Source organism: the organism of the source record quoted next, unplaced genomic scaffold (genome assembly GCF_019419815.1).
Source record: "Pyrus x bretschneideri cultivar Hongxiangsu unplaced genomic scaffold, Pyrus_bretschneideri_v1 Contig23, whole genome shotgun sequence".
NCBI classification, from domain to species: Eukaryota; Viridiplantae; Streptophyta; class Magnoliopsida; order Rosales; family Rosaceae; genus Pyrus; species Pyrus x bretschneideri.
The window spans coordinates 2,158,399-2,227,765 of record NW_025999535.1 but is presented as its reverse complement, the minus strand read 5'-3'; the positions used below and the strand labels follow the sequence as shown (position 1 = coordinate 2,227,765).

Below are 69,367 nucleotides of genomic sequence, written 5' to 3'. Positions count from 1 at the left end.
TTATTGTCTGGAAATAGCTGATCAAAACAAAAGATGACGTAACCTCGAATAATATTTAGGGTAAATTACATTTTATCCTTTCAGATTTGGAGTCGATTTTAATTTATTACAACATTTTAAAAATATTTCAATTTCATATATTCGTTACAAAATTCGTTAAGTGATGACGTGGTTGTCAAATTTGTACCATGTGGCAAAAAAATAATTTTTTATGCCCTTTAAAATATTATAATAATTTATCCTATTTAAAAAAAAAAAAAATAGAAAAGAAACCGTGAAGTTGTCGCAGCTCGATCTTAAAGAAACCCAAGAAGCTTCCAGATACGCTAGTGTGCAGGTGTTTGTGGGTGGGGTTTTGATTTGGGATCGGATTTTCAAATTTGGTGTGCAGGTGTTTGTGGGTGGGGTGGGAGATGGGTTTCTAGATGGTTTGTTGGGGGGAAAGGGGGGGGGGGGGGTGGGGTTGTTGGTGGGGATGCAGGGGTGGAGTGGGGGTGGCGGGGTTGCAGGTTGAAGGTGGGGTGGGGTGGGATGGGATGGGTGTGCTCGGGGAAGAAGATGGGTTTCTTTCTTCTTTTTTTTTTAATTAGATAAATTATTATAATATTTTTAATGCATACAAATTTATTTATTTTACTACATGACATAAATTTGGTAGTCACGTTCATCGCTTAACGGATTTGTAATGGATATATGAAATTGAAATAAAATAATAAGTAAATGTATGAAATTGAAATGTTTTAAAAATATTATAAAGAATTGAAATCGACATCAAACTGAAAGGATAAAATGTAATTTATCCTAATATTTATTATAAAAATATGAGTTAATTGTCGATCTACTGTGCAGTAGTTGATAGTGCTGTAGCATCAATATAGTCCTTACAAGTCAGCAGAACATAAAGACGTAAGACGTTTTACAAAAAAAAAAAAAAAAAAAAAAAAGAAAAAAAAGGGGAAGACGTAAGACGTTTGAAAAAGTAACACTTTTATATGCTTTACGCAGGTAATCAGCAGCTGAAGAGGAATTCAAATTTGACCCCTATATTTGATTGACTTATTCAATGAATTTGTGACTGAGAATGATCGACCCTCTTTTGGATCAAGTTGGCAAATTCGCTAATGGTTTTCGTCTGGCACTCGACAAGGTGAATCTTCATATCAAAGGGCTAACTTATTTTGTTTCAGAAAAATACTTGATTTGTGATTGTTGGACACGACGCGTGAATAGTCTCTTTAATACAATATTTTAAAATGAGCATTAAACAGTATATGCAGTCTTCAGTGCAAAATATTACTCTCGACATAAGATTAATTTCAATGGTAGGCTAAAAGCTAAATTACCAAATTTCTCCTAAACCCAATCCAACCTAAGGGGAAAATTTGGGCTAAATGCTAAATGTTAAACTAAGGCCAAATTCCCCCCAAAATTTAGCCTAGAAATCAGAGCGGACTTCATCCAATATTTTTTGGAATTTAAATTTTTTTAGATTAAAATGTTCATAAAATTAATTTACGATAGTCTGCATATTTATTTAATTTTTTTAAAAAAAAGTAATTTAACAAAGAAAATAGCCCAAGTTCATTCTTTAATAATCCCGAGCTAAAATTTTAGGCTAGAACGGTTAGAGCAGAAAAGCTGTTTCTGGACTAAAAGCTAAACTTTCCGGGCTAAAATATTTGGCTTTTAGCTCAACCATTAGAGATGGTCTAACTATGCATGTAAAGAGAAGTATCCTTTGCAAGTGAACCATCTACCACAGTAGGGGAGAGAAGTGTTATCTTTATATCTTAGGATTCAAACCCCATCAGTTCCTTAATCTAATATCTAATCTAATAAATGTATCGGTTGACAAAAAAAAAAAAATATCCTCTTATTTTCTTATAGAAAGCACTATTACCACATTTCTTTTTATTTCTCACATATCTTTGTTAATTATTTTTTTATTAACTATTTAAAAAAAAATTAAGAAAAATATGTAAATAGTAAAAGTGAATGCGTGGAAAGGAACCATCGTTTCTTGATACGTATTAGGAGTCATGTGTTTTCACATGAGATGAGAGAGAGGATATTCAGAGAGAGAAAAAGTTTTGTTATATGACATATACAATTACTTAAAAAGGCAAGGTAATTAATCAAGATTCTACGTAAGCATTGAGGTAATTATCAAAGTGCGCAAATTAAGAATGATTTTCTCAGTCCGCCGAAAACGAAAAAGAAAAGAAGGTTGATTACCAACTTTGACAATTTGACCGCTCCATACATGAATATACATTAACATGGACACTAGAAGAATCAAGCTATGTTAGGCACTCTTAAGTTTGAATTAAGAAGATTATTATTAATAATCCAGTCAAACCAGCCGAGTTATTCTGTACATACCATGAAACTGTTGTGAAGGTTTGCTTATCTTAATAATTGAAAAGTTTGACCTTGATCCATATATAGAAGATAAGGGGAAATTAGAGCAGTGGTTCTTAATTTTAGTTTGATTGGAACTAAACTAAAAATTGTGAGCTGTACCTTGAACTTTAGTTTTAGGTTGAAGTGTTACTCAAAAAAATCATTACTCCACATTGTGTAATCCCGTTACACTTCAGTCCCTTTTTTCCTCTTAAATCCTTTAATTTTAAGTTGAAGTGTTACTAAAAAAAAACATTACTCCAGATTATAATAAGTTCAGGACCAATACGCCAATTTTCTTTTGAAGATAAATATGATAAGCTAGAGATAATACGAAATGAGTTTGATGAGATCATAAGTTTTATGACATATGTTTATTTAATTACTATATACTAGAAATAGGAATTAGAATTATGTTAATTCATAATTTCTGAGATGTTCCTCTCACATGTAATACTTAAAAAACAGAGAATAATTAATTAGGTGGAATAGTGGATTTCTTACCACTCTTTCTTTCCCTAATAACGATTTCTTGCAAGTGACCCTTTATTATAGTGATGAAAATGTGTTGAGCCCTTACATAATGGCGTGGATTCAAACTCCATCGATGACTAATTTAACATTTAATCTAACAAAATCTATCGTTTGACCAAAAAAAAAAAAAACGATTTCTCATATTCATAACTTCTCTCTATATTTTTAAGTCGGTAAACATACCAAAAGTTATACCTTAATATTTAGGTCATCTGAGAATATCAAAATTGGATGCATGCCAATTACGTGCAAATAACTGTCTTCCACAAACTAATCAGCACTCTTAAGGCAACACGTGTTGAGAACAATTGAGATTCATGGACATGGATCCTCTCCAGATCCATTTGTCCTAATCCACCTAGTCAAATCATTCGAACCATTGAAATTTGATCAAATGGCTACAAACAGGGGCTCACTTTAAAAGTTATAATAACTTTAGCTGTTAACTCAAATTTCAATAGCCTGGATGATATGACTAGGTGGATTAGGACAACTAGATCCAGAGAGGATCCATGTCCGAGATTCATAGATATATACTAGAACAACCAGTGGGAGTGCACCACATCTTCACAAGTGATGCCATAGTGGCAAACAGCGAGTAGGCCACGCCCATATTTGCATATCCAAATCCTAGATGTGTAAGGTATTTCTCCCCAATTCATTCCTGTTCAAGAGTTAAACCACTCCTTTCTTCTTATTCGTGTAGTGTACAGTGACACTATGACTTGTAATAAAAAAAATCCTTTAAAAATTAAAAAGAAGAAAAGATCCATTATATTTATATACGTGAGCTTCCCCGATTTTGCCTCCTCCTCTCAGCTGAGCAGAAGTGAACAAAATAGAGCATGAGGTGTGCAGCTAACATATTTGAAAACCTCTACAAACATGTCCCCCTTTAATCACTAATACAATACCCCATCGTCGGTCCCCCAACGCATTCTCTTAAAAAAAATTGAGAAAATTAATCAAACACTACCTTCCCCCACTTGTATATATTTGCCACAAGCAATCACTTCCTCAGTCTTAACAATCAGCTTTGCTCTCCCTCTCCCTTTCCCTCTCGCAATACTTCCCACAACTTCTTGATTTCTCACCCAACTTCCCACCACATTCCCCAAATCCTTCTCCAAATTTAGCATATCCCAAATTTGTACCCCATTCAATACTTTTACAAATTGTGTCACGTTAATTTGTTCGTACCTAGCTAGCTATTTGGAGATCACTTCCCTTCATTTTATTATGGGTACTGATTACCCTTCAACCAATGTGGAGGACTCTCTACACCGAGTCGAGATCCCACCACCTCAACCTTTCATCAAAACATTGAAGTCTTCTCTCAAGGAGACCTTCTTTCCTGATGACCCTTTGAGGCCGTTTAAGAACCAACCTACTTCAAGAAAATTCATTCTTGGCTTCCAGCACTTCTTTCCAATCCTCGAATGGGCGCCTCGCTACACGCTCGAGTTCTTGAAATCAGATCTCATTTCCGGCATCACCATCGCTAGCCTCGCGATCCCTCAGGGGATTAGCTATGCCAAGCTTGCTAACTTGCCACCCATTCTTGGCCTATGTAAGTAGCCTTTATAACAGAATTAGTCACTTTTTTCCTTCATGTTATTCATGCTCCCAGTTTCTCGTTCTGCGCTCAGAACTCAATCCTGTCGGAATGATTTTATCCTTTTTTTCTCCAATTTTAACGTGAATGGATTAATAACAATTATACGTCACATGTGTCATGTGCGAGTTGGATTGTGATAGATTATTGAACTTTATTTGTTTATTAATTAAAATAATTACTAATGCAGATTCAAGCTTTGTTCCACCATTGATTTATGCCATGATGGGGAGCTCAAGAGATTTGGCTGTGGGGACTGTGGCTGTGGCCTCACTTCTCACAGCTTCAATGCTCGGGGCTGAGGTCAATGCTGCAGAAAATCCTACCCTTTATCTTCACCTTGCCTTCACCGCAACCTTCTTTGCCGGAGTTTTCCAAGCTTCCTTGGGTTTGTTGAGGTTAGCAATTACTAATGATTCTTTTATCCTATGTTCTAATGGTATTCCTCTTGTCATCTCTAGTAAGTAAGAGATTTAAGGTTCAATTCTCACCAAAGGTGAATTCAAACCACATTATTGCTAATCCATTGTGAGGCTAAGTCCACATTTTCCTCTTAGTATAGATAATATCATATGGTAAAAAAAAAATAGAAGCAAACTTGTTTTTTGTGTGTGAGTATATCAATATTTTTACATTAAAAGGAGGAGGAGTTTGGCTAAATCACACAATGGGCAATCTAGTTTGGTATCGAATTCCTCATCCACGAGATTTGAATATAAGATCTCTCATTTTTAAGTGAAGAGGAATACGACCAGATTGTAGTAAATAAATGATTAGATGCAAACTTGTTAACTTTTCATAAAAAGACAGAATAACATATGATTAATTGTAGTGGAACAACAGGACAATCTCAAATTGTACTTGTTCTCTGGTTTTTTTGTCTTTTAGGAGAATTAAGTTTGTCCTAGTTCAATATAGACTAGCGAGATTCGAACAGAATAACGCTCATTTTTGTAACGGATCGTATTCAAGATCCTGCATAGAGAGTGATCGATCACTGCCAGCTTATATAGATTGGAAAACTAAAAGTAAAATGATAAGGATAGAAGGAAGATAAGAATTATAATCCGAATTTATTTTTTCTGTCATTTGTAATATATATTTCATATTCTACAGGAGAGCTGAGGCCGCAAATTTGCTTATAAATTTTGTGTGTGTGTGTGTGTGTGTGTATATATATTTATTTATTTATTTATATATATTTATATTGATATATAATTTGATTTGACTGGATTATTGCAGGCTAGGATTTATTGTGGATTTTTTATCACATGCAACGATAATAGGGTTTATGGCGGGGGCAGCAACAGTGGTTTGCCTGCAACAGCTAAAAGGAATTCTAGGGCTTAACCATTTCACCAGTGGGACCGATTTAGTGTCAGTTATGCGCTCTGTTTTCAGCCAAACACATGAGGTTTGTTGTCCCTACCCTGCACTTTTCTACCCACACAAATAAACCAATATCACAATTTTATAAACCTCAAACACTCACTGATTCGTTTCCACATGTTTAATTCAATTAATGGAAAAAGATGAGTGGAAATTAATGAATCTTAACGCTAAGGTTCTATATAATACTGTTTTTAAAGTCATACGTGATATATCTTGGCACGTATGACTAATTATATATGACTTTAGACAGTTATTGTGAAGATGATATTATTTGTATATACTCACGAGAAAATGTTATTAAGGAATTTAACTCTTTTTTACGTCATCAGAAGATGAGTTTGATTCTTGACCTAGCTAGAGTGGCCATGCTGAGGAAAAAAGTGAAAAAGTTCAGGGGATTTTTCTAAAGTTTAAAGTGTTTTTATTTCAAAAGGCATATGATGTGTTGAAATAACAATAGGCATAGAAGAATTTGAGCAAGAAAGTTTGCATCTTTGGTTTTTTAATTGTATATATAATTCTATTTCTATCTAACAATGATTGATGGTTGTTGCAGTGGAGATGGGAAAGCGGAGTTTTGGGATGTATATTTCTTTTCTTCCTCCTCACCACAAAATATATTGTAAGTGAATCGAACCGGCCATATCTTAATTTCTTGTTTATTAATTTCATATACTTATTTGTTTTATACATCAGATGCTTATTCTTTATATCTGTCATGTTTTAATTAACCTTGATAGAAAATTAAGCTCTCTTCTGTCACGCAATTATATGCCTGCTGGACCGGAAAATTAAATAACATAAAATATTGAATGTAAAAAAAAAAAAAAAAAAAAAAAGAAGGTATAATTGGATTGGATTAAGAGGGGCATTACTTAAATAATTTATAGAAAAGTATCACTGGATGGGATACATGCGTCCTAATCAAAACACTACTTGAAACTGCCTCGCATGTCACTTTTTCATGGTTTGAAATCGACTTTTAGGTATATATAAATTTATAAATTTTCTTCTTAAAAGTTCTGCTTTTTTCAACATCAGGTGACAAAACTTTCAAAGATGATGACGCCGGCCCATCTTCATCTGCATGCACCTTGTTAAAGTAATACTAGGATTAATTAAATAATAACAAAATTTAATTAATCCATGACAAGTGAACTTTTAAAATAACATATATACTAATTAACCATTGTCTGGACTCTTTCTCTGGCTTTGTCATTAGAATCACTGCCCTAGCTTTGTGTATGCTGTAACTTGTAAACAGTAAGAAAAGTGAATTTTTAAATTAATCCTAATGTGCTCATATAGTTTCTTTGTCTTCATATGTTGGACAATTTGATAATGCAGAGCAAGAAGAAACCAAAGCTCTTTTGGATATCAGCCCTGGCACCTTTGACGTCAATAGTTTTGGGAAGCGTTCTGGTTTATCTCACCCATGCCGATAAACACGGCGTTCAAGTGGTGAGCTCTCACATCAAACCAAAGGGAACACGTAACTCTAATCTCTCCTCGCATGAAAAAAACTTTCATAGGATAGTCGTATAGCGTTACGTGTCGGTCTCTCTTGAGACCTAGTAAAAACGGTCAAAGACACAAAGAGCTCATGAGAGTTGAGACCGTCCCATATATATTTTGCTCCTCTTTCGCACGGGATTCTTTTATGTCATTAGGTGTGTATATTTGTGTGTCTACATCTCACATCATGAAAATCACATACATATGAACGCATACATGGAAAATCATCTCTCTCATGCGAAAGATTTTATCATGACATTATGTGTATACGCTCGTACATATATGTCTATATCTCACATTACATGACGAGAAGTGCAAACACCCAAACACATACGTGGAGTCCGTGATCACCACCTAGAGTGGCTTAATGTGCAGAAGACATTAGGAACAGTTTGGACCACCATAAACAAATGCAAAGTAGGTCTACCTCCCCACCCAATGTGTTATAAGGCCTTCTCTAATCATGGGCTAAAACTCGAATTCCTCTCCCCCACCCCTCCCCAAAAAAAATCAACCCAACCCAAGGCTAAAATGTGGCCTAAAAGCTAAAACTCAAATGGAAGTCAAATTTAGCCCAACATTAATGGGACTGGCCCACCATATATGTATATTTTATTTTGTTTTATATTTATAAATTCGTTGAATCTAATGGTTAAGATCTAATTTAATGAACTTCAATAGTAAAAATAAAAAATAAAAAAATAACGGTTCAAATTTAAATCTAATGGCTGAAGTAATTAAAAAAAAAGATCTTTCATTTGCTTCATACTTTTTCATAGTGTTTAACGAGTTTCATGGTGTCGATTAGTGATTTTTTTAGTATTTGTCAGAATTTAAATATTTTTAGGTTAAAATATTCATAAAATAAATTGGGATAGTCTACATAATTTTTTATTTTTAAAAAGTTACTTTAAGAAAAAATTTAGTCTAAATTCATTTTTAATAATCTGGGGCTAAAATTATAAGCCAAAAGGATTGAAGCAGAAAAATTATTTTTGAGTTAAAATCTAAATTTTTTGAGCTAAAAATTTTAGATTTTAGGCCAAGGATTAGAGATGATGTAAGCCTTTCACAAATTTTAATCTTGGGCCAAACCAAAAAATGATTGTTCGAACACTGTATCGTCTACAGTATTTGACTCCCCACAAATAATAGCATTGGGTAGTGACTTGGTGGACCCTTAACTTTGCCCCATCTCCCATGCATTATGTGACGGTTCTGGTTGCTAGATCATGGTTAATAGACGCAACACCTCCTCCATTTCATTTCCTTTGGAATTTAAAAGTAAAATAAATATTCCATTTTGTTTTCTTTTTGTTTTTTACACAATGAAAAAAGGTTTCTAATTAATGCCTGCATTTTCTGGTGAATATATTCAGATAGGAAAGCTGAAGAAGGGGATTAATCCATTGTCGTTTGGAGACCTTGTGTTTGTGTCTCCTTATCTCACAACAGCTTTTAAAACTGGCATCATCACGGGCATCATAGCAATGGCTGTAAGTGTGTATATATATATCTTAATTAAATCCTTGATTACTGTTCTAATTATTGGTTAACACGACTGACCACCATAATTAATTAATAGCTTAAAGTAATTAATAAATTGATTATGGAATTTTTTATGATAATTATGTACAGGAAGGAATAGCTGTTGGGAGAAGCTTTTCCATGTTCAAGAATTACCACATTGATGGGAACAAAGAGATGATTGCCTTTGGGATGATGAACGTTGTTGGTTCTTGCACTTCTTGCTACATCACTACAGGTATTAATTACTTAATTAGTGTAGTCTCCTGAGATTGTTATGGTTGAAGAGAAACACTTCTAGAATCATGCATGTATACTAGTATAGAAAAAAACAAATCATGTATCAACTATTAACGTCAAACGGCATAATAGTTGAGTACAATAACAATTCAGTCCAATGTGTTTTTTTTTTTACTTAAACCGGTGTTTGAAATGTTTTTTACAATGAAATTGTGATTAATATTTGTGAAGAGCCCCTTAATTAAATTCATATGCTTAATTATCTCCTCTCATTAATCACATGAAATTTCTTCAATAATTTTCAGGGCCATTTTCCAGATCAGCAGTGAACTACAATGCAGGATGCAAGACGGCAATGTCAAACGTTATCATGGCAATTGCAGTGATGTTCACATTGTTGTTCCTCACACCATTGTTCCACTACACTCCCCTTGTTGTGTTGTCTGCCATCATAATCGCCGCCATGCTCGGCCTTATAGATTATGAAGCCGCAATCCACCTCTGGAAGGTTGACAAGTTTGACTTCGTCATCTGCATGAGTGCGTACATTGGCGTCGTTTTTGGCAGCGTTGAAATCGGCCTAGTCGTAGCGGTTCGTGTTAATATATGTCACACTGAAATTACACTGTGCTAATGAAAAATTATCGTGTGTTACGGTAACAACAGGTCAATAACTTACGATGGTTTGACTTCTTTATGCAGGTAGCAATATCTGTGATGAGGGTGCTTTTGTTTGTGGCAAGGCCTAGGACTCTTGTTCTTGGAAACCTTCCGAATTCCACGGATTACAGAAATGTTGACCAGTACCAAAGTGCAAGCAATATTCCTGGAATTTTGATACTTGAGATTGATGCTCCCATTTACTTTGCAAATACCAACTACTTAAGAGAAAGGTACTTAAAATTTACAACTGATAAGTAACAGTGTTACATGTAATTAATAGGAAATTAAAGCTTGATGTTGGCCTAAACTGCTATATTTTTTCAGGATTATAAGGTGGATTAATGACGAGGAAGATAGGATAAAATCTGCAGGAGAAAGTAGCTTACAATATGTGATATTGGATATGAGTGGTAAGGGAAATTATTAAAAAATATTCATGTATTAATCAATTCCCTTAAAGAAAATAATGGTAAATTATGGTACTAATCACCCTGTAATTGATTCCTTGCAGCGGTTGGTAACATAGACACAAGCGGAATTAGCATGTTTGACGAAGTTAAGAAGCTAATTGATAGAAGGGGACTTCAGGTATAGTCTATGTTCTCTTATCGTGACTCTTTTTATTAAATTATCAATAATAGTTTTAATATACAAAGAACACTAAATCTGACACTGTGTTTCGTTTTATGCAATCAGCTTGTATTGGCGAACCCCGGAGGTGAGGTGATGAAGAAGATGAACAAGTCGGAGTTGATCGAGAGAATAGGTCAGCAATGGATTTGTCTCACAGTTGCAGAGGCAGTTGCAGCATGCAATTTAATGCTTCACACCACCAAACCCGACCCAATTAAAGATCAAGAACCCGGCGCATGGAATAACGTCTGAGTTGCATGGCTAGAACTATGTATCACATAAAGCAATATGAAGTGTACGTAAAATATGATGAGGACTCATTGAAATGAGAAATTAGACTCATCGTTTTATGTTCTTGGTTGCTTAATTAGTGGGAAGTTGGAAGCGTTAATTTTTTTCCATCTCTCGTCTTTAATATTGTAAATCTCATAACGAAACAAAACTTTACATAGATTCATTTTTGTGAGCCTGAATTAATAAGAATAGTCCATTTATATGTTAGGCCATCTTCAACCAATCCGTCTAAAGGGCCATAGGGCTGAAAATAACTCGAAATGACACAAAAACCGTCTCTAACAAGGACTAGACAAAAAAACTTATGAACCTTATAGGACCAAAACCAGCCAATCAGATCAGCAGGCTGATCATCTCCAGCCAAAGAACTTGTGGGCCCCAAAACTAGCCAATCAGACCAGCGGCTGGCCCGATGGCCTTCTTCTCTCACTACGACGCCTCATTCGAGTGAACTGGTGAGAGCCAGGTATTGTTCTTTATCAAAGCCATCGATCATTGAGTGAGCTTCATCCAGAACAAGTATCCCCTTTCTCTCTACGAGATTGATACGGAAATTGCAGATCGGGGTTGCTAAATCGTGGATGGAGGAGGAGGGTGGGCGTTGTGGTTTGCTTCGAATCTTCAGATCGCTAGGAGAAAATAGGTCTGCAACTATGTGTTTTCATAATTGGGATGATGATGGGATTAACCAGGCTATGGCAGATGAAGAGAGATGAAGAGAGATGGAGAGGCGTGAAGAAGGGAAATTGATGAACTTTATTATTATTATTATTTTGTAATATATTAGAATTACCATGATTATCTTGAAGTTCATTAATTTAAAAAGTAAAAGAAAAACGAATTTGGAGGAGATCTAAATCTAATTATGTAGATCAGAATGTGAAATTTAGTTTTTATAATTAAATCTAAAAAATTAAAATTTAGTGCTAATCTGACACTGCATCAAACGCTTCATAGTTTTTAAATTTAAACTGTAGTTTTTAAATTTATATTGTAGTCTTTAAATTTAAGTTGTTGTAATTTTTAAATTTAAATAATAAATTATATTTGGCTTTATGGTCCTTTGGTCCCCTCTATTGGAGACAGTTTTTTTGTCACAGGCCTATGTTTGGCCTATGACCCTCTGGCTCTTCGGTTGGAGATGAAAAAAAAATATAGCATGATACTGTTCATTAAAATATTAATTTATTAGAAAGCTATAAGGTTAAAATGAGTCATTTGACCTTCATTCGATTAGAGATGACTTTATTGTTGTCCCTTCGGGAGCATCTGATAAAATTGGAACATTTATACGTGATTGTTGAAATAAGTCTGACGATAATGATTTCATGCAAGTATTGGAACCATATGAATTTTGGGCTCTTGATTTTGGATTAGCCAGCAAGGAAGCCTAAGAGTCTAACGGCTTGTTTTCCTTTTAAATACAAAATAGGTCTCATTGATTAATCGTCCGGAGGGCAAGGCGTGGCGAGATTTTATTCAGCATCTTCGGGAGCTCGGCGTCTCCGTAAATGCCGACGATGGCCCGATAGGTGATGTAAGGATTAGATTGAATTAACAGCTGTTAGTGTTTTGGACAGCTCGTTTATAAGCTTGTCCTACACCAACGGAGGAATCCAATGTGAAATGAATCAATGAAATCTTCACCGCGGTAGCAGCAACGCTGAAAATTCTGTGTGTTTTGTCAATTTCTCCTTGCTAAAACCAAAGATTTCTTCACTGAATTTAACAGCAAGCTTTTAGACTGAAAATGCTTTTACAAAAATATTTTTGAAACCAATACTTGGTAAAAATGCAAGTTAATCTTGAAAAAGCACAAGCACACAACCGATGCTTATTGCAAGAAGCACTTCAAATGCTTTTGGAATCCAATTTTTTTTCTCTAGAAACGGTTTCAAGAATTTAAAAACACTACTTCCTAAATGAGTCCCTACTTTCATATCAAATCAACCCTCAAGTTACAATTAAAGAAATCAACATTATCCCTTGATTGTAGGATTATCATTGTGATGGGTCTTGATTGATTGAGCTAGGCTTAAAGAATATTATCTCCTTAATGGCATTAATAATTGTTGGAACGAAGGAGTAAGACCCTTCCTATACTCTCTCTCTCTCTCTCTCTCTCTCTCTCTCATTAGGAATATCTTCTCTCCTCTTTCCATCCCCTCCTCTCACATTCTCTATTTTGTCGTTCTTATTTTATAAAAAAATTAATATAAGATGTTAACGTGGTTTAATCGTGACCGTTTAAATAGAAAGAGAGGAATGAGAGGGAAAAAAAGGGGAGAGAATCCTACCCTCTCTCTCTCTCTCTCTATATATATATATGTTGTGGCTTATTTAATTTGACAAGGGGGAGAGATGTGCGTGAGAAAGAGAGAGTAAAGAGAGATGCGTTTGTAGGATGTGTAAGGTTGTGTGTTATTTTGTACACAATACTTTTATTTATAGTAAGGAATTCAAATCTAATATTATGATTTACACAATTACACTTTAACATTATATCTATAACAATAAGTCTAATCTATAACACAAAGTGCTACATGTGTTTTCGGGATTGCAAGGTGGATTAATGATAAGGAAGATAGGATAAAATCTAAACAGGGGAAAGTAGCTTACTATATGTTATTTTGGTAATGAATAATAGCAGCGCACTAATAAATTCCTCAAAGAAAATATTGGGACACCATCTAATGAGCAGTATTAATCACCCTAAAATTGAAGGATTTGGATCTCTTTCGGATCTAAATTATGGGTATCCTAAGGATCTTCACATTCTTGTCGTTTATTGTACATGAGGTCATAAATTATTTTAAATTATTTTATTTAAGATTAAACACAAATAATACCTAATGAAAACTGACTGCACAATGTACGATGAACGATCATGATATGAGAATTCATAGGATTCCCACATAGAGGATCCTCATGCAAAATTGATCCCTTTGCAGCTGTTGGAAACAGAGACACAAGTGCAATAAGCATGTTTAGGGAGTAGGATTCTCTTCCCTCCTAATACCTCTCCCCTTTCATCCCCTTCTATTTAAACGGTTGCGATTACGCCACGTCTACATCTTGTTTTGAATTTTTTATATAGAGAATAAGACAAAAGGAAGAGTGTGAGAGGAGGGGGTAGAAGAGAATGGTAATAGGATGAGAGAGAATCCTACTCCGTTTGAAGAGGTGAGCTCTAGGTACAATCTATAATATTTTTAACTTAGGAATTGTTATTGACATTCCAAAAATATCATTCTACACTCCAAACTTTCTATATTTGAAAAGAAAAATACATTTGTAAGGAATGTAGAATGAGATTTTTGAAGTGCCAATAACACTTTCCTTTAACTTATAGCGTCATGTTTGGAGTGTCATAACTGTTTAAATATACAAATAAAGCTAGCTCTTACACCTTGTTCTGATTCTGTATATGCTTTTTATTATTTATTTACTGTATTAATTCTTAACTTTCAGACGTCTAATTTACACTCCCAACAAAAATTAAAGAAAACTATTAAGCTCAATTACAACTTTACAAGAATATTGCATGATTCTAAGATCATCACATTGTTGCATAGCTTCAAAATTATTCTAATCACATTGTTGCCAAGCTAGCTTCAAAATTATTCCGGATTATCCTCGGATTTTCTTTATGAGGATTCTGAAAATCCGTTAATCTTATATGTTCATTGTACATCGTGAGGTCAGAAAATATTTTAAATATTTTTATTTAAAATTAAACATAAACAGTACTTGACAAAAATCACACGATGTACGATGAACAAACACGATTCATAAATTCTCAGAATCCTCACCAAAAGATCCGGAGAGGATCATGTTGGCTTCAGAAATAGATTATTATTATGCTTACAAAGTAAAAAGTTTCCTCAAAAAAAGAAAAAAAGGAAAACAGAAAACCGTGTAATGAAAAAAGTAGTTGATGAAACAGATACATAATCAATGGATAAATAAGAGAGTGACTGATATTCAGTTTAGCTGCGCCGTTTGAGTAGTCGAATATGTCGTTATATGGGTATGGCAAGGCATCAGTTTCTGGTGGAGTTGGTGACGGTGGCGGAGCAATAGAGGGAGCATGGGGCGTCTCAGGGCTATCTGCAGCCGGCTGCAGTGAGCTAGCAATCGGACGATCAGCGGGCGTCACTGGTGTATCCGCGGTGGGCGCGGGTGGCGTTACGATGGAGGGTGTGGATGGCGTCACTGGTGTAATCGTGACGGCCGGGGGTGTCGTAGCAATGGAGCGCGTGGCGGGTGTTGTTGGTGTACCACTGATGGGGGGCGTCGGAATAATTGGCATGAGCGGCAAAGTTGGCATGGCAACGGGCGTGGTTTTGGCTGATGATGCAGTTGATACTGGGGTGGGTCGGCTGTGTCCAATATCAAAAAACTGAGATGAAGCGAGGCACAAAATCAAAAAGCTAACAAGTATGTTCTTGTTCGCCATCTCTCTCTCTCTCTCTCTCTCCCCTCTCTCACTTTCTCTCTCTAGATAGAAGATCACAATGCAAGTGAGTAATAGTATGGTAGCATGCAGGCAGAGGGAGGAGCAGCAGCATTATATACTAGTAAACTAAACGTACCTTTTTTCAGGCTGCCATGTTCCCCAGTTACAATTGGTTTTTGCATTCCAATTGGATTTACGTTTATCTTGACTTTTCCAATTGTCGCTTTGGAAGTATGCAGATGTTGCAGGAAGGAAACCAAATTAACTGCTAGGGTTTCTGCTTCTAAGTACAGTTCAAACTTTTCCCACTCTAAACAAGGAAACACATGAAATCGTTAGCTTTTTTTGGTACGTATGTTTCTTCGTTCCTAACGACAATTGGTTTTGGTTTATTTTGGTCCGTTTGGTGGGCTGGTTAGGAAAAGTTATTGTCTTTTAAATTGGACTTGTAACCTAACCCATGTTTAATGCGCTAAAATGTAACATGGATTGATTTGGGTCCAGGATGTGAGTGCAAAATAAGACAAGAATCATACCTCTCGCTCGAGGTGGGTTACAAAGCCAGTCGAGCTTCCCTCTTGTTCGAGCTCTCTGGGCTTCCCTTTCGCTGATTTCATCATTTGCTTTTCCTCTTTTTTGCAACTTTCTCTTTTTTGGTCAAGGTAATTCCCTCTTCTCCCTCCTTACTTCGAATTTGAAACATGAGTACTTTGATTTTTCTGAATCTCAGATTTTAACTGAAAATTTGGTCTAAAGTTAGCCTTAACTGATTATTTACTTAGAAAATTGAAGAAAATCGAGGAAAAAATGGATTAAGTCCATTGCAATCCATCATAGTGTTGCACTAAACAGTGAACTAGAATTCAAAGCCTAGCCAATTCATGCCGATGAAGCCTCGATAATGCACTGTATTTTTCACACCAAAATTTTGGGTTAGAAATTTATTGGGCTTGTTTTTAGGCTTTAACTCAAGACCAACTAAATGTCCAAATTTCATCCACAGTCGAACCAGCCCACAGACATTTGGTCACCAACATTCGTGTCCGTTCTGTTCCTACCGAGATATGGAGAAACACCACCAGCTCGAAATCGGTTCAGTCATCAAATGTCGGAAACGCATGTGTTGGAGCTGAAGAAAACAGTTCCAATTTATTAACTTTCAATCACTTTCCTCCCATCCAAACACTTCTTTTCTGAGACCATCAGAGCTTTACCTTTCATGGCGCCTCCGAAGAAATCAAAGAAAAGCAAGAAAGACAGGAAATTGAGGAAAAGCAAGAGCGTGGTGGTTCCGGCTGAGGCGAAAGCCGTGGATTCGGATTGGTGGGATAGTTTCTGGCACAAGAATTCTTCAACCCATCCAGGTTTTACTTTTCACTCAGCTCACTCACTCTTCAGTTACTCTCTTAATTTCCTGTGTTTTTTTAACTGGAAAATGTTGCATTCCAAGAGAAATAGTGATGTGGGTTTTATTCAAAGTTTGTTCTAGAATGTTAAAGTCCGTAAATTTATTCATAATTACAGCTCAAAATCTGTAAAATGTGGTTTTCAAGTTAGCTAGCATCATGAATTTGATCACTGAAATGGTAAGAATTCAGACCAGCGCCGGAAAATGCGCCTGGTTATGCAGATGTGGGTTAGTCCAATTGTCTTCGGATTCCCCTCCCGTAAATTAGAGTAGTTTTTTTTTATACGAGTGATATTCTACTTTATAGTTTATGCTAATCTAAGATGTGTGGAAGGGGATTCGAACTTGAATGCATGAGGGGAGCACATTCCGCTCTAGCCCACATCTGCGTAAATTTAGAGTAGTTTGGAATACGTATCGCCATGTCAAAGAATGCAAGTGGTTGTGGTAATTTCTGGTGGCCGTTACAAGAAAATTAGCTCCCTTAGTGTAAAAATATCGATGTACTAAAAAAAAAAAAAAAAAAAAAAAAAAATTCTTAAAGGGCTTTAGCCCACTTCTGCGTAAATTAGAGTGGTTTAGAATATATATCGTCTTGTCAAAAAATGCAAGTGTGGTAAATTTCTGGTGGCTGTTACAAGAGAACTAGCTATTGAATACTTATATGACAGTCTTAAAGGAGGGTGGTACAGTGGTAAATTTATTGCTAGACAGGAAAATAGAGATTTTGGTTTGGAATCTGGAGTAGGGAAATTGTTGATTTCTATTTTAGTAAAGATTTTTAAGAGTTGATTTTGGTTTTGAAGTGTCCGAGATAACAACTTTATTCTGCATTTCCGATGAATTCACGTGTGTAGGTTCTTCAGTATCCAACGATGAGGAGGAAGGATTTAAGTTTTTCTTCAGGGTCTCGAAAAAGACTTTCGATTACATTTGTTCACTTGTAAGAGAAGACCTGGTGTCGAGGCCGCCATCAGGGCTCATCAAAATAGAAGGAAGGCTTCTCAGTGTTGAGAAACAGGTTGCAATCGCCATGAGAAGGTTAGCATCCGGGGAGTCTCAAGTCTCAGTGGGGGCTGCATTTGGGGTCGGCCAGTCCACAGTTTCTCAGGTGACTTGGAGATTCATTGAAGCATTGGAAGAGCGCGCGAAGCACCACCTCAAGTGGCCTGATTCAAATAGAATGGAAGAGATTAAGTCTGAATTTGAAGCATCCTTTGGATTGCCGAATTGCTGTGGAGCCAGAGATGGTACTCACATCATTATGACCCTACCTACAGTTCAAACATCAGATGATTGGTGTGACTCGGAGGAAAACTACAGCATGCTTTTGCAGGGAATTGTTGACCACGAGATGAGATTTCTTGATATTGTGACTGGTTGGCCTGGGGGAATGACTGCGTCTAGACTGTTGAAGTGTTCTGGGTTTTACAAGCTCTGTGAAGGTGGACAGCGTTTGAATGGAGATGTTAGAAGTTTATCTGGAGGAGTAGAGATTAGAGAGTACTTAGTTGGCGGGGCTAGCTATCCTCTGCTTCCTTGGCTCATAACTACTTTTGAAAGCAATGGCCTTCTGCCTTCCGTTTCTGCTTTTAACGCCATGCATGAGGCTGCAAGGTCACTTGCAGTAAGGGCATTCTCACAGTTGAAGGGCACTTGGAGAATCCTCAGCAAGGTTATGTGGAGACCTGACAAGCAAAAACTTCCAAGCATTATCTTGGTATGTTGTTTACTTCACAATATAATCATCGACAGTAGAGATATATTGGACCCGGATGTTGCTTTATGCGGCCATCATGACTCAGGATATGGAGAACAGTGCTGCAAGCAAGTTGATCCATTGGGGAGGACATTGAGGGATAACTTGATCAAACACCGGGAGCACAGCAAGCAGACTGCTACACCAATTTGAATCTTGTTCAACCAAGTCTGGTCTAAACGAGTTCAAGTTGGAAGTTTATAGCCTCCATCGAACAGGTGCTGCCTATAGGTACCTTTCAAGGAGAAACTAAAGCGTTTAGGCTTACAGAATCTGTTCTTGCCTGGTTTTTCAGTGTCATTGTTTGTCAGGAAAAGCTTGTTTCTGCTGTCACTTTGATCCTTTTCCCTTGAGCATGTATTACGGTTTGTACCATAGACTGCAAGTAACATGTAGAGCCGCAGACAAAACTCGAGTGAAACTGAGCATATATCCCTCTAACCCTGTCGTGTAACAATTCACGTGACGAGTGGTACAAGGCGAGGGGGATACTCTCCCAGTTTCATGTAAGGATCTCGCCGGATTCTGGAGAATGTTAGAATCTATACAAGAACTTGTAACGCAGAAAGAATGTATACACCGAACAACAGGATTCAATAAAAGATTTTATTTTCATACACTCTGCTAGTTCTCTTTATGTAAAAGAAGAAAGAAAAAAACATGGGGAATAAAAAAAAAAAAAAAAAAAGGCAAACCCCATCAGTGGGTTTCCTTTGAATAGAAGATGGGGCCTGAAATGTACAGCAGGATCTCAAAACTAATCCAAGACCCAATACTCTCTCTCCGTCTCTCTCTCTCTCTCTCTCTCTAAAATATGGCAAAACAAGTAGAGCTCTAAAAAGTAAAAAAAACTTATGGACAATGAGGCAAAACTAGTGCCTCATCATTTTACCGTAAACTAATGAAATTTCATTGCTTTAATCTCCCTTGGTTGGGGGCTGTATGCATGCACAGAAGGGCGATTTCTTCCGTTTCCCTTGGTTGACGGGTTTTCCCACGCCATAGAGGTAGTCACGTAGAAGAACGCTTTTCTTCCGCTCGATGATTCTAGCTGATCCTTTGCTGTCTTTTTCGCCATCGATTTTCAGAAGAAGAAACTGCAGTTTCTGAACCTGCAACTGCAACCGCCCAATGTTTTCCGACCCTCTTTTTGCTTGTTCAGAAAGTCTCCTCCTTCTCACGCTCCCACTTTCATCTGGTACTTCCCCAGAAGATCCAGCAGAGGACGGAGGATCATCTTCAACACTCTTCATCAACATTTGATTGGCATCAAACAACTTCGTAATGGCCTCTTTGGCTTCTTCCAGCTGCCCCTTTACGCTATCAAGTTCCACATTATTGCCCCTTTTGCTCTTCTCAGTAATCTCCACCTTTGTCTTCAGGTCTTCCACAGTAATTTGAAGGTTTGTCAACTTTTGCACATCGGAATCAAGTCTTTCTAGGATGCTTCTCTTGTTCCCTTCTTGACGGGGCTGTGTAAATCTCCTAGAGAGCTCTAATTTGTTAATACCCAATTCTTTCTCAACCAATGATTCAGAAGAGGGATGTCCTTTATTGTGCTCCTTTCCTGCCTCCATCTGACTGTGGTCAGTGGGTACAGCGGCCGCCTTCTGGGAGTTGCCAACCGTCAAATCAATGCTGCCATCCTGGTCACTGGTCTCCCACAACTCAAGCATCTGAGCATCAGACTCTATGGTTTCTCTTCTGCTTATCCCATAGGATGAACACTCCGATATCTGATCAAGAACGATGTCTTTTGTCAGAACTTCATTCCCTGATCCAGATATTTCACGCTTCTTCATAATGTCACGAACCTGATTTGCAGAAACATGACCTTCCTTTTCCACCACTGCCTTTTCAATAGCTTCAATTCTTCTTTGTAAATCCTGCAAGTCCAAAACACCATCTGATACTGTGGCTGTTTGATCTCCATCCATTTGAGAGCTTTCAGCATGCAGAAGGGCATCCTGGATAAAGTGGGATACAAATATGTTATTTCAAATGATATCCACCATTGAACTATAAAACAAAGTCATCATGTCTTAAGCTGAACAATCCATGTCCAGCCAATTAAGCTTTAGACAGAAACCGGCTTACTTTCCGTAAAACTTGCCAGAGATAAACCATGAATGTTGATGATAAAGCATGAGTTCAAATAATGGCTCGTGACAATTGAAACTTTCAATTTCCATAGGTAATATGTAAACGGACATGAAAAGTTACCTTTGATTCTTCAGTGTCAAGTTTACAAGAACCGGTGTCTGCAAGTATATGCTTCTCAAGTGATGTTATACACTCCTTCAAAGAGATGACAGCTGGAATATATGCAGCCAACTGAGCTTGTAGCCCTCCATTTTCGTCTTCCAATGCGCAAACTCTTTCTTTCAAAATTTTGTTCTCGATGCCTCTGGAATTGCTTCTGTCTTCGAGGATCTGACATGCTTCAATGAGCTCGTGAATCTTTCCTTCAAACAATGTTTCACGAATGTTGGAACTCTGCAGTTCGCCAAATAATGTGGCAGCCTGAAACAACCACATTTCTATCTCTTGTCTTTCCTTTTGCAGTTCATTGATCAAACCTTCCTCTTTGATTTTAGTTTTTTCAGCTTTTTGCTGCATTTTCTGCACTTCTGACTCCAACTCCTGATTCACTACACAAAGGTTGCCAGTCTCTTTGATATGAAGTTCATTGTCTGCAGAGAGTTTGAGAATTTGCTTCTCTTGATCTTGTAGTGCCACCTTAGCCTCACCATACTTACCATTCATGTCCTCCACTAACGCATGCAACTCTTGGCTCTCATTCTGTAGCACACTGATGGCCTGATGTACTTCCAAAAGCTCATTTTCTTTATGGTACAACGCATCCTTTGCATTTGCAATTTCACCATTCAATTGATCATTAACAGATTTAACCAACTCCAGCTCATTCTCGGACTTATTCAATGACTCCTTGAGCCGTAAGTTGTCCATCCGTGTATCTTCTAACTTCCCCTCCAATATCCTTACCTTATCTTCCAGGTCATTCTTTCCAAGATGTAGTTTATCTAAATAGTCAGTGAGCTCTTCCAGCTCCAGCAGCTTTCTTGAAATAAAATCTTTGAGAACAAGTGAAAAGTTATTGTGATATATCGTTTCACCAAACATGACACATTTCTCCTCTTCGAGGTCACGATTCTCTTCCCACAAATTCGATACCATCTTTGTCAAAGCTCCTTTCTCTACAAGCATCTTGCCATTCTCTTCCAATACATCGTTGTATGCACTTTGCAAGTCCAAGAACTGCTCATGCAGATCATCTATTTCAGTCCTCAACACTTGCTCTCTGTGGTCTCCCTCCTCTACTTTCAACTTCAATTCTTCATTATTCTCCTCAAGTCTTTGGGCCCCACTCTGTAACACCACAAGCTTCTCAGACTGATTCTTGAACTCTCCGTCCAGGGTGTTTCTTTCTCTCATAAGATTTGCTGCCTCTAGTTTTAGTTGGTCAATCATTTCTATGAGAACTGACTTCTCAATAACCAACTGCTGATTTTGATCACAAGTTTCAGAGAGAGAATTTTGCGTCTCTTGAAGTTTGACAAGAATGTTGTTAAGAAGTGTTTCGTCTTGCTCAACCTCTCCTGCACAACTGAGGTTTGCCTCCACGTCAAGAGTCTTAAACACCTGATACAGCCCCATTCTCAGTACTTTCGTTTGCAAAAGGAAAGATTTAATCTCCACCTGTTTCTCAAGATTTCCATGCTCTAGGTCAGAAATCTGTTTCTCTGACATTTTGGATGCCTCCAACAGCTTTTGACGCTCAATCAGGAGGGACAAGATCTTTTCTTCCAGATCTTTTATGCATTTCTGCAAGACAAAGATTTCAATCTGCGCGTTCATAGCTTTGTCTTGTTCCACTTCATATTCTTTCTTCATGCACATGCCTTCTGCTTGGAGACGAGAGATCTGCAATCCCATACCAGCCATCTGGGTTTCACTCAACTGAACAAAACTGGCATGTTTTTGTTTCTCAGAATCTAAGAAAACATGTAGCTCTTCCACTTTACGAAGTGCGGATTCTCTCTCTTTCTCAAGAGCAGAGAGTTTCTCTTCTACTTCTGTATATCCCTTTTCCAGACCTGCCAGTCTTTGCTGAGTAGCGCCCAACTCAGAAACTACATTTTCTCTCTCCTTGGTCAGACCAGACTTCTCGTTATCAAGCAATAGACAGGACTCTTCTAAGCTCTTTGATATTACCCTCAAGCCTTCAAGTTCAGCATTTGCATCACAAAGGGAATTCTCCAAAATTTTGTTATTCTCCGATGATTTCTTCAAGTTCTCGGTCATAATTTGTAACTGGGAAAGTAGGGCGGCATTTTCAGCAGCAATTGTACCTTTTTCCTCCAGATGAGATTGACATGATTCTTCCAACTCCTTTACCTTCCCTCTAACACCTTTTAACTCAACGTTCAAATCAGAAAGGGAACTCTCCAAAAGAACATTTTTCTCCATAAGTTTCTGCATGATTTCCAACTTTTCTAACAGTGCCGCTTTCTCACTTCTATCAGCCTCACACATCTGTTCTAGCTGTGATTTTTCACCCTGCAGTTCCTTCACAGATGACGCAAGGCACTCTGGATTCAAGCCAACTGACTCTATCTGCTCTAGCATAACTTGGTGTTTCTTGTTCAAGCCATTGAGTTGCTCCTTCAGGCAGTATATCTCTTGCTGGAGAGCGTTTCTTTGGTCTACTCGGAGTCCGAGTTCCTCTTCAAGTTTTCTAATTGTCTCCCTCAAGATTAAGATCTCATCTTGCAGATTTTTTATTGACATGGATGAAGACAGATTGAGCTCACTCAGCCTCTTGTTTTCCTCCTTCGAATTCTGGACTTCGTCCTCCAAAACCTGATTACGCATTTCCATGTCCTTCATAATTAAAGCTCCATTGTGAAGTTCAGAATACATAGATCTAAGTTCCTCCTGGGATTGAGAATGCAAATGCTGCAGTGTCTGGAAAGCAGTTTCAGCCTCCATGAATCGCAAACGCTCTTCTCGTATGGAAGTCCAGAGTCTGCCCAACTCCATCTGCTTCTCAATCAGTTCTTCACCCTGAGATTCCATTTTCTGCACCAAAGACTCCAACTCAGATTGGAGCGTCTGATTTGATTGTGCCAGTAGAATACACTTTTCTTCAGAACCCCTTAACTTTGCAATCCCATCATCTATTTCAGAGTGTAGCCGCTGGGCCTCCTCTTGGGCACTAGCTATCTTATGCTCCAGAGTAGATATGGTTTCCAAGCACTGCCGGTACTGGAGAGCAGCAGCTTCCTTCTCTTCATTTAACTTGGCAATTGCTTGCTTCAAGGTTTCAACTTCACCTTCGGCTTTAACAGCTCGCTCATTAATTCTTCTTGTATCCTCCTCAATATGCAGTATTTTTTCCTCCAGATTTGATATCATTTCTAGACATTGTTGATATTGTGCAAGTGCGGCTTCTTTCTCAGCTACGACCTTTGCAAGATCTTGCTTTAGAGTTCCAGCCTCAGTTTCAACTTTACTTGCGCGATCATTGAGCTCTGCAGCATCCTTTTGGGCACAAGAGATACTGTCCTCCAGATTAGTGATTTTATCCAAACACTGCTGATACTGCAGAAGGCTAGCATCCCTTTCAGACTCTAATTTAGCAAGTGCTTCCTGCGAAGCTTGAACTTCAGCTTCAGCTTTACTGGCTCGCTCGTTCAGTTCCCTGGAATCCTCATGTGCACGAGCGACTTCAGACTCCAGATTATTTAACCTCTCTAAACACTGTTGGTACTGAAGTAGGCCAGCTTCCTTTTCGGCTTCTAATTTAGCAAGGGCCTCCTTCAAGTTTGAAATTTCTGTCTCTGCTTTACCTAGTCGATCAGACTCGGACAATGATCGAGCCTTGATGTTATGGGTCTCATTGTCCCGCATACGGTCTTTTTCTTCTTCATCATGAAAATTGAGGCCTTTTTTTGCCCTTCCTTCTCCAGACCCAAATAGATCGTTCAGCTGTTTCAAGCCCGTTCTGCTTGTTCCAGAGTCAGATTCATTGGTGTAAGCTCCATTCTTTTTGACACTGAGGAAATGGGATGAAGAGATTCCCGGAGCATCTTTTTGCAATTCATCAAGGTCTAAGAATGCCCGCATTGGGTGTGGCATCTCAGGTGTACGGGGATCAGCCTCACTAGCAGAGGAACCTGCGGGTGAATCATCTCCCATTGCAAAGGGAACTTGGTTGGGAAATGCTTCTGCCATGGTTCGATGAGCCTGGCGCAGTGCCCCAGTTGCATGATCATATCTCTCAGCTAATGCACGGTATGCTCGATAGAACTCTTCTACCAATTTCATTAATTCTGGGCGCTGTTTATAGTACATCTCTGCCCTCCTAGCAAAGGAATCGGCATCCAATTCAATGAGCTTGATCATGTGTTTGACTTTGGCATCCATATCTGTTCAAGAAGTTAAAACATAATTAACTTTGTATGCAACTAATACATAGAAGAGAGGAGGAGGGAGAGAAAACAATATTGCTGTTATGAACAGAAAATCGAAAAGATAAAATATCAACTGGAAAGATGCATGAAATCAAACTGCGAGTATTGTGATCATCTTGTTGACAAATCAGGATCACTGCAGTTTACAAGCCCGGTACTACCACACTGACGTCTCATCGAGCAGTCAATAACAGAAATTGGGAATTTACAAACATACATATTTACACTATTCAAACTAACTTAAATAAGGTCTGAGTTCCACTTCTTAGCCATCCAATATTCCATATTTGATGATGTAACAGTTTAGGAAAAGAGAATTCGTTATTCATTATGAACATTTCTTGATAGGAAGAAGTAAAAATCATGTCACAATATGCAATGCAGTTGACATGATAAAAAAAACTTATGATGTCCGGCGAGAGAGCATTGCTTCACTCCACATATATGAGAAACACAGCAAACCAAACCAGTTATATAATGTATACCTGTAAGATTTTCCTGAAGCCATCTTGAATTCTTCGGGCTTATGTGGCTGTCCCACCACCAAGAATACTTGCGTCTAGAGTCTGCCTGCGACGCAGTAGCCATAACTCTGGCCAATAACAGCACCACCTTCGATACTGATTTTTTTTCCGATCCACAAACGAATAAAAACCGAAACCAAGATGAATAAACTCAACAAGGGGCCTGATAACTAGGCTCTAAACCACCAGAATTCAGTAATTCTGGATGAAGCTTCGTATACTCTCAACTTCTCACACGATCACGCCTAATCACCAAAATCCACAATTAAAAACCAGATTAATTAGAATATAAAACAACATGGTGGGTGAGATCAGATTGTCAAGAACGTGTAATAAACAAGAAAGATCACAAAAAGCAAGCAATTACCTGATCAGTAAAACTCCGGTCCGAAATCACATGCCAAAATTGACTGATATGAACTAATTTTCTACAAAAATACCTGATCAAAGACAAACCCAAAAGACAGAAGGTCAGAATTCAGTAAAAAAACCCAACAAATTCACAAGCTTAATAGAATCACCAAACTTTGAAGCAAAAAAAACTACAGTGATCATCCATAACAATAAAAAACCAAACCAATTCCTTAGAAAATAATTACAGAAAAACAAAAGGATCAAACTTTTAATTACCCAGAAACCAAAAATTGAAAATTTTGTTAAACAAAGTCATGGTAGGAGGATCAAGCCCAAATCAACCACAAAACGCATTCTTACATGAAGATACACACAATGGCATGATTTTCTCAGCAGGCAAAAAAACAGGATCAAACAAAATTACCCAGAGGCAAAAACGATCAATCAAAACAACTTCTCTTCTTCCTTAATCAGCACTTCCCGTACCAGCTGCTTCTGCTTTACTCTTTTCTCACCCCATGGTTGTTAGACCGCTACGTCTCCGTCTCAGAAATTGCTTCCTCTGTTTTCTCTCTCACTGCGTCCTGCTTTTGCCTTTTATGCTGTGGTTTTTCCACTGTTTAAAGAGGAAGTAAAACAAAGATAAAGGTTGGTGGAGAGGCCGGAAACAATAAAAACATCGACTGCATAACAAACGGTAAAAGCTAAAGTTAATGCTTTTCTAATCCATTATTTTTCGGATTTTTGTTTCCAATTTCGGTTTTTTTGTTCGATTTTTTCACTTTGATTTTGGAAAAATCTTTAGAGCATATGCGGTTCCTTTTCTAATAGTAAAACCCCCCAAAACCCACTGATTCTCAAGAGAATGACTGAGAACGGGTGGAATGACTAAAATGCCCTTGCAATTACAAAACCAAAAACGTTTTTTTTTCCTGGGTTTTGTTGATGTTTGACTATGATTTTGTGCATGTTTTTAAGACGGTGTTACCAACATGGAAATGTTAAGAAGATTCTCTTTAAGTGCAATTTTTTTATGAACTTTCTGTTATCTAACAATTTAACGTCAATTATCATGCTAATATTATAAATAATCATGCAAAAAACATGAATTAACAGAGGTCTATAGAGAATCTTGCTTTTAAAAGAGTCTCTTTAGTATTTCTCTACCAAATTATTGAATCCGGATGCTCTCCAGATCCTCCATGTGAGGATCCTAAGAATCCGTGAATCGTATTCATTCATTATACATCGTGCGGTTATAAATCATTTTAATTTTGTTTATTTAAAATTGAATACAAACAATACTTGACAAAAATGACCGCACAATGTACGATGACTAAACACAATTTACAAATTTCTAAGATCCTCACAAAGAGAATCCGAAAAGGATTCTGTTGGCAAATTATCAAGAGGCTTCCATATTTCTTTTATTATTTCATTGTTCTTTTGCTTCTATCACACACATCTTAGTTGTCTCCTTGATTAGAAAAGGGATTTTAGATATGTCTATGAGGTATTAAAAATTGTAGACAAAGACAAAAGGATGGTTGGATGTGACCATGCATATCATCCTTATTTCATATTATATACTATGTGGCAAATAAGTTGTCTAATAAGCAATATAAATTTTAGACTAAAGTAATTTCCATAAATTAACCATTATTGTTTTTTTTATTTTTTATAACCGAATCTGCTGACTTTAAACGGCATAAATACAATTTTATTTGCTTAATGAGACTATTGCATTATCTTTACGTGCGGTGGGATTTGGAGAATATATGACTACTTTAAGGTTATCAAATTCAAAAATTTGATCATTTCATTATGGTAAATTATTATGTGCGTCAATTTCTAGTTTTTAGCGTAAAAGTTGCCAAACAACGTAAAAAAAATGGATTTCCATGCTTGAACTTCCAACTTTTAGCTCACTCCCGACTTTTTTGTCAAACTCAAGACACAAGTTGGAATTCTAGTATTATGAAGATCATATATTGTAGTTTTTCTTTTACAAATGATAACATTGGTAAGTTAAATTGTTAAATGTGAGTGAAAATGAGGGATCGTTAGGGATTGAACATGCACGAAGATGCATATGCATTATTGTTTTTCCTTGCATATTTGGAAAAACAAATCTGCCTTAAATAAATACATAGGTGCTTATATAGAATCTAATATGATACACATATTTTTCATCTTTAAATGATTAAATCTCTCCACAAACGGACTTACTAGCCGTTGTTTTTTTTTTTTTTTTGGGTAAGTTAGCCGTTGATTTATTTATGGTTTCTAATTTCTAAACAGTAATAATTTTGATTAAGAAAATATTTTGTAAACAAAATGAAAGGGCATTATGGTAAATAGCCAGGGAAAGGAGACGAGAATCTTTCTAGTACTTAGCAGAAACGACAGTGTCAAAAGGAGGGCGGTGCGGCAGCAAAGGTAGGACGGTCGTCATTCGTCACGCGACTATTAATATTCGCCATATAATGGACAGCGTGTATTTTTTGTTCTTTTTTCTGATTGGAGGACCATGTGTATTTCATGAAGAATACACCCCAACATTTCATTTTGGAATCCGGATCATCGTAGTGAGGATTCCGAAGATTCATAAATCGTATCCGTTCATTATATATCATGTCGTTAGTTTTTTTCAAAAACTGATTATGTTCAATTTAAATAATAAAATTTAAAATACTTTATGACCGCACGATGTACGATGAACTGACAAAATACACGGATCCCCTGAATCCTCACAAAGAGGATCCGGAGGAGATCCTTATTCTTCATTTTTATAGCAACTCTACTAGGCATTGAACTTCGAACTACAATAAACTCGGATTTTTATCGCGAATGGTTTTTATGTTATGTCAACTCATAGTTTTGTTCTTTATGTTTCAAACTCATCAATTTCGTTTCTCATCTCTTGCTTTGGTCATTAATGTTGTCTTTGTTGTCCACCTTCGTTAATAATCCGTTATTAGTGTGCTGATGTGGCAGTCATATAGGGTCCACAAAGTCAATTAAATGATGCCATTTAGATTAATGAGTTTGGAACATAAAGGACTAAACTAATGAGTCGACGCAGTTAGGCGACAAGAACTGACCAAAGCAAGAGATGAACGATGAAAATGAAATTGATGAGTTTAGAACATCAAGGACCAAACAATGAGTTGACAAAACATAAAGGATCATTTGTAAAAAAAAATTCTATTAACTCTTACCAACTTATATGAAGGAATTCCAACTTATATTATTTTAAAAACGATATATAAGACTCACGTGGAAATGCTTTTAAAATGACTGAAAATGTTTTTGAAACCAACCCTTAGTAAAAATCCAACTGGATCTTGAAAAAACACTTGAAGTGCTTCCTATAAGAAACATATACCCGGTGCTTATTACATAAAAAAATAAAAATAAAAATAAAAACACTTGAAGTGCTTTTGGAACCTAAAATCAATTTCACCAACAATTTCGGTTATTTTATAAGCACTCACAAACGAGCTGATATGTTTATGGTAAATGAATAACAGTTCTGTTGTAACATAGTTGATTTGTTTTGTATGCATTAGTGAGGATAAGAAAGGTGATATTACGTAAATCATTGGGTTAGTCCAGTGATAGTAAGTGTGAAAATTAATTAGTAAAAGAGAATGACCAAAAGATGGTATTAATTTTAATTGTCAATTCTAGTTATGTCCACACCCTCAATCCTTATAAGTACCGAGAGAGTGACATTGTGTTGCATGCCAAACATTACATCTAAGATACACAAATAAATAGGACGCTAGTAGGAAACACTACGTTTTTAACACGTCTCCTAATCATATTTTAAATGGTTTAGATGCTGAGAAACACATAAGATGTGAAATGATTAACAAATAATTGACCCACTTTTTAATTTCATTGGTTCTATAAATGTATGGCCCCTTATGAAACAACAATGCTAGAGTTAGTAAGAAATTTATCAAGTATTTGCAAGTGGTTGATTATTTTAGTAAATATTTTTTTTAACTTATTTTTTTCTACCAAAAAATAACATTAAAGAGAAAAACAACGAGTACAACTAGGAGCACTATGATCGAGTTTAACTTACTTCGTCTCAAATTCAAATCTTTGTACATTCTTTAGTGTAACTTAAATACTAATATTATCGCTTGTAATTACCGACTGGTTTTGCATGTAACTATCAGATAGTTCATATATGAAGTTGAAACAAGGTTAGAAATTAATTTATTTGTTTCTATAAAATTTTATCAAACTCTCAGAGTGTTAGAGCTCAAGCGTGGTTTAATCATAACACTAGTTAAGGAACCTGAAAAAGTAGTTGTCCACTCATCAATAGTTATAATTGATATGCATATGCCTCCATTAGCAGAATTAATCTACTTTTCTCGAAATTTTTTCCTTTCATACATGTTTTCCAATTTTTCTTTCATAGTTCAGAATTATTAAGCAGGTTTGAGAATCAAAGGTGAAAATTTGACTCAAAAAAATCAAACAGTGAAGATTTGGTAAGCTGGACTATCGAAAACAAAACTCATGTTTTCATTCAAAAAAAGAAGAGAGAGAGAGAGAGAGAGAGAGAGAGAGAGAGAGAGAGAGAGAGAGTTCAACTCTTTCCATAAAATTGATAATGTTTTATTATCCTAAATTCCGAGAATAAAGATGCATCAATCAAAATAGAGATGGTTACCATGACTATGTAGTTTGTTGCCTTATGAGCATAGAATTATTTACAAGTTATGCAAAATTGGCAGAAACGAAGAGATTGGAAAAGGGATCGAATTTAGGTTTGATCATCATGTATTCTTATTGGTAGCCAGGGTTTTCAAAGTCTAAATTAGTGGGAAGTGATATTGTTTAGACTCTTGTGCCGAAAGGGATATTTTTAAATGAATTATTTTCAAAAAGGGATAATGGATTATTATAAATGATTCAAAAAAGGTGTCCAGAATTAGCCCCCCAAAAGAGGCCACACCAAAAACAAGCTTTGAAGGCTTTGACCGTTAGATAACAATCAAATACTAATTAAAAGGATTTATCTAATTTAAAAGGATAGTCAAGAATGAAGGTTTAAATTGATGAGAGAGAGAGAGAGAGAGAGAGAGAGAGAGAGAGAGAGAGAGAGAGGGTGTTTTCTACGTTAGGGTCACCATGCATTGTTGGAATTGGAGTGTAATTCAGAGCATGAGTCTCTTCTTGCAAGTTAAACAATAGCTAGGGATATAGAAATCTGGCAAACGCAATGGGACTTTGCTTTTTCCAGAAATTTTGATCCGCTTTTTTTGTGAGCAAAAGCAATTGATGACTTGAAACAAAGTCACCAAGCCACGTTGGTTGCACAAAACTTTTATGGAAGCAAAACCCTACAAATCAAAGCTTCAGTTATGCATGTACACACACCCTCTATATGTCTCTAGGATATCATATAATTACTACAAGAAGAATGAGATAATGATATGAATAAGATCAATGGATAATGCTTTTGGAGAGCACCTATGAGTTAGTTAGCGAATTGTCGTGAGTTCTGGCCGTTAATGCATGCAAAAAGAAATAAGCGTAGTTTTGAAGAAGAAGAAGAAGAATGTTAAATTAGACGTCTATATTTTAGTGAGTGACTGTCAGCCGTTAATGCATGTAATTAGTAAGCGATTCTAAGATATTGATGCAAAAGTAAAGATTAAGTATGATTAATGTTTTGATTAGTTGCCTATACATTAGTGGATAACTGTCAGCCGTTGATGCACATTAAGACTAAACTTACTTACATGTGAGATTATTCCTAGCAAAATTCTTTGTAAAGAATAGGCTGAACGAAGTGTATGAGAAAAAGCAAGCAAGATGCGCTATGTGATTGGGAGCTTCTGGGGCTGACCAGAAGACAAATGTAGCGTCAAGCCTACATGCAAAGTGCAAACTTTTACAGCCACCAAAATGAAACCGTACCCACACCAAACCCTACATGGGAAGTACTCCACTTTTTACATTAACATTTTGATGTCACACTCATTATTCACAAAAATTAAAATTAAGATTTTTCACTTAAACGTACCAAAAAGTATCTAACAACTAAATTATACTGCTTAGCAACAACACCACATTATTAAGACAAATCAGTGAAAGATTGAAACAAGTGAGCGCTAAATGGGCCCTTCTGAAAGTATATATATACATTAAGAGCATCTTCAAGAGAAAATCTAAATTTTTGTTAACCTAACAAATGAATAGTGTTAAAAAACTATTTTAGCTAATCAATTTAACTATTTATCTTCATTAACACTCTGTAATTTAACAAACCTTGAATATTTTATCATTAACACTTCAAACTCAATCCACTCAATTTCTAGAACAACCTTCTCTTCTTGGCTCAAGGGTACACCCTTGAGTTTTATTATTTTTCTAATATTTAGTAAGTGAATAGTTGCACTATAAATTTAAAGAGTGATTATTCATTTTGCTATAATAGAGATTCTTTTACAACATCTATTAAAGTTTTTATTTAAATATAACTTTTAAAATAGAATTTGATTGTTTTACAGCATTTCTCAAAAATGTTGTGATGAAGGAAATTCAAGATAGATGTAAAATATATATATATATATATCTATATATGGATTGGAAATTAGCCAGCAATGCAACATGTTATAGATTCTAAATTGCTTTTATCATATAGTTGCGAAAGGCATGATGGTGTTAGGTAAAAGTGCGGACAAGTGTGAGGCTGGTGATGATGCATGTGCTCCATCTTAATCACAAGCTTTGATAGATGACACAGAAACGATCGATTTCCATGAGAAATAATAGCTAAGGTTGTTGCATGTTGGGACGATAGCGAGTCCTTGCATTTTGTCATTTCTTGATCAATCAAACCTTTGTTATTTTGCTCAATAGAAAAAGTTAATTGACCCACTAATATTAATATTCTTGTAAATGTTCCATCCATATATCAAATCATTGATTTGTGTATAATGTGTAAGTATTTTTTTTTTAAATTTATTATTATTAAGAAGAGAGGGAAGAATTCGAGACTATCACAATAATTTATAATAAAGGGAGTTTTGAACCTGGGAGGCAAGGGTAAATTTTTTTTTTAAATTTAGTATTATTAAGAAGAGAGGGAAGAATTCGAGACTATCACAATAATTTAGAACAAAGGGAGTTTTGAACCTAGGAGGCATGGGTAAAAACTCAACACCCTATCAACTAAGGCATTTTACAATGGTTACGTGAGTGTGATATCTATATATAAGAATCAGGCACTGCAAATTTGATTCATATTACGCCATTGCCATAGTTGTGTGCGTTTGACAGGTGAGTTTTGTATATTAGTGTGGAACCTGTCTACTTTTTCATTTTCTCTATTTTATGATTGGTTACCTTTTTTCTCTCTCTCTTGTCATTTGTTGTATATGTATCATATTCATTAGTTCAATATACTAAGAGATCTTAGGTTCGATTCTCGCCAAAGGCAGGCGAATTTGAATCAGATTATTGATAGCCCATTATGAGGCTTAGCCCACTCCCCCACCCCTTTTAGTTTAGATAATATTGTTTGTTAAAAAAAAAAAAATTATACTGAACTCAAAACTAAGAATCACTCTCACAAAACTTTTTCGGCCCATTATAGAAATTTAATTCTTATATTATTGGTAGCACACTCATTTTTTCAGACTGTGGAAGGCCTAATAAAAAAAAACGACCATCTTCTTCATCATAAATGGTCCGTTTGTTCTAAAATGATCTGACCAGATAATGATATCTTAATTCATTACCTATCTAGTCATATCATTTTAGATGAGGTTCTGATTCCTAGTATTGCTTGAATCTTCATTTTGTTGGACGAGGTTCTGAATTCTAAGTACACATATGACTATTTGTTAGAAAGAGCAAAAACTTGTTTCTAGAAGCTTAATGAAGCCCCAAATTAATACGCAACTAGCCCAATGCAGCCCAAACCCATCCCATCCCACGTACTGAATTATCCTCAACAACTAAAAAATGAAAAGAAACGCAAAAAATATTATAATAATTTTCTAAGTTCACATTATGGATGAGTTTTTGGAGTTAGCTCACCTTCACAGGATTGTGACCCTTTGCCGTGACAAAAACACGAAATCATAAGAGCTTTATATCAACATGTCTAAGTAATACTTTAAAAAGATAATAAAAATGTTTTCTTACCGAAAAACTAAATTTAACGTGACATGACATGAATTGACGTAGAACCATATGATTTGATTTTTGGTGATTGTTTGATATTGTAGATCTTTGGGGACAAACATGGGATGTTCTACCTTTATATGAAACAGATTGCAGCGTATAGAGAAGACACCAGAAAATAATCGAAGACGCTCCAGCTGTAATGATCATTTCCTGTATTATCGTGTAGATTTGTCATTGTAAAAGTAGAGTTGTAACGGAAATCCTTTCGTGCAGCCATACATTCCATATGGAATTCTTCTTCCCCTTTCACAGTCCATCATTGTGCTAGACATACAATGGAACCTGAGTAGGAGAATGAATATGATAGCACTGGTTCAAAGTTATTGAAGGTTTCGACCACTTATAAACCACATGGGAGCTTTCTGAATCTGCTTGCCTACGTATAGATACAAAATATCAAATACATAAATATTTCGTACAGCGGTCGTGCGTATTGCAAGTCTTATGAATCACTAATCAGCGTTGTATAATACAAGTGTAAAATGAAACCCCAATCAGTAGGAGATCATGTCTTTGTTTTTATCAATATTCTTCTCATGGCCTGCTGCTATTTTTGATATTATAGTGAAGATATTGGATTGGGGGGAGGATGGTATTGACACAGCAGCTCAAACTGCTGGTTTTCGGGCGTCGTTTCAGCAAGAGGTTGCTGTTTGGCATAAGCTTGACCACCCAAATATTCCGAAGGTAAAATTAATATACGTTGATTCTTCGTATCAGCATGCATGATATAAAGTCGTGATGGTTTCAGATGAAAATTTTGATGCAGTTTGCTGTCCTAACAATTTTTGGATTTTAGAAATATTGTCAAAATGAGATCTTCCAGGTTTAAATGATGTTTGTGTGCTATTATCTTCTCATACAGTTGAGATTTATCTATTTAAACCGGAACGGTTGTATCTGTGACAGTTTGTCGGAGTTCAATGGGAACTTCCAATCTTAAAATCCCTGTTAAAAACACATCAAACGATATTCCAATCGCCCTCCTTCCAGAGCTTGTTGCGTTGTTGTTGAGTATGTTCCTGGTGGGACGCTAAAGAACTTTTTGATTAGGAATAGAAGAAAGAAACTTGCCTTTAAGGTTGTGATTCAGCTTGCTTTAGATCTCTCCAAAGGGTGAGTCAGGTTCATTTTTTTTTGTGATTGATTTTATTCGATTTGTTGTTGTGTTTTAAGCTAAAGGATTTCGTTCTGTGTTCCATTTTCTCAGTTTGACTATCTTCACTCGAAGAAAATTGTACACCGTGACATGAAAACAGAAATTATGTTGCTGGATACTCGTAGAACATTGAAAATTGCTGATTTTGGCGTTGCTCGAGTAGAAGCTCAGAACCCGAGGGACATGACTGGGGAGACTGGTACCCTTGGGTACATGGCACCAGAGGTATAGTTCTTTTAATTCATTGTTTCCAAAATCTAGTTCTATAAAGATTTGAAGTGTTAAAAACAGAAAGATCTTCGAGAGACTGAGAGAGAAGGAAGTTCAATACACACTTGGTTTCTGGGAGAATTATCTTATTGAATTCAAAGATAACATAGACTACTTATAGCCTTACAAGATAACTGAATGAAAATAACAACCCACGATTTTACAGCATCTAGAATCGTGGTATCTGACTAGGGTTAAAGACTGAACGTGAAACAATACTGGTTCCTTAATAATAGGAATTATTAACGACTACAAAGTGGACCTAGAAACTAGGAAGCTTAACCCTAGTGGTTAAGAGACTCCTAACAAGTTTAACATCATCCCTTAAACTGAATGTTATCACTATTCAGTTTATTCCTGGATAAGCACAGATGCCCAACAAGCTTCGCAGCTTCAAGAAATCTTCAAGCTTCAACGGTTTTGTGAAAATATCTGCAATTTGCTCCTGGGTTGAGCATTGAACCAAATCTACAACTTCTTCCTTTGTAAGATCACGCAGGAAGTGAAAGCGGACATCAATGTGTTTGCTTCGACCATGCAGAACTGGATTTTTTGAAAGTTTGATAGCTGATACGTTGTCACATAGTAGCACCGTAGCCTTGCACTGATTATGACACAATTCCTTTAAGATTCTCCTTAACCAGACAGCTTGACAAGCACTAGATGCAGCTGCAATAAACTCGGCCTCAGTGGTAGAAAGAGTGACCATTGGTTGTTTCTTCGAAGACCAAGACACAGCTCCTGAACTCATTAGGAATACATAACCTGAAGTACTCTTTCTGTCGTCTTGATCCCCTGCATAATCACTGTCCGAGTATCCCAGAAGCTCCTGATTTCCTCTCTTCCTGTAAAACACCCCAAGGCCAATGGTTCCCTTTACATACCTCAACGCTCTTTTTGCCGCCTGTAAATGCATTTCAGTAGGGCGCTCCATGTACCTGCTGATCAAGCTTACTATAAATGCCATGTCAGGCCGTGTAGCCGTTAAATACATGAGGCTTCCTACAATTTGTTTGTAGAAGGTGCTGTCCACCCTTACTCCTCCTTCATCCTTCCTTAACTTAAACCCTGGAACTGCTGGATTATCCACTGGATTGCATTGATCCATGTTGAACCTGTTGAGCACCTCCTGTGCATATTTACGTTGGCCAATGAATACCCCATCCGACCGTTGCAACACCTTAATACCCAAGAAAAACTTCATTTTTCCAAGATCAGTCATATCAAATTCTACCATCATGGATTGTTTAAATTCTTCAAACATAACTTCATTGTTTCCAGTAAAGATTAAATCATCTACATACAGACAAACAATCAAAACTTTACCTCCATCCGCTGCTTTGATGAACAAAGTGTGTTCATATGGACACTTCTTGAAACCTTCATTGACAAAGTAAGTCTCTATCCAGCTGTACCAAGCTCGAGGAGCTTGCTTGAGACCATACAAGGCTTTCTTAAGCTTGTATACTTTGTGTTCATGTCCTATTCTCTCATATCCAAGAGGCTGAGCAACGAAGACTTCTTCATTTATCTCTCCATGCAGAAACGCAGACTTGACGTCTAGTTGATAGAGCATCCATCCCTTTTGAGCAGCAAGTGAAATCACGACTCGAATGGTGTCGAGTCTAGCCACCGGTGCAAATACCTCAGCATAATCTACCCCATACTCTTGACTGTACCCTTTTGCAACGAGTCGCGCCTTATACTTATCTACTTCCCCATTCTCATTGAGTTTTGTCTTGTAAACCCATTTAACACCAATAACTTTGCCTCCAGGGGGTAACGTTGTAAGTTCCCATGTTTCATTCTTTTCGATAGCCTCGATCTCTAAGTTCATGGCTTGCCTCCATTTTTCATTCTTAACTGCATCTTCATAGAAGATGGGGTCACTATCAGGGAACTCAACCATGCCTGCAATATTGGAACCTTCTGAAGCCACAGCCATGCATGCAACGTTGGAGTCTTCCTCCTCGGAACAACCTTCCCCACTTACATAGTCTCGCATCCATACTAGTGGTCTTCGTATCCGTGCCCCATAAGGTGAGTTCTCCATAGTCTCTTCACTGCTTTCACCCTCCTCAGTGCTACTAGCTTCTGATCCCTCTGCATTATCGCCATTTTCTGTACCCTCTTCCTCGTCTGATTCCCACTCAAGGTTTGCTGCAATATCTCTTGTGTAACAGGCCTCCCACTCCCAACTTTGATCCTCGTCAAAAACAACATCTCGGCTCACAATTATTCTTTGAGAAATCGGATCATACAATCTATAGGCTTTTGACTCATCACTCACCCCAAGGAATATGCACTTCAAGCTCTTGTTGTCAAGCTTTATTCTTCTGTTATCTGGTACATGGACGTGAGAAATACATCCAAAGATTCTAAAGTGACTCACTGATGGTTTCTTTCCACTCCATGCCTCTTCTGGAGTCTTGCTTCTTACTGCAAGTGTGGGACTCCGATTAAGAATATGCACAGTCCAATTTACAGCTTCAGGCCAAAATGTTTTTGGGATGTTCTTTCCAGAAAGCATACTTCGGACCATGTTCATAATTGTCCGATTTTTCCTCTCGGCAACTCCGTTTTGCTGGGGTGAGTATGCAGCTGTGAGTTGTCGTCGTATGCCATTCACTTCACAAAAGTTAGTGAACTCTTGTGATGTGAATTCTCCTCCTCTGTCAGTGCGAAGAGCCCTGATGTATACTCCTGTTTCTTTTTCAACCCTAGCTTTGTAGTTCTTAAAAACAACAAAAGCTTCAGACTTTTCTACCAAAAAATACACCCAAGTTTTACGACTAAAATCATCTATGAAGGTGATGAGATACCGTTTCCTCCTATGTGATATTGGATTGATTGGCCCACAAATATCAGCATGAATTAATTGAAGAATACCTGACGCCCTCCATGTGCTTTCCTTAGGAAAAGAATCCCTTCGTTGTTTCCCCACCAAGCAATCTTCACAAACCTTCGAAGTAACTTTGAGCTGTGGTATACCCTCCACCATCTTCTTCTGTTGAAGAACTTTGAGACCACTCCAGCTTAGATGACCATATCGACAGTGCCAAAGTTGGGACTGTTCCGAGACGATAGATACGAGACATTTTTGCTCCCTTATCTGACATCGTACAATGAGAATGAACATCCTGTTATGTGACATAGCAGTTTCAATGATTAAGCCCCGCTCAGGATGAAAGATTTTGCAAGCTCCGTGTTGCATGAGAACTGCAAGACCTTTCTCGTTGTCCAATACTCAGTAGATTATTCTTCAAATCTGGTACATAGAATACCTCAGTAATCACATGCATGAGTCCATTTATCTCCATTCGAACACTGCCATTTCCCTGCACTGTCAGGCTGGCATCATTTCCTAGTTTAACAGAATCTTTGAAGCCTTCATTAAGATCACAGAAAAGCTCATTCTTGCCACTCATATGATTGCTGCACCCTGAATCTAGAAACCACACACAGTCACTGCTAGTCTTGTTATCATCCACGTATGCCATAAGTAGCATCTCTTCACTTGTCTCGGCCAGGTTTACTTGTTTCTCCTTTTTAGGGCACTCCCATTGAAAATGGCCAAGCCCGTGACAGTGATAGCATTCCACTATGGATTTGTCAAATCCCGATCGACCACGTCCTCTTCCTCTTCCGCGGTAAGAACTACGGCCTTCTCTTCGTCCTCCATCATTCGTAACTTGTAGTGCTTGTTCATCCTCAGTATGCCTACACATTCTTTGCTCATGAACCAACATACTGCTTTGAAGTTCATCAATGGACAAACTGTCTATATCATTTGATTCCTCAATGGAGCACACAACATAATCAAACTTTGGAGTCATGGATCTTAAGATTTTCTCGATGACCACCACATCACCCATCTGTTCACCGTGCACTCTCATCTTGTTGGCAATGGTGAGAGTTCGAGCAAAGTACCCATTAACAGACTCATCCACCCTCATGTGGAGTACTTCAAACTCTTTGCAAAGAGCTTGCAACTGTGCACGTTTGACCCGAGCCGTGCCTTGATATTTTTGCTTCAAGGAGTCCCAAATGTCTTTTGCTGTATCCTTTTTCAAAATTGTCTCCAAGATCGATCGATCGATGGCTTGAAACAGATAATTCTTTGCCTTAAGATCCTTTAGCCTTAGATCTTCGATTGTCTTCTTCTGTACCTCTGTAGGATCCACTCCTTCTGCTACTGCAGGAACCCCAGTTTCTATCAAACTCCAGTATTCTTTGGATCGCAAAAAATTCTCCATCAGCATGCTCCAATGATCATAGTGCCCATCAAGCTTAGGAATGGCTGGCTGCACAAAACTACTTTCTCCTGCCATATCGCTGCTCCTTCTCACTGCACTCGTGTTTACTGTCAGACTTTAAATCAGGCCCCGTGGTGGGGCTCTGATACTAGATGTTAAAAACAGAAAGATCTTCGAGAGACTGAGAGAGAAGGAAGTTCAATACACACTTGGTTTCTGGGAGAATTATCTTATTGAATTCAAAGATAACATAGACTACTTATAGCCTTACAAGATAACTGAATGAAAATAACAACCCACGATTTTACAGCACCTAGAATCGTGGTATCTGACTAGGGTTAAAGACTGAACGTGAAACAATACTGGTTCCTTAATAATAGGAATTTATTAACGACTACAAAGTGGACCTAGAAACTAGGAAGCTTAACCCTAGTGGTTAAGAGACTCCTAACAAGTTTAACATGAAGCACTCTTTTTCGATTCTCCATCTTTCCATTTCCTGCAAACTGGATCAGAATTTAACATGAAGGTTTTTGTAGGTCCTTGATGGCAAGCCATACAACAGGAAATGCGACGTCTATAGTTTTGGTATTTGCTTATGGGAAATCTATTGCTGCGACATGCCTTATCCTAATCTAAGTTTTGCCGATGTCTCATCTGCAGTAGCGCGACAGGTTGGTTTGTCGTTGCACATAATTCTTCAAGTTCTTTGTCTGTCATTGGTTTTTAAGTTATGTCGATCACCAAATGTTTGTCGTAACTTGTAACGTATACTATTTCTTCATGTTCTGTCTTATATACTTTATGCTATGATGGCAGAATTTTCAACCAGAGATTCCAAGATGTTGCCCGAGCACATTGGCCAGCGTCATGCGGAAATGTTGGGATGCAAGCCCGGATAAACGCCCTGAAATGGAAGAGGTAGTGAAGCGGTTGGATGCAATAGATACGAGCAAGAGAGGCGGCATGATACCTGAAGACCAGTCCACCGGCTGTTTCTGTTTCGGCACACCTCGCGGTCCATGACCTTCTTTGTTTCGTGTAACATATTTTTATAGATTGTGCAGTGCAAATTAAGGAAAACCTAAAACCGGTTACCAGTGAAGTGCTAGACTGCAGGCACACATCTCTGAATAATGCACAAACAGCGTTTTTGAAAAGCCATATTGTTGTTTGTGGTTCCCTCTTCATTCTTATTAAAGTAATTCTTTTGGGATTCAAACTTTTTCTGCAATTTGTGCTGTAATGTTTTGTTGCAAGCCATAGAAAAAGGTCCGGCAGTTTTGCGTGGTATTTTTTCTGTGCGTGGTTTGGAAATTATTTCCGCGAGACACGAGACAGTTATTTTTTAAATAGAATATTTGGTTCTTTTGACATGAATGAATTGTTGATACGATGTTAGTAACACATCGATAACATACTTTATTGATATAAGGGATACAAATATCAACATTATAGCTATAAAATCCGTCCATTAAGAAAGGATGGACGTTCTGCAGAGAGAAAATGAGGAGTGGACGGGCAATTCTTTCTTGTTTAAAGTTAAGAAAAGAGAGGAAACCACTAGAAATTCCAAAATCAAATTGGTTTGCACTTTTTTGCGGCGCAACGCATATCTACCTATTGTTCCACTATAAATCCCAAAGGACACTTCCACTTGATGTGTAGGGTCTTAAGGGATCTTTGGATATGAAATTTGGAGGATATTCTTTGGCTATTGGATTGCCCATGCTTATCCCAAAATTCACTAGTGGATCTGACACGTCCGACTCTGATATCCTCCAAACACCAAGATAGGCACGTGTTGGCCGACATCCGAAAGTGACGAAGCCATACTAACGTGCATGAGAAGCAATCGAGGAACGTGTTCAGAACATACAACTAAACCGAGACACTAGAAAGGAACAATATAAAATTGAATGAGCAAAGGAATAGGTCCTACACTGAGAGGACTCGAAGATGCCGATGCGGGAGTGCCTTAATGTCGGGATTGTACGCCTCTCAGGATTGTATGCCTTGAATTCTAAGTCCTGAATGGGCACAAAACAAAACATGAGTGGACCAAGTTGATATATTTATATATATATAATATGTTTTTATTGAAGGTTTTACGACATGCTAGGGTTTTCAGAAAACCTATTACATATTATACTATTAAGTTTTTATAAACTTGGGGGTTAGTACGTTGTTCAATAATTGTTCAGTACTACTTATATATCATATACAATGTGCTAAATAGTAGTATCAGTATCGCTAGAAGGCATATAGAACTCTTTATTCAAAACTCTTCATTCGCCCGTAGGCTCCTACAACACCCACTCAAAGGCATATGTAAGTATCAATCGCCTGTAGGCTCATACAGCACCCACCCGAAGGCATATATAGAAGTATCATTTGCCCGTAGGCATATAGTGACCACTAGATAAGCACAAAAATCATTGAACTTAATCTTTCCAAAATATAAGTATATATATCTCAACGGAGCTCAGTAGCTCAAACATCATATCTTAAATCATGTTCATAGTATATAGTCATCAATCATACATACTACGAAGAACGTAAAGTCGATAAAGCACGATAATTCATAAAGCGTGAAACCAATTTATTCATAAACGTTTCAAAAAATGTAACCATTAAATCATGCTTTTCATGTATGCATTCTAATAGTAAAATATGCATTTTTGAAGGGGTCCACTCACAGATACCCCGTCATCGAAGAGCCATGCAAACTAGCGAAGACAGAAACGCCACAAACAATTGCACCTAAGCACATAAAGGTACCAATTAATAAAACTCTATCATAACGATGAAGTTCGGGAAACGGACGTCATAAATGGATTCAGGACGTCGAAAAACATAAGGGGGGACCTTGGGTACCTCCACGCGCCACCACGCACCATTTTGGGTCGCCATGGATGACGCCAGAGCACAGTACCTCCGGTAGAGACGCGTGTGCTCCACGCGCTGGCCAAGGCAGACGCCGACACGCGCTCAGGGTTGGTTCCACATAGGTTGGGTCAAGGGTTTTGGGCCAAGGGTTCAATGGGTCTGGGAGGCAAGGTTGGGCCTGGGCCTAGGTTTGGGTTTGGGTTCAGATAAAACCGGAGACCTTGGGTTTGGACTTTAGGGCTATTAGACTTGGGCTGGGTTTAGTGGGCCGAAGGCCCGGGTTTAAACGGCCCAAAGGCCTGGGTTCAATGGGTCTGAGCTTGGCCTAGAGGGGCTCAGGTTTTGGGTTACCGGGTCGGGTCGACCCGGTTTCAGATTGGTTTCGACGGAAAAGAAGGCCGGAGCTTCCCGAGCTCCATTCAACTCCGATTCTCCACCCTAACCTACGATCTACCCACCAAATTGAAGACCACCAATAGTAGTTTATGAATATACCTTTTGTTTCCCAAGTAATGGCCGAAGTTGGCCAGGAATGTCGTTTGAAACCCACGGCTTATGCTGGGAACCTGGGTTTGGTTTCCTTCCCACGTCGAGAGGTCGAGAGGCTCATCTTGGGGGGGGGGGGGGTTGGTGGTGTCGTCGTCGTCGTGTTGTGGGTGGGTGTGGAACACCGGAGGGGAGAGCACAAAGAGAGAGTTTCGGGGAAGATAAGAGAAAGAGAGAAAAGTGAGGGAGAGAAAGAGAGAGAGAGAGAGCTGAGTTGCTTTGATCCGGGGAACAAAAACCAAAGGTAGGCCCCTTGGGCACACCAAACAAGACCCAAAAGTAAACCTATTTCAAAATATCCCATTTTTTGTGAAATTACAGAAATGCCCTTTTGTTTCGAAAAACTCCGAGACGGGTTGTTACATGATCATCCCTATACCATATCCATGAGAGATTTTTCAGTGTGCCAGACATACGGCTCGATACACTAAGTATCATAATACGATTGGTTGAAAGCTTGAAAAAAAAATTCAACAAATTATGTTATGACACTTAGTGTGCTAAGTTGTTTGATGGCACATGGAAAAATTTCTCCATATCCACATGAAGCACGGATGCAAGTTGACAGGAAAATTAACCAACAATAAATACTACACATAATATTATATTGATATATTAGAACATTTCGAAACTGTGTACATCTGTTACCGTATAAACATAACGGATAACATAACAATAAGATAAAATAGTAATTTTCTCGTCCCATTTTTAAGCGTTTCCAAACACGAGAACAAAAAATATTCAATTCCTCCTGAGACGAAACCTAATTCGCGAACCAAACGTCACCGCGGACATTTTGGTATTATACAAAACTTAAGGGGTCGAGATGCTAATTTCAAATAGGTAATTCTTATTTCTTGAGCAACTAAAATGCTATAAAGAGCAAAAACAGGGGGAGCCAGATGTTGGTGGGTTTAGTTAGTTTTTCCGGTTTCCTAACAAATACGATTACAAAAACCCACTCCACACATTCACAGAGTGGTGGTTGCGTTGACGACGGGATGGGCGGCGGCAGCAGCAGCAGCGCCGAAACGTCGTCGTTAATGAGGGACTTACTCAGGCAGGCAGGCGGAGTCGCGGTGGTCGACGGTGGACTTTCCACCGAGCTCGAACGCCACGGCGCTGACCTCAACGATCCTCTCTGGAGCGCCAAATGCCTCCTCACTTCCCCTCACCTCATTCGCAAGGTATCATCGTCTCTCTCTCTCTCTCTAGAAATGCTGTATTGGGAATGTGATTTGCTTTGTTTTGTACTCTGATTAGTGTAGATATGTGCATAATAATGGGTTTTTGCTAAGTTTCTCAAGTGCTAATTTTGCTGTGGACATTTTGATTTTTGACAATTTTGAGCTTTGTTTCTTTGGAATTAACATTCGATTTTTGTTGGGAATTTAGTTCTTATCTATGAATTTGGACCAAAAGTTGTCAGATTTTGCTGATTTTGTTTGGATCAGAAGGAAACTTGTTGCTATGCTTTGATCATGTATTTAGTGAGGAATGCGACTACTATGAGCTAATCACAACTTTAATTTGTCTATTTCTCTATCGATAAGTCAGGCAGGATTGAACATTTGCTTTCTTTCTTGTGTAAAGGATTCAGCTTTTGTGAAGACGAAATCAAAAGATTGGAGATTGATTTATTTAAATGTAATTCATGTGTAGACTTGATTAACTAATAGGACCATGTACCGTGTTGTTTTGTTGCGTATTGGAGCAGGTACACCTTGATTACCTTGAAGCTGGTGCAGATATCATAATCACAGCATCGTATCAGGTAATCCCGGTAACTGATGATGTCTCTCTCATTTTATATTTTTTATTGAAACTGAAAGTGTTAGTTGTTATGCAGGCCACCATTCAAGGTTTCAAGGCCAAAGGCTTTTCTACAGAAGAGAGTGAATCTTTGCTTAGGAAAAGTGTTGAAATTGCCCGAGAGGCACGAGATATCTATTACGACAGATGTACTCAATGCTCTTCTGCTGACAGTGGAAATGGTAGAATTCTCAAGCGTCGGCCAATCTTAGTTGCGGCATCTGTGGGGAGCTATGGCGCTTATTTGGCTGATGGGTCTGAGTACAGGTGAGTCAGTTCTGCTATAAAAATTCATTGCATCAGCTATTATTCCTGTTGGCTTTGGTTCTAGTACCTCACATGTAAACAGTCTCAGGTCCTCTAACTGTATTGTTGACGTAATATGAGTAGGATTTTCGCTTAGGAAACTGTGTTCCTTTGATCCCAGAGAAAGCTTTGAAAGATGAAGTTAGATAGTCTTGGCTGCTGTTATTTGCATGAAAAGGCTATTGTTTTAATATTCATATTTTGGGTCTGTCCCTTGGCAGTGGAAATTATGGTGAGGCTATGACGCTAGGAAGATTAAAAGATTTTCATCGGAGAAGGGTCCAAATCCTAGCAGAATCAGGTCCTGACCTACTTGCATTTGAAACAGTTCCAAATAAGCTGGAAGCTCAGGTAATGATCGCAAGCTTGTTGATAGCATTTAATTTCTTCTTGTTCTTGTTGGTTGAGGAAATCTGACAGGCCAACATTTCTTTATTCTAGGCTTCTTACTAGACTCGCTTACTGATAGCATTTCATTAGGTGGCTAATGTTTTAATTGGTAAGCACTTAATGTGACCGAAAGTGAAAGATATGAAATTTAGTAAAAATGGAGCTATTACTCAAGAGATGTATGTTAATTTGTTTTCAAGGAAAAAATATCTTGACATAATTTTGGTTTTCACTTTTAACTCGATGTTTATTCTTTTCCCACGGTTAATCATGCTCGGTGTTTATGCAGGCTTATGCTGAGCTTTTGGAAGAAGAAAACATGCAACTTCCTGCATGGTTTTCATTCAACTCTAAAGACGGCATCAATGTTGTTAGTGGTGATTCTCTCCTTGAATGCGCCACAGTTGCTGAATCATGCAAGAAAGTTGTTGCAGTTGGAATCAACTGCACTCCCCCTAGATTTATCCATGGACTGTTAACATTAATTACACAGGTATATTCATTTAGGCTATTTGTATTGCGTTTGAATAAATTCAGTTTACGTTCCTTATCTTGATCAAACAATAAAAGTTTCTACTGAGCTATATGACCAACTGTTGGAGCAGCAATAAAATCGCCTCTGGTGACTTTAAACTGTATTTACTGTTTCAATTTCTGAGATTTTCTAATTCTTAATGTTCAATGAAAAGTCAACAAACTGCACATATCCTGCGGCATTTTCATATGCTATATTTCTGACGTATTTCCAATTTGTAGGCTTCCGGGAATAATTTCAATTGTACATTACTCTGTTTGGAGTTCCTGTACTTATTTTCATGTTTAAATCCTTCAGGTGGCTACAAAACCAATTATTGTGTACCCAAATAGTGGTGAAAGCTATGATCCAGATAGAAAGATGTGGGTGGTAAGTGAAGTTTCTATGGTTGTCTCGTGTTTTCGATAGAATTATCTGTGAACATATTGTTGTTATCTAGAAGGTGGAATTAGTGCGGGAAATCTGTAGTTGTGATATTCTTGACCAGACACCAACTCTTCTGATCTCTTTTCTTTTTTTCCGCGTTACAGCAAAACACTGGGGTTTCAGATGAAGATTTTGTCTCGTATGTAAACAAATGGTGTGAAGCAGGGGCTTCCCTTGTTGGAGGCTGTTGCAGAACAACTCCAAATACTATCAGAGCAATATACAGGACTCTTCCCAATAGGTCAACATCTCCACCTGAGCAGTAACCGTATTGGCTTCACAAAGAGAGACCGGTTGAGCATCTGTCGAACAAGACTACGAGAAGGCTTTCTGTATGTAACCATCTATCGAGCAATTTGGTCATATCGCGTGATGCTTGCGTCATTCTTTTGGCTTTCTAGTGGTGGATGTTTACATGCATGGATTTTACCCAACACCAAGAGTTTTCAGTTGTTTAGATGTAACCGTGTGACCTTAACCAGAGCAGTTTACCTATCGAACACTCGACTCCTGTGTACATTATAAGCTAATTTTATCGCAGACTTTCATTCGGATTTGCAAAAGTACGATCAGTTATGCATTTAAGATAAGTGAAAGAGATTGTCTTGAACAAACCCAGAAATTTTTTGTTGAAAGCGTCATTTCGAATCCAAGGGAAAATCAATGACAAATTACAAATTACAGTATGGAGTTCTTAAGCATCAAAACCAGAGTAAACGCCACTCTCCCTCAGCAACCTCTTCTCTTCTTCAACATAGTTCTTCCCCCTGCTTGCCTGCCCGAGCTCTCTCTTCCTCTTCTCCTTCTGCGAGAAGGACAGGTTTCGCTTATCGCTCCGGGTCAGCGCAGTTTCAAGCTTCTCTCCCGAGGCCAATGCAGCCCTCGTCTTCTGTCGCTGTTCATAAGATTCTTCTTCTTCCTCGGTTTTCTTGGTTCCGGGCTTGCTGTCCTTACCGTCCTCCCTGCCGGTAGCCCAAGACCAGTTCGGCTCCTGCTCCGGCTCTCTCGGTGGCGGCACAGCCAGCACCGAGGGCCCACCTTTGTAGCCATGTTGCTTCAGTGCCTCAAAGTCCACAACTTTGCTCTTTGGCTTCCCAGATTTCCCTGCAGAAAAAAACAGAGTATGCAGCCAGCTAAAACAAATTCAATACACAAATCACAACAGACAAAACCCAAACCAGTAAATATACAAATATACTTATATATATATGTATATGTATATGTGTATGTATATGTACCTTGTGAAGCTGTTTTCTTGGAGGGTGGTGAATCTGATGACTCCCCAGATGAGGAATCCGAATCTCCTTCCTCATCACTCCATGGAATTGCTCTCTTCATGCTGGGCAAGAATTTGGGTCTGGTTCATCCGAATTAGGGTTTGTAGGACTATGGAAGATTGGAAATTGATTTACCCCCAATTTTCAAAAGAGGGGTTTAGGTTTAGGATTTCGTAGAGAACCAGGGAATGGGATAATCGTTCGGGTCGTTCTTGTTCCAACTCGGGTTATGTGCCTTCTCAAGCCCATTATTCGTTTTCAAAGCGCATGTGTGCTTTTGACCCCTAAACTTTGATGCTTGTTCCAATGTGGTCCTTATTTGCCTGTTCCAATTTTGATAAATCGATTTCAAAAGGGGCTTTTTATTTATTTATTTATTTATTTTTAAACACGATTGGTCCCTAAAGTTGAAACTTCCAATTAAAATCTGAAATAGAAAATTCATCAATTTGATTACTAAAAATAGAACCTGCAAATTAATTTAGTCATTTTGTTGTCTTTTCATTGAATTTTCTCTTAGTATGTGAGTGGACCTTACCTATCCAGTTATATAAATTCACATTGAGTAATAAAAAATTAGGATATTTTGATATAGGCGCCTCATTTTTTAATTGTTTAGACTAAACATACACTCATTTTGAAAATTTGATCAAACATTTTCCTAAAATTTTGGTTATTAATTTCAGTTTGATAGAGACATTTGGTTTTGTGGTACATTTGTGATTTTTTGTTCATTTGGTCTTTTGATACATTTGAAATCTAAACGTATCAAAAGGGTTACCTAACAATGGGCACATTTGGTTTTATGGTACATTTGAAATTTTGGTACATTTGGTTTTTCTGTACTTTTGAAATCTAAACGTACCAAAAGGGTTACTTGACAATGGACACATTTGGTTTTATGGTACATTTGAAATCTAAACGTACCAAAAGGGTTACATAACAATGGGTACATTTGGTTTTATGATACATTTGAATTTTTGATACATTTGGTTTCTCGGTACATTTGAAATCTAAACGTACCAAAAGTCGATACTTTTGTTCTCAAATGTACCATAAGTTTTAAGTATATTTTTTATATATCTATACGTGAAAAAATATGTATTGAAGACTTTTTATTGAGACATTTTTAATAGAAAGAGATTTTTTTTATTTTAAATACTGATAATAAGGTAATGAGAATTAGTTAATTAATTTTTTATTTTATTTTATTAAAAAAAATGTCATTTAATGCGTAGAAGGGGATTGACGAAATTAAATTCCTATATTGTAGGTGATTAGCTGCTAAGCTACCTTATGCCTCTATATAAATGCATTTAAATTAATGACATGGAAATTAAATAAATAGAAAATTATTGAGGTGGTAATTGATTAAAGCACCTTAATCAAATATTTAAAATGGATGAATGTTTAATCCAACCATTATAAAAAAGATGTAGGGTATTCTAATTTTCTCTAAAAAAAAAAAAACTAATAAAACTAAAAAAAAAATCAAATAAAAAAACTTTATAAATGTTGACATGATTATTGGGAGGCGCAATTCAATTTTAGTTGATTCGTAAGGTGAAAAAAATATTTTTCAATTTCAATCAGTTTTAGTGATGATTAGGAAAACAACTCCAAAATCAAACTGACATATTCGATTTCATTGGTTTTGTGCGAATTTCAGTATAAATGTCTAGACCTGGATAAAAATTGTCACTTAAGAGTAGGTGAATGACACTTGAAAAAGTAGATGAATTATCGAAATCGTCTTCAAAAGGTAATCATGTAGTTCTATGAACTTCTAAGTAGCCACTTTCTTTCCTTAGTAGACAGATTTTCAATTGTTAAATTATCAATTTGGTATGTCTTCGATCCCCATCGATCGTCCTCCTTGACAATTAACAGTTTAGTCTCACTAATGCTATTGTTTGTCAAAAATATCAACTTGGGATGAAAAAAGGTTGAAGGACCAAAAAGAAAAATCCCTACGATTTATGGGCAAACATGGAGTGCAGTTTAATAAACCCCGACGGCATATCTCGGCTTCGTTCCGTCGTTGCAAGAGTGGGAAGGTGCAGGGTTCCCAAACTTGCGGAATTGCAGAGAGCTTTTTCAGAATCAATGGCGGCGAACAAACTTAACCCATAAAGCCCAGCCTCCTCCTCCCCTCCTGCCGCTTGCCTCCGCCCTCTCTCTCTCTCTGTCTCTCTCTCCCCTTACCTACATTAGGACCCAATTCACACTTTTTCTCAAATTTCTCATCTCTGTACCGATGGAGCATTCACTATACAACACCCACGTAAAACTCTTGGCCTTCGACCTCAACTCTCTCACCCAAACCTCCTCCTCCTCCTCGGACCCAATCTCCTTCTCCCGCAACGGCGCTCTCCTCTCCCGCGCTGAGACCGTCGGCACCGTCACCTCTCACTACCTCAAACCCAACAAGTTCCTCAGGTTCACCATCGACGACGGCACCGGCTGCGTCAGCTGCATTCTCTGGCTCAACCAGCTCTCCTCCCCCTACTTCTCCCGCCGCAGCCCGCCAGATGTTCGACTTATTGCCCAAAACGCAATGCGCTTCGCTGCCGAGATTAAGCTCGGCGTGGTGGCCAGAGTGCGCGGGAAGATCACCAGCTACAGGGGCGTTACGCAAATCACGGTGTCGGACGTCGTGATCGAGAGAGACCCCAACGTGGAGATGTTGCACTGGTTGGACTGCATCAGGTTGGCTCGAAAAGTTTACAACATCGATCGTTCCTCATTCAAATAAATAGAATTTAATTTGGTGGAATTGGGGTTTTGGTTTCAATTATTGTTGCACTTTGCTATTCCTAAACCTAAACAATATCTCCTTCAGAATTAGGCAAGTTGGCTAGATCAGCGCGCTCCTCCTCTAAAAGCTTGAATCCCGTTCTTTTTCCGGCCCTGTACTTGTAATGTAAGTTTCCTTTGGGGTGGAGATAACATACACATTCCGTCGTAAACGAGGTTTATTCCAGTTAAATCTGGCAATTTCTTAGTTTGTCCTCAAATTGTTAGGTTTCCTGTTCTAACAATTCAAGGGTATTTCACTCCTACAACTTCTGCTACTAATTTTTAATGGGGAAGTAACCAAAACAATTGTAATTTAAGGAACATATTACTCAAAAAAAGTAAGTTTACTAGTATATAAACACATGTAGAACCACTGTATTGTTTACTCCAACGATCAACATGTTCTAATGTTCTAGCTTTGAGAAAGCTATAGTTTCAAATCTTTGGGAATTATTCGTTGTTTTGCAAACAATGTCGATGATCAACACACTCGTTTGCATTTTGATTTTCTTCTTCCTCGCTTTGTTGTTGTTTATTGGCATCGCACATAGCCAAAAAATACTGGAAATAACCAAGTACGGTGCTGTGGGAGACGGGCGAACGGATGATTCCCCAGCTTTTGTGAATGCATGGAAAGATTTATGTCAATGAATTAATGAAGCTAGTAATGGCATACCAACACTTATTGTGCTGGAGGGGAAAACGTTCTTATTGCAACATATAAAATTTGAAGGCCCATGCAATACACAGAACATTCACCTTCAAGTTCTAGGAAATTTGTTGGCACCTGCGCGTGTTGCATATGGAAAGAATGCGATTCGGAGGACTGGCTAAGTTTTTTGAACGTCGAAAACCTATTGCTTGACGGCTCAGGAAAAATCGATGGCCAGGGTGCTGCATGGTGGAGCACTAGCCAATACGATGGGAGATTGCGCAAGCTGTTGGGGGATAACGACTGCAAACCACAGAAGGCACTGCAATTCCAGAATAGCCAAAACCTCAAGGTCAGCGGACTCACCTTTCTAAACAACCCGCAAGTGCATATTGGTATAAATAGTTGTGACAACACAGATGTATCGCATTTGAACATACATGCGCCTGAAGACAGTCCAAACACTGACGGTATTGACACCTCCTTCTCGAGCCATGTCATGGAATTAGGTATGTCTCTGTTCTCTTATCTTCCATTAATTGTTAAATAAATATCGCCGAATGCCAATCGTGATGCCGTATATGTTATCATATTTTGCAAGCAGTGTTGGAAGCTTGGGAGAAGATGGAGCTAGTAACAAAGTGGACAACATATATGTGAAAGATTGTAGTTTCACTGGAACTACAAACGGAGCAAGAATAAAGACGTGGCAAGGCGGTTCCGGGTATGCAAGGAACATCACGCTTGAGAGGATCAAACTTGACAGAGCTCAATATCCTATCATTATTGATCAGTACTATTGTAATGGGGAAAACAATTGCAAAAGTCAGTCGTCGGCCGTGGTGGTGGCGGATGTGACGTACATCGATTTTGAAGGCACTTCTGCGACGGAGGAGGCGATTAAACTCGATTGCGATCAAGTTTCAGGTGGCTGTCATAATATTGTGATGGATAGGATTAATATAATGCCAGCGGTGAGGGATATGAAGATTTTTGCGACTTGTAACAACGCCAAAGGGACTTATGTCGGCACTACGGTGCCCAACGTGCCTTGTCTACAGTGTTCAGCGACGGAGCCTACGAGGCCAACAACCATCTACACCGGAAGTGGAGCTTCTGGCAGTGCTAATCTACATATAAACTACTACCTGTTTTGTCCACTGATGACGGTTCTTGTTGCATCAGCTATTTTTTGATTAACTTGTGTATCACATGCTTTTAACTTGAGTAACTTGCATCTGGTAAAATAATTGGTAGGTAAATATTCAATTTACTTTTCCAACTAAAACTAGTTCTGCAGACGAAGGCAAACCATTACTAATGTTGGAAGGAAGACGAAAAATGAATAAATGATGAAATAGACAAATACCTCAAAGATTTGATGGGCAGCAAGTAACAATTATATGGATTAGAATGGTGATAGAAGCTCAGAAAGTGACACGATAGTCAGAAAGGGTTTACATGGCCTGGGTACACTGGTGTTCTGTGTCAATAAAAGAAAGACGCTTAAATTGTTTTGTCTAAACCTCATTATATCATTAGTATGGGACGTCACATAATGGTATACACTTTACTGAGCAATGACAAATTCGTCAACCTAAAGTTTACAGTTACGATTGTATTTACTCTATAATTGCGTTTTTATTAAGCATAAATTCATACTATTCTTATTTGGTAATTGCTTGCTACACCTACAGGTCTTTAAAACTAGTTAAAACTACGACCAACCATAGAAACATTTAAACACATATAAAGTCCTGGCTTAGTCAAGCTAGCTGGAGCTGCGTTCCCTCACATTAGAACAAAGTTAGACTCACTTTTCGTAATAGTTATTTTGAGGATTGGCCATGAATAAACCTTTGATTTCGAAGCCTTGGTCGGACAGATTGTTAAGAACAGGAAACCTAACACTTTGATTTCCTTGATGGAACATCCAAGTTACAAGAAGTAAACTAAAGCCAATTCCAATTGTAACATGAAAATATGCCTACGAATTTCGAGCAACCTGATGACTGGATGCGTCCTGCATGATTGTGGGGTTTAAGGTAGAATTAATTAGTGCTTTCCTTTATATTAGTTTCTTACTCATGCTTCCAAATTAATTACCGTCTCTCTCCGGTGCCTTGTCGTGGTTGTGGTTGATAGGTGGGTTCGGGATACAGCAGGAAACTATTCCTAACGGTAAGAGGATTTCCCTTCGTACCAAGTTTCAATGGAAATTAACCAAAACCAATTGTATTTAGGAACAAAACTAACATTCCAAGTAAATATAGTAACACTGCATTTTTGTAATTAGTGTTTACAATCCTTGTGTTCTTCTAGCATCTGAGACACTTCTCTGTTGTTTTGAAAGCAATGCGGTTCAACACAGTCGTTCGCATTTTAGTTTTCTTCTTCCTCACTAGGCCGCTGTTTATTGGCATCGCGCCAAAAAATATTTGACATAACCAAATACGGTGATGTTGGAGACGGACGAACCGATGATTCCCTGGCTTTTGTTAAGGCATGGGGTGACATATGTAACGGTGATAATGACGGTGTACTGACGCTTCTTGTTCCAGAGGGCAAAACGTTCATGTTGCAACCTATTAAATTTGAAGGTCCATGCAAGCCAAAAAGTCTGCATATTCAAGTTTTAGGTAACGGGTTGGCACCTAACCGTGGTGCATGGAAAGAATGTTGGTCGGGTAGCTGGCTAAGTTCTTCTAATGTTGAAAATCTCATGGTCAACGGCTTGGGTAAGATCGACGGTCAGGGTTCTACATGGTGGAGCACAGCCTAATACGACGCAAGATCGCACAAGCTCTTAGGGGACAACGACAACTGCAAACCACAAAAGGCACTTGAGTTCAACAACTGTTTGAACCTTAAGCTCAGCGGATTCACTTTTTTGAACAGCCCACAAGCACATATCGGTACAAACGGTTGTGACAATGTGGATGTCTTGCATTTGAACATTCATGCGCCAGAAAACAGTCCCAACACTGACAGTATTGACATCTCCTTCTCAAGCCAGGTCAGCATTTGAGATTCATTTATCAGAACAAGCGACGATTGTATTGTAATCAACCGGGGTGCTCCTTTCTCTATATTACCAACATTTGCATGCGGACCAGGTCATGGAATTAGGTATGTCCCCACACATTCGAATGACTAAAATAGTCTCTTGTCATGTTAATGCAACATGTATGTTTTATTATTCGACCAATGAATCATTGTGATGTTGTCCATGATATAAACCTCAATTGTCTCTCGCAAACAGTGTTGGAAGTTTAGGAGCAGATGGAACTACTGAGAAAGTGGACAATATCTACGTGAAAGATTGTAGTTCACCAGAATTATAAACGGTGCCAAGGATCAAGACGTGGCAGGATGGCTCCGGGTACGCGAGAAACATAACGTTTGAGAGGATCAAACTTGATGGAGCTCAAAACCCTATTGTTATTGATCAATATTATTGTAATGGGGACAAGAACTGCAAAAGTCAGTCATCGGCGGTGGTGGGGGGATGCGACGTACATCAATTTCGAAGGGACATCCGCTACAGAAGGTGATTAAGTTCGACTGCGATAAGATTTCGGGTGGCTTTAATATTGTGATGGATCAGATTGATATAAAGTCTTCGGTGGGGGATAAGATGATTTTTGCGTCTTGCAACAATGCCGAAGGAACTTCAGTCGGAACGACGGTGCCTAATGTGCCTTGTTTGAAGATAACGCCAACCCACCCCCCACCCCAATATCTCCCTCTCCAATTAACCCTCCACCACCACCAATCATGCCACCACCGTTGCAGCCGGCACCTATCGTACCACTACCGTCTCCACCACCACCAGTACCAGTACCAACACCTGTACCAATCATACCTCCGCCGGCGCCACCAGCGAAACCAATCAAACCATTGCCTTCGCCGCCAACTGTGCCGATCATGCCACCATGCCACCACCACCAAAACCAATCATACCACCACCACCTGAACCTATCACGCCACCACCACCGGAAGACATCATACCGCTGCCGCCCGATGCAATTAGTCCACTCCCCTCACCACCCGCGCCACCAACCCCACTCACGCCAGTGCCACATGCGGAGGGACAAGTTGATATCACGGGGGCGCCAAGGGAGGGTGACGAATCAGATATATACATAGAGCGAACTATTTTTCTAATTACTTTTTGTAACAAATCACTTTTTACTCCAATTACCTTTTACTTGTAAACATAGAGCGAACCAGCAATTTATTAGCATTTGTACACAATATTTGAAAAATGTACTACTTTTACTTGTTCAGCTATATATACATATTCCTGCTTAATCATTAAGGGTTGATACAGAATACAGTAGTGATTGGATTGCCTTTGGAACACACCTATGGAGGAGCTGAATTTGCCAATTGATAGGCTAAGATTAATCTATATTTTACTAGAGAAGAATGAACATGTCGATCTAACAATTGAATTTGTCGATTTGATGATTTAAGATTAATCTGTATTTGACTAGAGAAGAATGGACTTGTCGATCTAGTATCTACAATCATGTTTGTATTTACGCTAAAATGCATTTGTATTAAATATGAACTAATACTATACATATTTTGTTGTAGCACGTGACATATGACATATATATGCACATGTCAATATGCACTCTGATGCTTGTAAATTATTATCCTTGTACATATGTGGTCGTGAAAATTCAAATTACATCATTCCCTAACTGCTTTGATGCCGGATTTATCATATGGTACATTGGATTGCTTCACATGTTAAGTTCTGCAGGTTTCTGTATCTAGCTTTTATGGCTTAAGGCCTACATTGGTAAAACAAATTGTAGGTAAAATTCAATTTACATTTCTAACTAGAAGTCTAGAGCCAGTTCTGCAGATTAAGCCAACATTGCTAAGGTTGGAAGGAAGACAAAAATAAATAAATGATGAAATGGACAGACCACAAAGATTTGATGGGCAGCAAAAAACACCATGAATTGCATCATTGGATGGTGATAAAAGCTAGGAAAATGAAAGGGGAAGCAAAGACAGTGACAAGATCTTAGCCAGGACACTAAAGTGGATGAAAAATTAATGCAATGCATGTGGTTTTTGTTTTTTGTTTTTTTGGTTTTTTTTTCCCTACTAGTAGTGCTATCCACACACTCGTTTTTACTTTTCATATACTTCTCTCAATTTTTTGCCGTAGAATCAAATGTATTGAAGAAGAACAATGGACAAAATTTAACAAAGGTGTAGAGGAGGTAAAAATAAATGTGAATAGCACTACCCTTTTTCCACCCAAAAGTGAAAAACTTCACATCAATGTCAACAAGTCAATTTGTATTTTATTTGTGATGTGTTCTTCCTTTTTGAGTGAAAATATTTGTCATTGTACTACTAGAACCTTGAGCCACTCTTGTGACTAATAGGGGCCTCTTTGTTAGCAAACTTTCTAATCTGATGAGCAAATGATTCTACCTGGTTCATTTGGTTGTAAATGAGTGCTAGGGTTAAGTTGAGCATGTGCACACGGACTGATTTCGAACCTTCATTATTTATAAGGTATGCAAGTAAGAAAGATAACAATCAGCTTGCAATAGTTAAGTAATTAATTGATCTTAATATTTCTCGAATTATCGGATAGATTCTTGAATAAGATTTTTGTACTACGTCACTCGTTTGTCTAAGAAATATATATGAGTGCCTCATACATTTGAGTCCCACACATTTCCGATTTCGACCCTAATGCGATGCGCCACTCTTGTGTAGGATTGAACAGACAAATAATGTAGTATGGAAGCTTTTCTACTCAAGAATATCTCCGATAATTCCCACGAAAGTGTTTGGGCCAACGAAAACCTATATGCGAAAGCTTGTGGATTGAGCTTCAAGCCTTTATACTTTGTATACACGAGGACAATTTTTTAGCTTAAGAACTAGCTAGTTTTACTTTTGATATAAAGTTCATGTGGTCATGTAATGTATAATAAATGTACAATTACATGTCGGAGAATCGAAGGACAGAGAGTCTACATCAGAAGCCACATCATCACAAGAAGTACTTGAAGCCCAAACCCAGAGGTGTGCTTTGGAAATACATCTCTCTTTCTTTTGGCAGATGGAAAGAAAATGACAACAAAAGATACCCACAAAAACACAAAAAAAAGCCAAAATTTTGACACAAATTTTTGGTTATGAAGCTGTGTAGCTAGGCAAAAGAGAGGATGGAGGGGGTGCCTTAAGAAGGTTTTTCAAAGCTAGAAAAGCAAAAGAAACAGAAAGAAAATCATGTTCTCAACTAAGAGAAGAAGATATATACTTTGCCCAAAGTACAAATCAAATCAAAGATCATCCCTTTGACTGCCTCGTTTGTCTATCTATGATGTTTACTCGTTTGATTTTCAAGCATGGACGAGTTTTTCAAAACCCTAGCACCGGAGGTCCTGAGTTTTTCCTTTTCTTTATCACTTTAGCATCAGATTTATTGGGTGTTAGTTGTGAACATAGAGTTTAAAATCATTATCGAATCAGAATCAAAGTTGGGATAATAATATCGAGAGATAATCTTTCATACATAACCAATAACTTCAACGGTGGAGTATTTATCTTACATTCATGATCAGAGTGAGAAAATCATCATCTTTTTTCTTTTTCTAAATTAAAGAAACAATTGTAACTTCTAAAGTAAAATTCATTATCATCAGTTTATGCGGTATTTGCCAAACAAATTAAAGAGAATGAGAAAACAAGAGTGTGAAATGTTCACACACATCAGCACGATGAGGGAAAAAAAAGAGTTTAAATATCCTAATCTCACGTCAACTAATATCAAGACCTTTTATGATCAAATCTCACATTTGTCGGATTGTGCAGGTGGTAATTAACAAATTGGGAACAATATCAGTATTGTTGGAAGTGAACTTTTAGCCCGTCTCTTTGATAATTTAATAGAAAACCACTATCCCTAACCAAAATTTGATGACTAATTATGGTGGGACATGAGAGCGAGCAATTACATTTTACATCAGCCGGCCGTGAAGTACCCACAAAGGAAGAGAGGGGAGAGTGTCCATCGATTTCATGTTCAATTTGCCTAAGTTTTCCTCTAATAATATGAAGTTGCGGACGGATGTTCTACGTAGCGTTTTGCCAAAGGATAGGTACAAGTCATATATCCACATTTATAAAATCATTAATCGAATCCAATTATATGGTGTCCTCTTTGATCGCACTAATTTGATGAAATATTTTTGTGAGTCAAAGAAAAGAAACAGTTCTCCAGCAGTAAAAAGAAAAGAATTCGATCGAGTTGTAGGGTAGTCTGTGTCTTCTTTCATGGCCTTTTGCCCATAACTCTTTCATAAGTTTAGCATTTGCTCTTTCTCATACTTCTTGTACTATCCCAGGGTGCTGCCATCGTGATATGCATTAGCCAACGTTTACGGTTCTACTCAGTTTCTCACCATAGTGAATTATGCATGTCCGGGTTAGCTCTGATATTATCTGTCACAATCTATTTGTCATTTCGTCAATGTATCGATCCTAATAGTAACTAGTCACTAATGAGACTACATGAAATCACTTATACAACTTAGGTTGACCCAGTACTAATTAGATGTGAGACTCAACACCTGCAAACGCTCGGATTGGCTTTGATACCATATATCATGAATCAGTTGGCATATTGGCAGCGCATCGATCTCAATATCAATCACTAGTGAGACTACATGCAATCGCTTATATATATAGCCTAGGTTGACTTAGTACTTTTTCGATGTGAGACTCGATATCGACGAAATTATGTGCTCAGGTTGGCTCTAGTATACCATTTGTCACGACCTAGTTTCGGCACTACATTGATCTCAATAGAACTAGTAACTAGTGAGGCTACGTATAAGCAATCACCCATACAAAACAGGTTGACGTGGTACTTTTTAGTGTGAGACTCAACACCGGCCAAACACAATGTCACAGTCATACCTCTATTTATGACTATACATGAAAGACATTTTGCCAAATGCCATGCTGGTAGAAAAGTGAGCCTTTTGTACGACAGCTCTATGTGTTTTAGACAAGTCGTTGACAACATATATTTGGACTGGTTGTCTATGAGGGTAGTTTCACTAGACTAGTGGATTCAATGGGGTTTTGTGAGGGATTCCCATTTGGCATTTGGGAAATGAAGATTCTGTATTTTTCATTGGTGTGTTTAGCTGTCTAGCTTAATAGTTTAGTTAGTCCTTAAACACATTAAACAATATGCTAATCAATCGATTGCAAATAACCTTAAAATATGAACATTAAGTACTTTAATAGGGGAAGAAGACACAGTCTCCCACATGTAGCATGCATGTGTGTTGAGGATTAGTCAATTAAGAAATCAAGCCCAGACAGCTTAATCCAAGAAATTACTTTGTTCAAGCTTAGGCATAAAACAATGATAATCGATACGTGCGAAAACTTAGGAGATCGCGTGGGTTGTAGATTAATGAGTTAAGCTACGATTAGGGACCCTCAAATGGCCTAACAGATCCTACCTTTATGTGAACTAGTGAACTAGTTTGGCTTCTGTCTTGTGTCTTTGTGTATAATCTGAAATATTGACTGGTTAATTTGATTTGTGTCTTGTATACTTGTGATCTGTTGGCACAAATACAATACAATGAGAACCATATTCAATTGGTACCTCGAAACTTACCAGCAATGGGGTCTATATATTGTGAGACATCATGACTGAGGTATACTATTCAACATTTGAGCAGGCCCCGTTTTCCTCGCTGGAGTGTGAAAGCATGGGAACGAATGTGATTAGATACCCTAGTAGTCCAAGCCGTAAACGATGAGTGTTCATTTTTGGTTTACGCTAAGGTTCTAAAAAATGCTAGGTACTAATTAGGCGGTGGGCTGGTGCCTAACACCTAGGCAGGCTAGGCAGGGTCAAGGCGGGCTCCTAGGCGGCCTAGGCGGATTTAGGTAAATTTCTTGTATATCTTGTAAATAAGTGCATATTGACACTTACAAAAAAAATTAAATTTGTATGAAATCCATGGATAAGATAATAAAAGAATAATAAAATGCAAAAAGAGTATCCAACAAGTCCAAAATTTAAAAACACATTAAGCATATATGTCATAGAACCATAGTGAGGAGCATTGTAGGATAACACATGTACAATAAGTTCCCAATTTTAAACCACACAAAATGCAAAATAGGAGGAAAATAAGGACATATAGTAATGTAGATAGGATTTTTTTTTTTTAATTTCAAAAAAAAAAAAAAAAAAAAAAAAACCTCCTAGCCTCCTAGCCGCCTAGCACTGCCTAGCCTGCCTAGTCACCGCCTAGGGCCGCCTCACCCACCTAGGCGGCCGCCCTAGAGCCCAACCGATTTGCAAGAAAACGCCTCGGGTCACCACCGCCTAGCGCCTAGACGGCCGTTTAGGCCGTTTTTTAGAACATTGGTTTACGCAGATCAGGGGACTAGCTAACACGTGAAACACTTAGCCTGAGGAGTACGATCAACAAATCGAATTCATTCAAAGAGAATCATTCAATGACAATAGCTACCACTCAATTGAACACTATATCTATATCAGGATTTCTTTTTCCATCCATAGAAAAGAATCGAATAACTCTCTATCCCTAAAAAACACAAATCTCTCATCTTATATTTGTGTAAACGAGTCTTTTTATGAAAGGGGTATTTTTCAAGACACAAACTTTACATTCATCCAAAAAATGAAATGTGAGCTTGCAGATTAGCAAGTTGAAATTACCCAAATTGAAACCCCAAAATTGGGACAAATGCCTTGGTCCTCATGGACACAAGTCTTGATGGAGTACAAAAGGCCTCAATTTGGCATGGCAATGTAACCTAGTGTTCAACTAAAAAGCAAACCATTGAAGGTTTTGAGGAGAAATATGCAATGCTTCTTAAGTTGGACCACAAACATTCTTCCAATCTCCCAGACCTAAGAAATGAACATCCATTGGAGAAGAAACCCTCTTTTTGTTTTACAAAAATACACCCTCTATGAAACCCTATAAAAACTTGTGGCTATGGCTGTCTCAAAGCAAGCACAAAACCCACATTGGGGGCAACATTCTTGACCTTAAAAAAATAGTCTTCCAAACATTCTTACCAATTGTGAAAACACAACCACATATGATTCACAAGTATCACTTAATGTCAGTGAATTTTTTTTTACTTATAAGTGAGAGATATTCGGTTTGATTTTCGTTGACTAGTTCACTGTGTTATTTAGTCCAAATGTTTCACCTTTAGTGTAAATATACATCGTTGAATTAAAAAAATATTCACAAGTCAAACAGAAAAGTGAAAAAAAAAAAAAAAAATCTTACAACCGGAATATAAAATCGGACGGTATCACTGGCAATTTGGAGTAATTCAAACCAATCAGAGTTGTGTCATGAGTTGTAACGAACTCCCAAATGCATTATGCTCTTTTATTTATTTATTTTGTTGGGTTCTTTAACTGCTAGGGTTTAGATCAAACCTAACTTAGAGAGAGAAAGGGAAGAATTTAGAGAGAGAAAGCTTGGCAGAGGGGCATTGTAGGGAATTTGGGTGTGGGTGGGTGACCAAATATAATCCAAAGTCACGAGAAAATTTTAATTGTGACGAAACGTAAATGATACATCACATGGTTTAATAAGAATTGTGGAAAAATTTATTTTTTAAGTTATTAACTTTTTAATACACATATTTTATTATTTATATAATAATATGTGGTGTACCATCCTATTTACCGGTCACACTAAAAAATATCTCTAAAGCCACAGCCTGAGTGCCCCCTTCCCAAGTCCCCAAGCAAAGGGCTGAGTCGGCCTTGGATTTTGGGGTAAAAAGCCTCTCGACAAAGAGAGCCAACCTCTCTCTCTCTCTCTCACTCTTGTACCACTCCACTTTATTCTCTCTTCAAAATTCGATACTTTGTTTGCTCTGTACCCATAACGAGGTTTTTCTCACAGACAACTCCCACATTCTCACTCACTCTCTCTCTCTCTCTCTATGAATCCTGCATTGTCTTGATTTATCCTTAGAAGGGCTGTGTCCTTCTCTGTTTCTTCCGCTTTGAGTTTCCTCTGTTTTCTCTCCTTCCAAACGCAGAAGAGGGAGTGCAGGAGAAAAGTACCCAGTGGGTTATTTTGGATTTTTAGCTTTCTGTTTGGAAGCCGGGAAAATAAAATGCCCACTTGGGTTCCCTTCATTGCTTGAGAAAACAGGGGATTTTCCCACTACCCATTTTTGTTCTCTTCTTCTTCTAAGCAAATCAGTGAGCTTTTCCCATTGTTTCCCTGAAAAAAACCAGAGCTTTTGAGCCAATTTTTCTTCCTGGGTTTTGATTTTGTTGGTATTCTTCTTCTTTCTCCATCCGCATTCATTGCTGTACGTACAGATATCCATTTATGAAGCAGTGAAACAATGACAGATGAGAATTGCAAGAAAAGCAAGGTTTGAAAAATTGCCACCACTTTTCCAATTTTTTTTCTGCATTTTTGTTCTGAGATTGCTGACTTTTTTTGGTGCTATTTTGTGAAGCTTTCATGGCCCAAGACACTGGTTAAAAAATGGTTCAACATCAAGAGCAAAGCCGAGGACTTCGATGCAGACGACGCCGTTTATGGAGGTCATTGTCACATACATGCATTGATTTGGATTCTATAAAAAATTTGGGCTTTCTGATTTGGGAATCCTGAATTTTAATCAAGATGAAAAATGGGATTTCTCTGCATTTTTAGATTCTTCTATGCTCTGAACACTCTTGCATTGCTCTAATCTGCATCACTGCAATTTTGGGTACAAAAAGTTTCAGATTTTAATGGACTCTGCAGCTTCAAGATCAGCCATTTGTTTTCTTCCTCTTTTTCTGAAACAATTTCTTTTAATTATTATTAATATTAATATTTTCTTCATTTATTTTGTAACTTGAAAATTGTTCTTATTGTTTTGTTTTTGTTTTCTTGCGGTGGTTTTTGAATCATCTGAATGTATCAACAGTGGAAAAAGCTCAGCTTTAACAACTTTATGGGGCTATCTTTTTCAGGTGGTGATGGAGAGTGGAGGAACAACTATTCAGAGAGAGAGGCATGCACAACCAAGAAAAGTAAAACAGGTTCAGTTTTTGCTTTGGACCACAAAATTCTTAGCATAAGAAGACAATCATATTTTTTGTTTAGAATCTCCTAATTTTATGGCCAGTTCTCTAATTTTTTACTAATCCCCTCTTAAACCCCAATTAAATCCACAGAAAGGTTGAGCAAGAGGCATTCGGATAGAATCCGGCGGGGTAAGATTGATATGGAAGCATCACAAGTTACAGATGTACATAATTATAGGTATGAAATGAAACTAGAATTGTCATGTAATTAAGCACTTCTTCTTTGTGGATGATTAGATTTAATCCAAAATTTTCAGGCCAAGTTTTCTTCGTTTCTAATATGTATTGGTGTTCAACGGGGCACAGGATCTTTGTAGCTACATGGAACGTGGCTGGAAAATCTCCTCCAAGTTGTTTGAATCTCGAAGATTGGCTTCATACCTCTCTTCCTGCTGATATCTATGTTCTTGGGTATGTTCTTGCATATATAGATATGTTCCCTCTAATCTGTGCAAAGTTTTTGTGTGGTAATATAATCCTCATCAATCCTTTTGGTTTCCAGGTTTCAAGAAATAGTTCCTTTGAATGCCGGCAATGTTTTAGGCACGGAAGACATCGGGCCTGCTAAAAAGTGGCTAGCTCTTATAAGGAAGACTCTAAATAATCTTCCTGGAACAAGCGGTACTTGCCATACACCTTCACCAGTTTCTGATCCGATTGTAGAATTAGACGCGGACTTTGAGGGATCAACTAGGCAGAAGGCTTCCTCTTTCTTTCACCGCAGGTCCTTCCAATCCTTGAGCCGCAGCATGAGAATGGACAATGACATGTCAATGCCACAACCCAGACATGATAGGCGATTCAGCGTTTGTGATCAGGTTATGTTTGGGCACAGACCAAGTGATTATGATCCCAATTACAGATGGGGTTCCTCTGATGATGAGAATGTACCTGGTGATTCACCTGTTGTGACACATTATTCACCAATGTCCAACAGTGGGTCTTTCTCAATGGAGGATAGAGATAGACAGCTAGGCCACTCGAGATACTGCTTAGTTGCCAGCAAACAAATGGTTGGTATATTTTTGACAGTGTGGGTAAAAAGTGATCTGCGAGATGATGTTCGCAATTTGAAAGTGTCTTGTGTTGGAAGAGGATTAATGGGCTATCTCGGAAATAAGGTATAATAGTTTCCTATGGTATATATGTTGAATTTCTAGTAGACGCAGCAATTTCATTCTCTTGAATTTTCCAGGGTTCAATTTCAATTAGCATGTCTTTGCATCAAACAAGCTTTTGCTTCATCTGTACTCATCTGACCTCGGGGCAGAAGGAAGGAGATGAACTTCGTAGGAATTCTGATGTCATGGAGATCCTTAGAAAGACAAGGTTTCCCTGGGTTCATGGCATGGGAGACGAAAACTCTCCTCAAACTATACTAGAGCATGAGTAAGTACCCCTTTTGTCGAGTTTCTTTATGTACTAAGTCTTGCTGTTCTTTCTCTTTGAAGTTGATAATTTTTAAGAAACTAGCCTTAGAGTGAATAAGTTCAAATATTATTTTCCTTGTGCAGTCGAATTATTTGGCTTGGGGATTTGAATTATCGCATTGCCCTTTCTTACCGCTCTGCAAAAGCTCTTGTTGAGATGCGCAACTGGAGGGCATTGTTAGAGAATGACCAGGTGTGCTACCTATTCCACTACAAGCATTGTGCTTTTCTTTCAAATGTGTTAGTCTTGTGTACCCCCATGGGCCCAAAAAGAAAAGGAAAGAAAAAAAAGAGTTGTGGTCTTTTTTGACTTGCTTTCGAATGGCTTGTATCTGAAATTTTAATGGTTTATACTCTCAGCTACGAATAGAGCAAAGAAGAGGACGCGTTTTTGAGGGTTGGAATGAAGGGAGGATATATTTCCCTCCGACTTACAAGTATTTAAATAATTCAGATCGGTATGCAGGTGATGATAGGCACACCAAGGAGAAGCGAAGAACTCCAGCATGGTAATAACAAATCTCTAGTAGAATTCTTTTCGAGAGTAATTAAACATGGAAAAGTTATCAGGCATTTAGTAAAACATTTCGTTTTTTGTGCATTTATGAAAATCTAAATCTGCTATCTGCATGTGAAGGTGTGATCGTATATTATGGTATGGAAGAGGCCTCCATCAATTATCTTATGTTCGTGGGGAGTCGAGATTCTCAGATCATAGGCCAGTCTACGGCGTATTCCTGGCAGAGGTTGAGTCCATTAACCGAAGCCGAATAAAAAAAAGCATGAGTTGTTCCAGTTCCAGAATCGAGGTAGAGGAGCTGTTGCCACATTCTCATTCATACACCGGCCTTAATTTCTATTGAAGGGTGGCCTTTCCCTTCTGATAATTTACTGTTACATGCTCAGCTGAGGACATCTGAATCAGATTTACTGCACTGTTACATAAGGTAACATTCTATGATATGGTTTCCTTGCGTATTTTCACACGTCACTTTATAATTGAATCTAATTTCGACGCTCTGTAAACAGGAAATCCTACAAACACAAAGTGTCGTTACTGAAACACAAAATTATTAGGAATTCCAACCCCGTTTCACCTCCTCAATCATTCAGGTAACATTCGCCATCTTCCCTCATTTTAAACAATCCCACATCATTATTACTGATAACACAAGCAAAGAGTTTTCTTTACCACACAAAAAAATGTTGTCGTATGAAAAAGATCGAATCTTTATGCCAAGAACCCTTCCATTAGTCCTCAGTTGACTTCCAGTCATGCATTGATGAAAAGATCGAACATGTACCTGCGCATATACTTTTGTAAGCATGGGCATAAAACCCGTCTTCTTTCCCGATTAAAGTTGTATTGCTGAGAAGATCTCTGTCTTGTTCTTGTTTCTTATCAGTTGAAAATTTTTTGGTCCCCCAAATTGCAAGTGGGCACAAAAACTGCTGATGGGGGTGATAAAGACACTGTGTTTTGCCCACAATCCAAAAGAAGGTTGGCCTCTCACTTTCTTTCCTTATTCACATTTTTTGGCTGCAATTTCCTACATTCTTCTTTGTCTAATTCTCCCCATCACACGGAGAGCAGGCAGGTACAAATTTAGGGTGATTTTGTTGACACCTACTAAGTAACCCCACACGTTTGCAGGTTTCAGTTCTTTTCATCCCCAAATTTCTCAATTGGCAAGCTTGGAAGTTTCTGGATTGAGTGATCTTGGTAATCAGGTAAGATTATGGAAATTAAATGTTGGTTTTGACTTTATAAAATTGTTGGTTATTTAGCATGAACTTCACTAGTAATATTAAGCTAATCATAAATTTTGTAAGTTAGAAATTAATAAATACGCATGATAGTGCGTGATTAATGTAAAATATTACTACAATGATATTTCGTGTATTGTAAGTTTATTTCGTAAAAGAGTTGAAAGCATTCATAAGATAACTACTTTGTGATTTTTTTTTTTTTTGTAGGAAGAGCTGACCTAGTTTCGGAGGCGTCAAGTTAGTTTGACATCAAACTTGTTGACAAATCTTTTTCAATAAAAAAATAAGATAAATCAAGAAGTTATGAGTGGATAAAAGTAGAGGAGAAAATCACTACTGTAAAGCTTAATTTTTTAATATATTTTGTTTGTACTGGATAAAGAAAAAAAGAAGTGCGAGATGTGATGGATACTCATTACTTGTGAATAAAATGGAAGAAATTGAACATCTTCTGTTTACTTTAAAAAAAAAATTGGTTTTTTTTTTTCAAAAAGATTTTTAAAATTGTCATACTTTCTTAACTTTGAGATTGAAGATTTATAAAAGTAGTCATTTAGTTTGTCTATTATTAATCATTTTGACCATTTTATGAAAAAATTTCTGTTAAATTGATAGTATTTTTGTTCAATCAACCTCATCACTTGTTTTTCAATGTAATGGAGATTTTTCATAGAAAAATCAAAATAATTGACGGTATATAAATTCCTGGACTACTTCTACTGATTTTAATTTAATTTTCATGAGCAAGATGAGAAGTTATACTAATCTTAAAAATATTTTAGCTAAAAACCTAAATTTCTTTTTCTGTTGCTTGCTTCTAATCTAACGTTTTGCCTACACAAACGAACAAATAATTTTAAATTTTTGCTCTTTTTTTTTCACCAATCTTTAGGGTCATATGGTTGCACCAGAATAGGAAAAAACAAATTGATTCGTGAGGGCAACTTCTAACCTACAATATCCTCAAGTCTTCTCCATGCAATCAAGGTCAATGTTGCCTCCAAGCTGGAAAGCAATTTAGATGACACGACTACATTATTTTTGTCGTATTTTGTGTAAATAATATAATGTTGTATGGACAAATATTGATACATATTCATATCATTGACAAGGAATGTCCTGGTAATGGTGTACCTATGTCATGAAATTTTTCTTATCTAGTTGGTGAAAAATGAATGATCTAGTGTCAACTATGTTTGTTCAATTAGAATTATAATATTGTTTGACTCGTTAAATATGAGGAGTTGTAGAACTTGATCTTTAAATCGCAGTCTCATTGTGAAAAAAATAACTCATTAAACTCCCAAAAAACAAAAAATTTCAATCCATGTGTTAAACTGTAATTTGAAAAAGTAACCGAGAAGTAAAAATTGAATAAATTAATAGGGCATGGAAACCCCCACAACTTAAAGTGCCAATACAGGGAAAAAGTAGGAAGTAATTGTACTTATGGTAGAGTCTGATAGATCAGAATTCAGACTTGCGTATGCAGAGATGGTGCAATTTATTGACCAACAACAACCCATTTTTGTACATACACGTTTTTGTAATACAAATTAAATTTCCGGAAGTATATAATTTAAATTCCAACAAACCAAAACAAAAACAACCAAATCTCATTCAATATCATGTGAGCTAAAGTTTTTACTCACCCTGTCAATTTATTTTGAGTTGAAGATGATTTTTTTATGTTGCGCTTCATGAATGCTTTGTAGAACGCAAATGTTCTTTCTGTTTAATTGTCGATATCTCATCTATGGATTTAACCTAAACGACTACATTGGTATTCTTTGTTGTATGTGTAAGGACTATGGAGGAATATCATGGCATGGGAATAGGATGACAGACACTCACTTTTTTCCATTAAAATGAGATTAGTTGGTGGTTTCATCATATCAATCGATTACTCTATGGGCTAAAAAACTCAATATTCATTTCAACCTCATCATGCTCATTATCATGTGATTCATCAACTTTAGCAAATAAACCCAAGACATGTTATGTATAATACGAGTCTGGAATTCATCCTCATAAATATATGAACTCTAAAAAAGAGAGAAAGAAATTAATAGGTACTTATTCCCAAATAAAAGTAAAAATAAAAAGAAATTAATTAATAGTAGTGACCACTACTGTGAGTACTAGAATTAACATTTTATTCACATAAAACTTTGTTACAGTGTTGAAAGTGTGCTCCATTTTTACCGAAAGGTGAAAAAGGTCAAAATTTAACTGAAACCCACGCGCTTGAAAACGGCCTTTGTTCCCATTCCCAAATACCAAGACCCGTCCCCGTCTCACTGGATTTTCCGTGCTCCAGTTAAACCTACTTACCTTTCTTCTGTCACTCGCTCAGTGTGCGCGTGCCGGACACTGTCAGTTAGGTTTTAGGCTTGTGTCATTTTCCCATTTTGCCCTCTCGATTTTTAGTTTTAGTTGTTTATCTTCCTTAGTTCTTTAAAAGTGTGCAAAACTTATCTTCAGTTTTCAAATTTATCATACATTTTGTTAGTTTTCCACCAATAAAAACAAATGGAAATCATTTTTAATTTGATGTAAAATCGAACATATTTGACAATTCAAGAGAATTGTAACATTTTAAATGAGTCAAGGGACTTAAAATTGAATTAAGAGTTGTCGA

At 37.6% G+C, this 69,367-nt stretch overlaps 9 protein-coding genes and 1 pseudogene across 10 annotated transcripts; 8 read left to right on the top strand and 2 right to left on the bottom strand.

The window, feature by feature from the left end:
• The first annotated feature begins 3,784 nt into the window (after nt 1–3,784).
• On the top strand, nt 3,785–11,018 carry LOC103960102 (sulfate transporter 3.1). Its single transcript, XM_009372514.3, has 12 exons — nt 3,785–4,507; nt 4,743–4,950; nt 5,795–5,966; nt 6,501–6,566; nt 7,292–7,405; nt 8,839–8,955; nt 9,098–9,224; nt 9,532–9,818; nt 9,929–10,119; nt 10,214–10,299; nt 10,401–10,477; nt 10,586–11,018. Exons 1-12 carry the CDS (start codon nt 4,177–4,179, stop codon nt 10,772–10,774), a joined length of 1,965 nt encoding a protein of 654 aa, XP_009370789.2. The 5' UTR covers nt 3,785–4,176; the 3' UTR covers nt 10,775–11,018.
• Nucleotides 11,019–14,832: 3,814 nt separating this feature from the next.
• On the top strand, nt 14,833–15,222 carry LOC125478120. The gene has a single exon (XM_048585909.1). It carries the CDS (start codon nt 14,833–14,835, stop codon nt 15,220–15,222), a length of 390 nt encoding a protein of 129 aa, XP_048441866.1.
• Nucleotides 15,223–16,283: 1,061 nt separating this feature from the next.
• LOC103960104 (protein ANTAGONIST OF LIKE HETEROCHROMATIN PROTEIN 1-like) lies at nt 16,284–19,059 on the top strand. The gene is made up of 2 exons (XM_009372516.3): nt 16,284–16,639; nt 17,541–19,059. Exons 1-2 carry the CDS (start codon nt 16,495–16,497, stop codon nt 18,593–18,595), a joined length of 1,200 nt encoding a protein of 399 aa, XP_009370791.2. The 5' UTR covers nt 16,284–16,494; the 3' UTR covers nt 18,596–19,059.
• LOC103960103 (protein NETWORKED 1D-like) lies at nt 19,035–26,591 on the bottom strand. 2 transcript variants are annotated; one of them, XM_018650601.2, is made up of 5 exons: nt 26,242–26,591; nt 25,831–25,903; nt 25,425–25,708; nt 20,666–24,894; nt 19,035–20,409 (listed from the first exon to the last, which is right to left on the bottom strand). In XM_018650601.2, exons 3-5 carry the CDS (start codon nt 25,525–25,527, stop codon nt 19,360–19,362), a joined length of 5,382 nt encoding a protein of 1,793 aa, XP_018506117.2. In that variant the 5' UTR covers nt 25,528–25,708; nt 25,831–25,903; nt 26,242–26,591; the 3' UTR covers nt 19,035–19,359. The 2 variants fall into 2 exon arrangements, with proteins under 2 accessions (XP_018506117.2, XP_009370790.2); XM_009372515.3 differs by lacking the exon at nt 25,831–25,903.
• A 7,660-nt stretch (nt 26,592–34,251) lies between these two features.
• On the top strand, nt 34,252–40,892 carry LOC103960105 (annotated as a pseudogene).
• Nucleotides 40,893–44,042: 3,150 nt separating this feature from the next.
• On the top strand, nt 44,043–47,195 carry LOC103960106 (homocysteine S-methyltransferase 2). The gene is made up of 7 exons (XM_009372519.3): nt 44,043–44,350; nt 44,881–44,937; nt 45,013–45,242; nt 45,503–45,632; nt 45,961–46,164; nt 46,504–46,575; nt 46,737–47,195. The coding sequence occupies exons 1-7, from the start codon at nt 44,066–44,068 to the stop codon at nt 46,896–46,898; spliced, it is 1,140 nt and encodes a 379-aa protein (XP_009370794.1). The 5' UTR covers nt 44,043–44,065; the 3' UTR covers nt 46,899–47,195.
• On the bottom strand, nt 47,187–48,160 carry LOC103960107 (UPF0690 protein C1orf52 homolog). Its single transcript, XM_009372520.3, has 2 exons — nt 47,871–48,160; nt 47,187–47,736 (listed from the first exon to the last, which is right to left on the bottom strand). Exons 1-2 carry the CDS (start codon nt 47,968–47,970, stop codon nt 47,327–47,329), a joined length of 510 nt encoding a protein of 169 aa, XP_009370795.2. The 5' UTR covers nt 47,971–48,160; the 3' UTR covers nt 47,187–47,326.
• A 1,548-nt stretch (nt 48,161–49,708) lies between these two features.
• On the top strand, nt 49,709–50,898 carry LOC103960108 (CST complex subunit STN1). The gene has a single exon (XM_009372521.3). It carries the CDS (start codon nt 50,167–50,169, stop codon nt 50,662–50,664), a length of 498 nt encoding a protein of 165 aa, XP_009370796.2. The 5' UTR covers nt 49,709–50,166; the 3' UTR covers nt 50,665–50,898.
• A 147-nt stretch (nt 50,899–51,045) lies between these two features.
• LOC103960146 (probable polygalacturonase At3g15720) lies at nt 51,046–52,602 on the top strand. The gene is made up of 2 exons (XM_048585559.1): nt 51,046–51,869; nt 51,965–52,602. The coding sequence occupies exons 1-2, from the start codon at nt 51,446–51,448 to the stop codon at nt 52,018–52,020; spliced, it is 480 nt and encodes a 159-aa protein (XP_048441516.1). The 5' UTR covers nt 51,046–51,445; the 3' UTR covers nt 52,021–52,602.
• A 9,640-nt stretch (nt 52,603–62,242) lies between these two features.
• Nucleotides 62,243–67,173, top strand: LOC103960109 (type I inositol polyphosphate 5-phosphatase 4-like). Its single transcript, XM_048585565.1, has 14 exons — nt 62,243–62,820; nt 62,908–62,995; nt 63,413–63,481; nt 63,617–63,704; nt 63,833–63,937; nt 64,029–64,647; nt 64,722–64,915; nt 65,041–65,149; nt 65,317–65,465; nt 65,594–65,903; nt 65,986–66,069; nt 66,363–66,457; nt 66,611–66,687; nt 66,934–67,173. Exons 1-10 carry the CDS (start codon nt 62,791–62,793, stop codon nt 65,817–65,819), a joined length of 1,677 nt encoding a protein of 558 aa, XP_048441522.1. The 5' UTR covers nt 62,243–62,790; the 3' UTR covers nt 65,820–65,903; nt 65,986–66,069; nt 66,363–66,457; nt 66,611–66,687; nt 66,934–67,173.
• The last annotated feature ends 2,194 nt before the right edge of the window (nt 67,174–69,367 follow it).

Excerpts from the sequence above, each read along its gene's own strand:
- LOC103960102 (XM_009372514.3), top strand. The coding sequence starts at position 4,177 with ATGGGTACTGATTACCCTTCAACCAATGTGGAGGACTCTCTACACCGA. Across the intron at positions 4,951-5,794 it reads GCTTCCTTGGGTTTGTTGAG|GCTAGGATTTATTGTGGATT; the intron begins GTTAGCAATTAC and ends GGATTATTGCAG. Across the intron at positions 10,120-10,213 it reads ACCAACTACTTAAGAGAAAG|GATTATAAGGTGGATTAATG; the intron begins GTACTTAAAATT and ends ATATTTTTTCAG.
- LOC125478120 (XM_048585909.1), top strand. The coding sequence starts at position 14,833 with ATGTCGTTATATGGGTATGGCAAGGCATCAGTTTCTGGTGGAGTTGGT.
- LOC103960104 (XM_009372516.3), top strand. The coding sequence starts at position 16,495 with ATGGCGCCTCCGAAGAAATCAAAGAAAAGCAAGAAAGACAGGAAATTG. Across the intron at positions 16,640-17,540 it reads GAATTCTTCAACCCATCCAG|GTTCTTCAGTATCCAACGAT; the intron begins GTTTTACTTTTC and ends TCACGTGTGTAG.
- LOC103960103 (XM_018650601.2), bottom strand. The coding sequence starts at position 25,527 with ATGGCTACTGCGTCGCAGGCAGACTCTAGACGCAAGTATTCTTGGTGG. Across the intron at positions 24,895-25,424 it reads GCTTCAGGAAAATCTTACAG|ATATGGATGCCAAAGTCAAA; the intron begins GTATACATTATA and ends CTTCTTGAACAG. Across the intron at positions 20,410-20,665 it reads TTGACACTGAAGAATCAAAG|GATGCCCTTCTGCATGCTGA; the intron begins GTAACTTTTCAT and ends CACTTTATCCAG.
- LOC103960106 (XM_009372519.3), top strand. The coding sequence starts at position 44,066 with ATGTTGGTGGGTTTAGTTAGTTTTTCCGGTTTCCTAACAAATACGATT. Across the intron at positions 45,243-45,502 it reads GCTGATGGGTCTGAGTACAG|TGGAAATTATGGTGAGGCTA; the intron begins GTGAGTCAGTTC and ends GTCCCTTGGCAG. Across the intron at positions 46,576-46,736 it reads CAGATAGAAAGATGTGGGTG|CAAAACACTGGGGTTTCAGA; the intron begins GTAAGTGAAGTT and ends TCCGCGTTACAG.
- LOC103960107 (XM_009372520.3), bottom strand. The coding sequence starts at position 47,970 with ATGAAGAGAGCAATTCCATGGAGTGATGAGGAAGGAGATTCGGATTCC. Across the intron at positions 47,737-47,870 it reads CAAGAAAACAGCTTCACAAG|GGAAATCTGGGAAGCCAAAG; the intron begins GTACATATACAT and ends TTTTTTCTGCAG.
- LOC103960108 (XM_009372521.3), top strand. The coding sequence starts at position 50,167 with ATGGAGCATTCACTATACAACACCCACGTAAAACTCTTGGCCTTCGAC.
- LOC103960146 (XM_048585559.1), top strand. The coding sequence starts at position 51,446 with ATGCAATACACAGAACATTCACCTTCAAGTTCTAGGAAATTTGTTGGC. Across the intron at positions 51,870-51,964 it reads GAGCCATGTCATGGAATTAG|TGTTGGAAGCTTGGGAGAAG; the intron begins GTATGTCTCTGT and ends TTTTGCAAGCAG.
- LOC103960109 (XM_048585565.1), top strand. The coding sequence starts at position 62,791 with ATGACAGATGAGAATTGCAAGAAAAGCAAG. Across the intron at positions 62,821-62,907 it reads AGAATTGCAAGAAAAGCAAG|CTTTCATGGCCCAAGACACT; the intron begins GTTTGAAAAATT and ends TATTTTGTGAAG. Across the intron at positions 63,938-64,028 it reads GCTGATATCTATGTTCTTGG|GTTTCAAGAAATAGTTCCTT; the intron begins GTATGTTCTTGC and ends TTTGGTTTCCAG.